Source organism: Boleophthalmus pectinirostris, unplaced genomic scaffold (genome assembly GCF_026225935.1).
Source record: "Boleophthalmus pectinirostris isolate CB_2022bp ecotype Guang Dong unplaced genomic scaffold, ASM2622593v1 HiC_scaffold_4, whole genome shotgun sequence".
Lineage (NCBI taxonomy): Eukaryota > Metazoa > Chordata > Actinopteri > Gobiiformes > Gobiidae > Boleophthalmus > Boleophthalmus pectinirostris.
This window is the reverse complement of record NW_026571353.1, coordinates 23,447,737-23,519,825: the sequence shown is the minus strand read 5'-3', so window position 1 is coordinate 23,519,825 and position 72,089 is coordinate 23,447,737. Positions and strand designations below refer to the sequence as shown.

The 72,089-nt window shown below is 37.6% G+C and overlaps 3 protein-coding genes across 3 annotated transcripts; 1 reads left to right on the top strand and 2 right to left on the bottom strand.

The window, feature by feature from the left end:
• Positions 1–715: 715 nt before the first annotated feature.
• selenoe (selenoprotein e) lies at positions 716–5,122 on the bottom strand. Its single transcript, XM_020919063.1, has 4 exons — positions 5,021–5,122; positions 4,268–4,344; positions 3,935–4,013; positions 716–859 (listed from the first exon to the last, which is right to left on the bottom strand). The coding sequence occupies exons 1-4, from the start codon at positions 5,120–5,122 to the stop codon at positions 716–718; spliced, it is 402 nt and encodes a 133-aa protein (XP_020774722.1).
• A 15,899-nt stretch (positions 5,123–21,021) lies between these two features.
• Positions 21,022–41,525, bottom strand: scarf2 (scavenger receptor class F, member 2). Its single transcript, XM_020919075.2, has 11 exons — positions 40,958–41,525; positions 39,627–39,685; positions 39,444–39,545; positions 38,834–39,353; positions 38,541–38,759; positions 38,238–38,366; positions 38,007–38,110; positions 35,836–35,950; positions 35,439–35,536; positions 25,416–25,577; positions 21,022–23,760 (listed from the first exon to the last, which is right to left on the bottom strand). Exons 1-11 carry the CDS (start codon positions 41,065–41,067, stop codon positions 22,565–22,567), a joined length of 2,814 nt encoding a protein of 937 aa, XP_020774734.1. The 5' UTR covers positions 41,068–41,525; the 3' UTR covers positions 21,022–22,564.
• A 1,057-nt stretch (positions 41,526–42,582) lies between these two features.
• On the top strand, positions 42,583–59,939 carry prodhb (proline dehydrogenase (oxidase) 1b). The gene is given in 15 exon segments (XM_020919088.2): positions 42,583–42,982; positions 43,998–44,200; positions 48,951–48,985; positions 49,072–49,212; positions 49,378–49,442; positions 49,531–49,647; positions 50,588–50,661; positions 50,748–50,829; positions 51,034–51,126; positions 51,492–51,638; positions 52,937–53,112; positions 54,283–54,381; positions 54,473–54,561; positions 57,520–57,609; positions 57,612–59,939. Coding segments are annotated over 15 exon segments (1,854 nt in total). The 5' UTR covers positions 42,583–42,637; the 3' UTR covers positions 57,710–59,939.
• The last annotated feature ends 12,150 nt before the right edge of the window (positions 59,940–72,089 follow it).

Below are 72,089 nucleotides of genomic sequence, written 5' to 3'. Positions count from 1 at the left end.
TTACTAAATTATTTTGTTACAGCGCTACAGTTTTGCTGCTTGTGTAGAGGAAGGAAACTTGTTTATGCGACACGTTTGACATATTCACTGTTTTGATGTTTAAAATGGGTGTGTTTCATATGAAGTGCTTTAACAAAGACTTTTAGTATTAGCATTATTATTTATTGAACCATATCGAATTGATTTGAAATATATTGTACTGAATTGTATCAAATCATAAGCTCAGTGTATCATGAAATGTATTGTATCGTGGCCTATGTATCGAGGTATGTATCGTATCAGTAACTTCTGAAATTCATTTTTTGCACGTTTTTCCACACTAAATTAGACATTATATAGGGCTATAATGTAGGGATTGTTTATTCATTTACATTAATAATAAGTTGCGTATTATGACAAATATTATGATATAGGCCTATAACAAACTATGTCATATATTTTTATTTGATTAACAATCTTGCTTCATCTACTAACATGTTTGCAATAATGTGTGTAGTGCCTTGTGTCTAGACTTAGCAGACATTACACAATAGTAGGAAAAAAGCTATTGTTTATTTTGTAAAATGGTCAAACAGTGACTCATGGATTTGAACTGCGTACTGCCCTGGTCCAGCGTGTCTTCAGAAAGGAGCCTGGCCTGTGTGTATAACCTTTAGGCCCCATTCGTCATTGGTGTGTTCCAGGTGCAGTGGCAGAGTTCAGCCGCAAGGGGTCCTTAAAGCTCGTCCCTGGGGGCGCGCAGGGGGAAGTTCTGGAAGTCTTCTGGCACCTCCTCCCCTTTCTTGGACCTCTTGTAGAAGCCCAGTGAGTCCAGCAGGCTGCAGATCTCAGCCGATGTCATCTTCTTCACCCGGACGGTCTGAGGAGTTCAAACACACACACAGGGCATTAGACCAAACATAACACATGGAGGTTATATGACAAATGACCATAGGAATCCCACTGCCTTATATAGGACTAATTATAGGCTGCATAGCAAAATATCGTGCTATTAATTCCTGCAGTGTTGTTGTTATTATTACAATCTTTTCCCATAGTTGACACTGATACTATTGCAGTATATTGTGCATCTAAACTAGGACACACCCGGGTTGGTATAAATAAATTGTAAGATTGTGCATTCTTGTGTCATAATCTGAGTGTCTTCTGTTGCTGCACTTTTTTGCTTTGTGGTCATTCGCAAACATAGTTTTCTGTATTTTGGCTAAACAAATGACAATGTATGCTCCTCTTTACTGTTGGCGGGGATCAGATTAGTTAAAAATTGTGATAGTCTTGTTTTAGTCCTGGTTTAGAGTTGATGTAAACCTGGTTTAGACCTGGTGTAGATCAAACTGATCAAAAATAGGGACACCTGGGACATACATTGTATAAAAGTGGGACAAATCACTGTTTTTGAATAAATCTGGGACAGGGGACACAGGGCTCAAAACGGGGACTGTCCCAGGTAAATAGGGATGTCTGGTCACCTTAGTGTACACAGAAATATTGCACCAAATTTGCACTGCTTTTGTTTGTAGGCCTATAACTTTGCAGTAACATCATGCTGGGGGTGTTCTACAAGTATATGTATCAGCTCAAGAAAAAAGCACAAACTGGATTTAAACAGCACATTTTCAGGAGCCTGTGATTAATAGAAGTCTTCATTATCCTGTTTAGGTGTTTGATTGGTTTGATTAGGTGCCAGTGTGACTCACTGAAAAACTGTTGGCTAATGCTATCTATCTTGTGTGTAATGTTATTTGAGATGGCACAAATGACACAAATCAGCTCACCTAGGGCAGTTCGTTATGGTCAGATTGTGTTAAAATAAAGCTCTTACAAAGTCTAACAAGACCTCAGACAGAGCAGAGCCTATAGTTAGCATCACACCCCCAGGGAATGTTGATGACATTCACTGCAAAATATCAATATAGGCCCACTACTGAGTCAATTTATCTATAAATGGGACTGACAATAATGCTGGTCTTAATTTTTTTGAAGAATGTTCAAGTTTCTTTTTAAATGTCAAATTTCAAAGTTTACACTAAAGAGAGAAGTGAGAAAAGGTTTAAAAATGTAATTATTATTTAGACTTTTTCAGTTTTCAATAATGACAAATCCCCAACTTTTTGCATATTATTTGTAGTCTCTTGATAAGTCAATACATTTTAGAGAAAAAATAAATACATCTAGCTTAAAGCAAGAGCATCTTTACTTTAGCTGGCTATAAAATATAAGTATAGTGCACACAATGTCACATAACATTGTATAGAGCTGCTCCTGCCCAGTTGCACCATACAGTCACAGTATACTTAAAACTGCCAACCAGAATCCCTCAGAAAAGCATGTGATAAACAATGGCTGAGTAAAGTATAGGTTTAGTCTGTGATCCCACAAGAGTCCTGTGATGTGTTCTGCAAAACGTTCAATTCATTAGAGCTGGTTTCAGTGGAGACTTTTTACAGGCAGTGACAAAAATACTGCCTCTGTGGGAAAACGATTCACAACAACACTGGAGTTTCAGAATAATTTCAGATGATGTTGAGAAAAATACATTTTTTAAATATATCTTTAATATAGTGGAGGTTTTATTGAGATATATTATATAAAAACACAAGAAAATCAGATTCCATTGTCCCACTGAGAAGTTGCATTTATGATAAATAAGGATTCGAACTGGTGTTTTCTGTTTGGAGGTGGTCCACCAATTGCTTGTCTATTTTGAGATGTTACGAGCCAGGCTGGCGCCACCTAGTGCCTCCGCTCAATTTAATTTCTCTCCAGTGACTAGGTCAGGAATTGAAATACACTAGAAGCTTTGTAAGACCCCTGAAGTGCGAGAGTCATACATTCTGTGTTGGCAACGATTCTCAAGATCAAGGATTTAAAGCCAGAACAAAGAGAATGTTTGGTTAATTTTATCAAGGGGAAAGACGTTATTGCCCTTCTTTCTACAGGATTTGGGCTTAATATACCAGTTAGCCCCGTTAGTGGCGCATTACATACATCACGACCAAATAGCAGCGATTGGTTAAATTTTAAAAAAGTACCCGCTTACAGCCGAGCGAATGAATCCTAATGCTGCAAGGTCAGACAGTTTCCCCAAAGTGAATCCGGCTGATGAATCCACAGTAAAGCATTAAACTTAAACCCTCCGACACAAAAGTAACATAGAGCATTTTTAAAATAAATAAACTAAAATATCAAAATGTACTTAAAAAATTACCATATTGTTTGCTCCTTTGAGCCCTTTTAATTTAAACTGACTATTATTTTTGTTATTCATGTCACTTTGTTCGTTCTCATTGCACTGTGTTTGGTGAGTATTTCATTGAAGGTCATATATTAACATAAAATTGACCTTTGTGAGTTTTAAACTATTTTATAATGTTTTTTGTTTTGTTTTTTCAAGCACATACCCAAAGTTATGTTTGTTTCTTTTATTGTTGTTTATTTAATCTTTTATTGTTAGTTTTTCTACAGCTCCAAAGCTCAAAATGCTGTGTTCGACTTTGTCATGTCATGAAGTGGTTTTCAAGTTAACTGCTAACTTCTACCTTTAGTTCAGTAGAAATCGGCAGTTCCTGGGCTGAGATCAAATGATTCTAGTAAAGGTGTATGGTGTTTAAAACTTAAACTTAGACATAGACAGACTTTATTGATCTCCAAGAGACACATCCATATTGATCCACTAGGGAAACATGTGAATGAAACAAAACACAAGTCCAGGTAGGTTTTTGAATAGGAACATTATAACATATAGATCAGAAACTAGTGTAATATGAACCCTTTAAAATCCATATTGCTAGATTCATTCATAGCCTTCATGTCCCTCTGTGAACCCCATATGAGTGAGTGTCTGACAGGTGATCAGACAGGAGCAGCAGCCGGCCTGAGACTCCCACAGCGCTCTGACACTGTTCACGATCAACCCTGTTCACCCACATCTCACCTTCACCACCTCTCCTGCCTCATTGTAGAAGACCAGACGGGGCTTCTTCTCTTCTGATGAGTTGTATTGCAAGTTATGGCTGAACGGAACAAGTCAAGGCACAGTACAGCAAATGTTAGAAAAGAAAATATAACTTATGAGCAAATCTGTAACATCACCATGCTTTTTTGCTGTTTACTATGATGAGCTCTGACTTAAAAGTGCTGCCAAAACTAGATACAAATGTTAACTGCTTCCACTACTACTACTACTACTATTTGAGATATTGCAGGTTGCTCGCATACTACTACCTCCCACATTATGTACTTTCATGTTTGGACCATATGAGGATACTACAAAGCCATCTGCTCCATGAGGAAGTGATAGAGCTCAGGCATCTTCTTTATGGCTCATCCAACCACACTGGGAGCCTGCAGGGACAAGCAAGACACAAGACATGAAATAACTTTGCGATCAAACACAGGCCTACAATGTGCAAGGCTGTTTGAGCTAGTTTACTCCAGACGACTACAATACACTTTCTTTATATAGCCTAGCTTTTCTGTTTAGTTGGCAACATTATTAGCAAGTAAGCACTTACTTTTAATTAGTATCGCATCTAAACTAACCATAGAATAATATCAACTTTGTGTATTACCATCTCAGCCCCAAAGTAGCAAGGGCAGATTTGATTGCATTCAAATAAACCAAACCAAAATCAAGAATAAACTCAACTCCAACTTGCAACTAAATGTGGATTTCACAAGAACTAAACCAGGACTAGGACAGGACCAAACCAAATCTACCATTAGGACTAAACATAGGCTCAAACCAGGAGTGTGAACTTGCTCTTAAATGAATCATATATGGTACCAAAGATGTATTATTGCACATGCAGATACTCATATCAGGTATATTTATAATTTTGTCCAATTATTTAGTAAAGCCGTACACATCTTTTGCCTTTTTATAGATATGAGTTCTTCTAATTAATAGAAAAGGTCAGAAACATATGGGTACTGTTTTTATATTAAATAACATAAAATAATCAATACATTCTAGCAACTATAACTTAATAAACAAAATAGTAACTGTCTGTATACTTACATATATTGTAGCTCTGGCTATTTCAAGCTTCTCCACTGCTGTGTCATTGTTTTCTGATGCCCCAACACTGAGCACCAGGGTGAGCACCAAAAAGGCCCACATTTTGTCTTTGAATGACTTACTGAATGCTTTGCCCATGTGTATAGACTTCCTTTTAATCAGTGACCGGCCCGGACTATACCAAATCACATTGACATTCTGTGCTACAACTTTTCTATTGACCTCAGTATTGATACCAGAGAACTTTTGTGTTTGTAAAGTAGGCCTGCACGATTTTGGAAAATAATTTAATTGTGATTTGATTTCCAATATGTATTTTAAAAAGTAGAATTCTGTTCAGAGTTCATGTTGTAAACAATATCAACATTTGAAAGAATAAGATGGAAATCTGAACTCATGAATTAATACAAGAATATCAGTATTTCAGTTTGTAGAGGTCTAAAGTACAGGTACAAGATTTTTCTATAAAAAATATTGAACTGTTCTTATTTGCAGAGGACATTTTATTATCTAAATAGTTGCGATTAATTGTCCAGTCTGACTGCAAAGGGCTAAAAGTACCCCAGTCTTTCAGAGTAGTTGGTTCCTTCCACATCAGATGCTGTCGTGGTCCTCAGAAGCCATGAAACATCTGCGCTCTTATCACTGGTTCCCACAGATGCAGGTGGCAGGTGGCGAATGGTCAGGGTGAGGCGGGTCTCTCTCAGAGCTCAGGAAACTGCAGTCTCCAGGAGGGTCCTTCATGAAGAATGGCTCTTTAATTGGTCTCATTCGTCCTCTATCGGAAATAGATTCATCTGTCCGTGTGTATAAATAAAACTATAAAAATCTACCAGGCTACAACGTCAATAATGTCATTTGGTTGAATTTGAACATGGGTAAAATTAGACTGTATTGAGCTGGTCTTCCATTGACTTATGAATAACTAAGACAACAAGAATGTGATACTTAGAGAATTAAATTAATACATATGTTAAAGGTATATTTTACATACAAAATCAAGAAAAAAGACTCAACTACATTTTGATAAAAGGTCATTTAAGGCAGCTGTAACCAGTTTGTCTAAAAAACATGAAAATAGATCTAGTTTGCAGTAGTCTAAAGTTATTCCTTGCTTATGCTTTCTGAGCTTATGTGATAAAATTAACTTTACTCATTACCATTGAATACTATTACTTCAAAATAATATTAATCAAGTAGAAATTCAAAGCTTTAGTTCAAGTAATAATTACTCAAATAAGGCTAAAATTATTTTAGGAAACTACAACTCAGGTAAGTGGAACTGTGCAACTTTCTAGACATTACCCCATTTATAATTTGAATGTTAATCAAACGATGGATGACACAAATGAGAAAACAAAAGTACACCTAAAGAAGCAGTGCAAGAAATACAAATGCTCAGATGATTTAATATTGCCAACATAAAGCTTTTGTCACTTTGTTACCCAGTTTGTCTAAAAAAAAAAAAAAAAAGATGAAAAATAGATCTAGGTCATTTCTTACAGTTTGCAGTAGTCTGAAGTTATTCCTTGCTTATGCATTCTGAGCTTATGTGATAAAATTAAAGATGCTTTTCACAACTCTTTCACAACAACCACAGCGGATATGATGGTAAAACTAGCATGCAAACAGCACACAGTGAACATATTCTGATCTAGAGAGCTTCTTATACAGTAACTCTATGCTGGGGTAAGACACATTTTGCTCAAATATATGGAGAAAAACTCATAAGCCTTAACTGTTTCCAACTATTTGTCTCTATAAGACGTTAATAACAAGAATGGCAAAGAACAAGTTGACCTGATCCTGTCAAAATTCAGAATAGCTGAATTTTGACTTTTCATAACAACATTTGATCCAGTTCCTAACAGATTAATTGCCCGTATGTCATTTGTATGCTAAATGCTTTTGGCTTATTCTTGGAAGATTGTATAACCAACACGACCGTCAAATGTAAACAACATACTTAGCAAACTGACCCAATTTCTCCCAAACTTCTGCCCTCATGGAAAAGCGAATTCCCCAAATGGCTTTGTACAAATCATTCACTTCTCTCTCTTTGTTTCATGTTTTTCCTCCATGTGCAGTTTTTTTTTGTTTTTTTTCTTAACCCTGGGATGGTCTTTTTATGAGAATGACTTCAACAGCACGCCACATTTGCACACACAACAGGCTGAGGAAAACAAGCCCTCTCTCCCCTCCCCATTGCTCTCTGTTGTTGTGGAAAAGCAAAGTCACCAGGTCACCACAAGAGGGCGCCCACAGCCACACGTTGGCTTACTGGCAGTTTGGCGGGTAACTTCCAAATTGTGTAGCCACAGACAATTATCTTTCCAACAAAAATAAACCATGGCGGCCTGGAATGCTGAAGCAACTGTTCTGGTGCTATCTTTTCCACATCTGCACAGCTCATAGTCATCGGATTGTGTGAGTCATGTATTCCCATTTTAATGTTTTGTTCTGTTTGGCAAAGAATTAAGCAGGTTATCATGTGAGCAGATCCTGAACAAAGGTCTCATTTTTTCATTCAAGTCCACTTTTTTTTTTTTTTTTACCTAATGGCAGATGCATCTTGTAAGGTTTAATACAAGACAGCAGCAGGCCTAATACTGCAGTGCCAGAAGGTAAAACTAAAAGGCTTAGTCAGTGCTTTGGGGACCTGAGAAGTAGTAGTAGTTGTAGTAGTAGTATTTGATTTTATTATTTGTGTTTTGCTTTGTTTATATTGTTATTTTAATGTCTTTCTTATTCTGCAAAGCATTTCCATTACTTTGTGTACAAATTATGTTATACAAATACACTTGCCTTGCATAGTAGTAGTAGTAGTAGTAGTAATAGTAATAGTAACAGTAATAGTAATAGTAGCAGTAATCGTAGTAGTAGTAGTAGTAGTAGTAGCAGTAGCAGCAACAGTAGTATCAGTAGTAGTAGTAGTAGTAGTAGTAGTAGTAGTAGTAGTAGTAGTAGTAGCAAGTAGTGGTAGCTGTAGCAGTAGTAGTAGCAGCAGAAGTAGTAGTAGTAGTAGTAGTAGTAGTAGTAGTAGTAGTAGTAGTAGTAGTAGTAGTAGTAGCAGCAGCAGGAGTAGCAGCAGCAGTAGTAGCAGCAGTAGTAAGTAGTAGTAGCAGTAGTAACAGTGGTAGAAGCAGTAGTAGTAGTAACAGTAGTAGTAGCAGTAGTAGTAACAGTAACAGTAGTAGCAGTAGTAACAGTGGTAGAAGCAGTAGTAGTAGTAACAGTAGTAACAGTAGTAGTAGTAGTAGTAGTAGCAAGAGTGGTAGCTGTAGCAGTAGTAGTAGCAGCAGTAGTAGCAGCAGTAGTAGTATCAGTAGTAGTAGTAGTAGTAGTAGTAGTAGTAGTAGTAGCAGCAGGAGTAGCAGCAGCAGTAGTAGCAGTAGTAACGGCAGCAGCAGTAGTAACAGTAGTAGTAGCAGTAGTAAGCAGCAGTAGTAGCAGTAGTAACAGTAGTAGTAGCAGTAGTAGTAACAGTAACAGTAGTAGCAGTAGCAACAGTAGTAGTAGCAGTAGTAGTAACAGTAACAGTAGTAGCAGTAGCAACAGTAGTAGTAGCAGTAGTAGTAACAGTAACAGTAGTAGCAGTAGTAACAGTAGTAGTAACAGTAGTAGTAGCAGCAAAACCTCAGCACAATAATGATGAAAGTAAGTAAGGACATTTTTAAGGGAAGTTCATTTTTGCCGATTACCAAGAAACTAAATATATTTACCAGAACACAGATTTTTCTATCTGTGTAGAATAAAAATTTGCAAAACAGGAGAAGTTGCAGTCAGACTGAGGAGTGGGGGAGGGGCCTTTACTGTGTATGCACTCCATATGTGTTCCCCATCAGCATGTTTGAGCTGACATCACATGGTTCATGCCAAAATGGAGATGTTATTATTAATCTGCTGACAAAGGGAAAGCACACTACAGTTACAATTACTGTGCCACTTTTACAATTTCTGCATCTGGCACACGATCAAAGCCTCCACAACACTGGGGGTGTAATCCTGGCCTTCTTCACAGAGTTTATTTTAAAAGTGCTCACTTCCTGTTTCTGCAGAAGCGCCGGATACTGCCCACCAACCAGCAGGACACTAGACTGGGCTGTTTTCTTACCGATTTAGCTTTTTTTCTGAAATCAAGCCAATATCCGTGTTCATATTCAGGATGCACACAGGGACACATGTAAAAGTCGTGTATTGTAGCTGATGTCTGAAGCCCCAGGCAGCTCGGATGTGCTGCTGGTGGTAAGGAAGTGAAGGGGGGTGGTCTTTATGAGCTGCCCTGGTCATAAAGAACCAGGGCATTACTGAAGGAAGTCAGGGCCTCAGACAGGACAAACACAATGCTAATGAGTGGCCTCTACTGTACACCAGAAGTTCAAGCTGCCAAATATTGTTTCCTCTTAGACAGACTGTGACTATAGTGACTCAGTACCATCTGGCCAAAAGGAAGTTGAGAAGCCAAAATAGTTTTACTCATTACCATAGAGTACTATTACTTCAAAATAATATTAATCAAGTAGAAATTCAAAGTACAGGTTAAAGTAATAATTACTCAAATAGGGGTAAAAGTATTTTAGGAAACTACAACTCAAGTAAGTGCCCTGTCTAGCTGTCTAGACATTACCCCATTTATAATCTGAATATTAATCAAACGATGGATGACTCAGATGAGAAAACAAAAGTACACTTGAAGGAGCAGTGCAAGAAATACAAATGCTCAAATGATTTAATATTGCCAACATAAAGCTTTTGTCACTTGTAGACTTACAATGAGAAGCGTAAACAAAGGGTGCATTTACCGTACTCATGTTGTGATGTGATCCTTGTTTAATCCCAGTTTAGTCCTGATATAGACTTGGTTTGGTCTTGTTCAAGCTTTGGTTTAGTCCTAGTCTGGTCCAGGTTGAGTCCCAGTTTAGTCCTGGTTTTGCACAATAGATACATTTCTCAATCATTTGTAAAGTACTCACTCAAGTGTACGTAAATGTAACTGAATAATGCTACTCATCTCTCATTATACCAGCTTTTCATTGTCAACTGCTAAAACATTACACCCTCACTTAACTTTGTCTGAATTAAAATACAAACAAACAAACGAAACATTTACTTTTCAAATTACGGTTACGATTCTTTTAGCGTCAACTTGATTTACATTAAACATTCTGAGGTACAATTAAGTAATCAGCTAAATGGAGTGAAATGCGTTTGCGTAACTCATTTAATTTCAATCTGCTGGTGCATGTGCAGTTTGCATTAGCTGGTGGTTAGCCTGAACCTTTGACCTGCATAGTTCACCACAGATGAGTTCACCACACACACCCATAGAGTCAGCCATAGCCGGGCCTCTTGGTAAATCTCACATCTAGAAAATATAGGTTCAAATAATGTAGTGCTTTACTAGGACTTGAAAGATATGTACTTACTTATGTACATATTTTATATTTTTGTAATTGATAAGAGTATATTTAATGAAATTTTATCAAATAACACTGGCTCAAATGAATATAACTGAACCAGATTTGAAATGTTTTGTGATCAGAACATATCACAGGCGTCAATTTAATTTTGCAGTGGGGAATGGAAGGTTACTTTTTTTTAACAAAAGTAATAACATGGAGAAAAACAACTTTTTTACCAAATATAACTTGGAAGCCTAATTTACATGTGGTTATGGGCTATTATGTGTAATATGTTTGTCCTTTGGTCTGGTATTGCCTTGTATCCATCTCCATTAGGCTCTATTCAAGTTGTTGATTAGTGGACTTTGCTTGAAGCACCTGGAGTCCTCATATACCTATACCAGACACTCTGAAACGATTCATCTGCATTTCCTGAACTAAAGGTCAGACTTCACGGCTAATACCATCTGGATAATTACTTACAAATGATGACAAACAACAACAGCTATAGAGGTTTCTGGGTGAAGCATGCACCTGGGCTGATCTTCTGTGTTTCTATGACAAATTAGTTAAACATCTTAGACTAATTAACTGCTTTCACAACTTTCAAATATTATGTCAAAGGTTACTTGGAGGTCAATTCATAGAGTTGAGAAATGTTTTATCACTACAACAAAACAAAAACACATTGCTATAAAAACATAACTGATGATTTAATCAGCCCTACTGAAAATAATTCACAGCTGTGGATAGAGATTGACTGATATGTTATTTTTTTCATGGCCGATAATGATCCAGAAGAAAACGATGACCGATAAGCTCTGCTGATATTTTTGGGCCAATTTGTAGGGCAGATTATTATTATATTTAAATAATAGAATTTGGACAAAATAAATTCAACCACAGCTCTTATATACCACAAGCCCATAAGACATATAGACGTATAGTCACGTTTTATACAGTTTTCTCTTAGCACTCAATTGTTAAAATAAAGCTTTATGTGTAGCTCCACCGCCACATAATTATGTAAAAAATAAATAAACTTATCCAAAAAAAAAAAAGAACTGTATCATCACTTCAGAACAATTCTACCACAAGTAAACTCATCTCTTTGTAGTATACTAATAACTTCCTCAAAACGTGACTTATGCAAACATATAGTATATTTCCAAATGTAGGTCAACATAATCCCGACCACTGCATACACTGCAAACAAGGGTCAAAATAACGTCCCCACTGTCTTGTGAAGTCACACGCCTTAGCCACAACCAGTACTTATTTGAAGGAATCACGCATGACAAAGCTTAGGGCCTGTCTAAATGTAGGTCAAAGCTGCAATACTATCCATTACAGACTCTGGCGCTCTGTTATTTTTATTGCAGAACATTACGAGATATCTGTGCGTGTGGACTCCGGATGTGGCGTGGCTGTTTTACTTGCAGAAGGTGGGAACGAGGTGAGTTTTAGGTGGAGGGATTTGCACTGATGGATGTCCAGTCGGTGACCGCATCAGAGCAGCCAGGGGCCAGGCAGACAGCAGACCAGCCCCCCCCTCCCTCCTCTAATCTCCTCCTGGGTAATCACAAACACATGGCGCACAATAATGGCTGCAGTGTTGGGAAGTGGAGCAGGCCTGACACCAGCACACTCACACACTTCTACGCTGACTTTGACTAATGTACAGCCCAGGCCTATAGCGAAAAGTGGGGAACATGGATTGGGGTGGAAAGTAAGTATTGGACACTCAGGGATGCACTAATCCAGCTTTTTCTGTTTTCCAACATCAATACTACGACTTAGCGTATTTATGGATATCTGATAGTTGATATTTGATACTAGTATAAGTATCGGCGCATCCCTAAGGACACTAGTGAAAAACTGATCTATTGCTTTCTGGGGCAATAGTAGACTTCACAATAAAGTCTTCCTATTCATGCATTTCAGCTTCCTATTATTCCTATTTTTGACCCTTCAATACATATATTTTATTTTGAATTGTTAATTGCTATGACAACAGTCCCACCTTGTCATCTCTCTGTGGATGCTAAGCCAACAACAGCTCATCACAGTTTATCAGGGTTTTGTCTGTTACGTAACTAAGTGGAAAATATTTTAAATGGAGTGATTTCTGAATGCACAGAGGGAGACAGAAAGAAAGACGATCTTGTAAACAGGATTGATGAAACAAGCATGAATGTATGCTTTTGATGAGAGGAAAAATGTAATGGTGGAAAGCCTAAAAAGTCAAAGTCTTGCGTAATATGTCTCCTTTAAGAACAACATAGAATTTGGTAAAGATAAAATTGATACAAGAAAAAATAAAGAACAAAATGAATCGATATGTTGGTTAGTTATTATATGGTTAATTACATAACTGAGCATCTCGTCTATCCATTTGAATATTAAGTTGCTTATAGTTTCACACATGTCTCTCAAGCATGCTCATGTATTCTACAAACTACAACACAGATAAATGCATCAAGAAAATCTCAAGATCTCTCTTAGCAATACTTTATTTTTATAGTTTTTAGTTTATGAATGATTGACGAAAGAACTGGTCAAAGATATCATTCATCTTCCAGGCTGCCTCTTGTGGGGTGGTGCAACAAAAGATCCCATTGAGCCCAAAGAGAATTTTCCCCCATAAAGTGAAATGTAAAACTGCTGACACAACATGTTTTTGATGGTTGAGTCTTGGCTGGAGGCAGTTCTAAAAATGCTCTGCAAATTGCTTTCCTATTTATATAAGTAGGCAACAATGACTTGTATTATACAGAACTGTAATCAAGAAGGACACATGGATTGTTACAGGGGAGTCTGACACAGTTGGATCAAGAACAATAGTTTAACCTCTCGAGATGCATCATGTTGAATTCATTTGTAACTAATAGTTTTATTAGGTTAACCTTTTCTATTAACTAAACATAACGTTATATTGCTACTTCAACTTTGCTGTGTGGACATTAAAAATTTGGTAGATAGAGTTGCAAAAGTGCCAAATGTCTGGCAAACACTGCATTGAGGGTTTTAAAAATTCCTTTCTGTAGAGATTCTCACACAAATTTACAACAAACTTATCTGAAACTTCAGTTGTAAGAATCAAAGCCAGAGTTTAATCTGAACTCTCCCGCAGGCTAAAGTTCCTGGGCACATGTGCTTGCTTGCTTTGGAGTTAGCGTCCCAAACAACAAAGCTACAGTTGGTCGATCCCAGACAAGACGGAGCGAAGGGACATTTGGGGTTCAGTGCATAAAAACATAAGCCCTCTGCTTGGACTCGTGAGGGAACATTTGGTCTTGTGATCATTTTCCAACCCAATATCTGGAGCGAGCCGGAGGCATATCCATGTGTCCGAGAGGAGAGAGGGGGACAGCGGGAAAGAAAGAGAGTGGGGGAGGGGTGGGTGGTAATTGCATAAGAAACGGCGTCCAGTGTTAAAAGGTAGATGGAGGGATATGTCATTAAATTAGAAGGTAGAAGGGAGTAGCTAAATCTTATCTGACTAACTTTCACAACGCTTTGGCACATTTGCATACATGGATTTCCAAATCTGAAGTAGGGATAGATTGCTAAACACTTAGCTCTTTTCTTTACTTTATTATTGGAGTGACAGAAGCTCAGTTGGTAGAGCATTTGTCCACTGACTGATCTGAAGGTTGGCGGTTGGAATCCTGCTCTCGACAGAAAACTTCATTGGTTCAGTGGTGACTCTTGCTCCCACAAATGGAATGCTGTTGTTGTGTCCTTGGGCAAGACACTTAACCCGCCTTGCCCCTAGTGTCTGTGTACACTGATGAGTGGTTCCTTGATGTAATGAGCTTTGAGTGGCATGAAGGTTGAAAAGCACTATATAAAAATTTGAACACTGACCATAATTAGATGCAGAAAGCACACATGTTCTGCTTTGACTATACAAGGGTTACAAGAATAAAGTCAGATATAGCTTTAAATAACTTTCAATTGAATGTTTTATTTCATAATAGCTAGGCTACACATGTTTGCAATAACACGTCATGACACATTTTTAAGATTATGTTTCACAAAGTAAATATAGGACTTATATGAAGACCATATACAAGCTGCAAGACTGTTTTTAATCTTTAGTCATTTCTAGCAGCCAAAAAGTATTTAGATTATGGATGGAGAAAAAAAAGTATTATAATTTGTGGGACAAATTCTGCCCTTGGTCCTTGAGTTGGACATGTGTGGTTTTGGAGAAAGCATCTGACTGCTCTGTTTTCTATTAGCCATCGCAGTCTCCTCCTTTAATACACTCGTTCCATAGAATTATGCTGACCGAGGGGAAAAAATCCAGGGCAATTCAGAGTCCCAGACAACAGTTTGCACACCCTTCCACAGAACAGGAAGGAGGTAAAATGGAAAGAAAATCCCCATTTCAGTAGAGAACGTTGCCATGTCTTAATTACATTTTTGGCTATTGATGATCATTTGTATTTCCACAGAAAAATGGTATGTGTTACAAGGCTATTGGAATGCTACTCCATCAGAATGGTTTAGAGTTTCCCAAACAATGGATTGCCAAACAGTGGATTTTGAAGAACTTAACTGCATTTTTATAACTAAAAAAGATTCCAAGAAGAATGTTTATCACCAAACAGCTCTCTAAACTGGTCAATCAGATTAGATGTTAGTAGTAGTAGTGTTAATAGGTCTACTTTTAATGATTGTGTGACTGTCAATAGTTGTTTTTGTATAGTTGCCTCTCTACCATGATTGTGTCCAGTTTCAAGTCTTAAACCCTTTGACTAAATGTGTTTGACAGGGACAGTGCTGTCATCCATAGTCACAGGCAGGCAGGCAGCTGATGCAATGCAGAGAGTGATTGTAGTTAGTGCTAATTCTCAGCTCCTGTCCCTCGTTGGGCTTTGCCCCACTGGACAGTTTTAAAGTTCAATCTTTAAACACATCTTTACAGCAGTGTAGTTTCATGTTATTGACATTCAAACACACATTCACACACAATATAATACAATATTTACAGGTGGGTACCACTTTGATTTGTTTTAACCAGCTCAGCAGCTTAAAGATCTGTTATGCACTTCAGCTCATGGAGAAGTGAATTCCATATTAACAATATTGATACAAAAAAGCTGACTGTGCAAATGTGGTTCTGCCATGGTTTCTCCGGTGTGGGAAATGCGGTTGTACAGATCTTACTTTGAGTTTGGAATAATGAAATGATTCCTGTTCCTATATGTTTTTCACATGTAACTTTTATAGTTTTTAGTAACTAAAATACTTAAAAAAAAAAAAAAAGTTTTGCCATAGTCTTCAAAGAAAAATGCTCCTCTACTGAATACATTATTTTTCAGTTCTACAGTATATGTAAATAAATAGATGGGTCTTCAACATAAATGTATAATTCAGTGTATTTTTATGTACTCTTTTAAACTTTTAAAAACATCTTTAAAGCTTTAACTGTTGCCATACTTAAACTTCTGCTGTATCCCACTCCTTACACATATTTTACTTCATATAAAACATTCACTTTTGAACACACTACCTGATTGGGTGAGCAGGGAAACCAACTTGGAACTGAGGGTTCCAACAATCCAGGATCTGCTCTGTTGAAATCAACATGTTCAAATCGACTTTATAGGCAGTTACTTGCCAGTAGTGTTGTCATGATACTAAAGTTTCAAAACTGATTTCGATATCAAGGAATATACTGAGTCCTCAGTAGTGATTCTGATATCAAGATGATCATGAAAAAGACTTTTTAAACAGTAATGTGATTTTCATTCAGTACAATTGTGGTATATGTATGTAATCCTTCAGATGTCCAGGTATGTTCCACACTTATTCTAAAGCTATTTAGGAAAGGTTAATTTTTGTCCTCTGAATGTAACTTTTTTTTAATCAATGTTGCTCTTGCAACGCCATTATATCTTGTGTACTCTTTTTTACTTTCTTATGGCTTGAAGTTTTTACATCATAGCAAATACAATAGAAAATGATGTTGGACAGTTCTTACTTGGTTTACTGACACAGCTTAAATAAGGTAGTTTTCAGACTGTAATAAATCACAAGGGCCCTATACTCCAACATGACAGAGCCACTACAGCACTTTCTTTCCCAAGCTCCTCCGACAGCTGCAGCTCTTTTGACCTAGATACGTCTCATCACCAGCAGCACGCCTGGCTCTCGGTTTAGGAGGCCGGCTTGTTGTGCGGTGGCTCTTGATGCTAACATTAGGGACGATCGATGCTAGCCTAATATGCCTCTGTGGTGGGTGTTCACTATCGATTTAAATGGCAATCCTAAACTGTTTGCTGTATAGATGTCATCACAAATACATATGGATTCTGGCTTTCTTGCTTTCTCTCCTGACCTCAGTTCTCAGTGGTTTTGGCTCAAGAAAAGCACCCGGCTAAGTTTCCAGTAAATGTCATTTCATAGGTTGTGCGATTTCCACAGCGCTGAGAACAAATGTGCAAAGCCTACAATTAGAGCAGTTTCTTGCAGACTTTGCGCCGGCTAAGATAAGAGAGAAAGGAACTGTTTTCTAGACTTCATCTGGGCTGTGTAATGTAATGTATACACGAGAGACCTGAGAGCATTTTAGGAAACCAAAGTGTAACCAGCCACACATTTTGTCAGCCAGAGAAACTATGCATCTTTAAACTGAGGAGCAAAAAGCATGTTTTCCATTGGAGGCATCTGACATAATTTGGGGATTTTAAATGACAACGATGCGATCTTTATGAGCATTCACATCATAATGTAACTCTGCTTTACATTCAATTTAAATACGTTTGAAGTTACACTGACATGAACATGAACGCATGAATCAGACTACAGTGGTAGGCCTGTCACGATCGACTTATCATTCAATACATGACAGAAGGAACAATATTTTAATATTATCTTTTGTATCAATATAATATTATCTTTTGTATCTTGTTTTGCACTACTGGGAAATTTCTGGTTATTTTTTTTTAAAAGTTGAGATAAAATTGTTGTTGAGCTGTAGAAGACTGAATTAATAACTTCTATGACTCATTACAGAAACAAACTAAATACTAAAGTGTTTTATTCTACTATTTATTTATTGCAGCTTGTGGGTTTTTCACAGTATTGTGCATTTTGAATAATGTTGGTGGTTTAAATCTTCTCTTGGGTTTTTCTGTCAGTGGCATTAATTTGTTTCAATATTATTATTTCGCATCTGTAATTTCTTCAGCAAAATATCGTGCTTCAAAATTTGTTATTGTGACAGGCCTGTATGGTGGTTGCCTACTGTTTGTCTACGGTTTTGTATGTGTATGTACAAGTATGTGGCCCTATCAAATAAACACAATACATAGTTTAGTTTCTAACTGGGTTCAAGCAGTACATTTCCCCATCCAACCTATAACATATAGGGCAGGCTAAAATAAGTTTCGCTAATGCCCAATGTCAATAAGATTATAGTATTACACATTTATATGGACTAACTATAATTCTTTCAAGCCTCAGCATATAGTTTATTCGCTGTCAAGTCTAAATTTGTTCTGTTCTGGTCTTTGACTTTGAGCTAAACATTCCAAGGCACTGTTTTTCTGTCCAAAACCAAAAGTTACACTGTGGAATATCTGGGAAACCGAGTTGACCATGGCTATAAAACATGGTTATTCTACCTGTTTAATGTCATGGTAACATCAAAATAATCCAAGCTGAAAACTGTTGCTTTGCCTAATGTCTACTTTACAAGACTGCAGTTGCGTAAAACGAAATCTGTTATCCTGATATAACATGAAAACCAAAAACGTCACCAGCTCAAATTAATATTTCCAAGCTCTTTCAAGTGTAACCTGAGTCCACTTTCTTTCTGCTTTGCATTGCAGAAAATATTTGTCTTTTTCGCCCTCACTCATAAATTTCTTTCTTCCTCTCCTCATAGGGACTAAAATGGCTACCAGATGTGGCTCCGATCTGTTCTTGTTGCTATGGAAACACTAAGACTGGAATGTTTTTTTTTTTTCCTTTTTTTTGTGAGTCCAGGGCTTTTGGCTGACTCATAGGGCCTGGGTTTTAAAGGCTTGCTGTTAACTGTAGACTTGGCGTAGAGATCTCAAAGTTGTGTTTGTTCTGGCAGCCTACATGTCACCGTAGACCCTTCCCACACTCCTATAACTGCACTTTCTGACCAGCGGATGGCATACAGTCACCCTTTGTGCTACCTTTGATACTGCCTATAAAGCAAGTTACTCAATATACATGAAAGTCTGTCATTGCAATATTAGGGAATAGAATATCAATACTGCATAGTTTATCTCATTACTGTATTTGGAAATATAGGATCTTGATCAAGGTCGATATAGCACAAAAAACACAAAAGTTTGAAAGCAGATCTGTTGTGCAAAATTGACTTTTTAGAGCCTTTAACCACGTTATAGTTATTTCCTCTTCTCATTTACCCTCTCAAAGTAGTTTTTGGACTGATTTGTGCATATTTGAACATTATTTAATTGCTTATTTTCAAAACACCATATTGCCGTTCAATTCTTGTTTTCACTGCCACAGCATACTCCCACTGCTCTGTATTTACATAGTTTTATACAATTAAATTTTCTTAATCTGTGATATGCATAGGATTCAGCAGAATCATATAGTAATTTTGGTACAAATGAAAAAAATAATTATACCAGTATTTTTTGTTTTAATTCAATACAAAGTAATACATGGCAGATAGCAAAATATTGAGCCAGCATTATTTCCAATGAGTTTTATTTTAAAATGCATCCAAACTCTTCTCTACTCTCCTCTATTTTACCTTTGCATATAGATATCAGTGTTTTCACATCACTGCTGCGAAATATAAATCATTCATTTCAAAACGGCACATATTTCAGAAATATGTGAATCAATGCTTTTTGATACCTTGTCAGTACTGAAATATTGATATTTTTGCCTCCATTAAATGTTCACTATAAAGAATATATAAAGAATCTTTGTGTATTTGAATGAACCAATAGGCTTGTGGTAGAAAAATCATCATACACGCATTGCAATATTCTCCAAGGTTATCCCATTCTGCGTGTTCCCCTTATTATACAGCTCAGTGACTAAACTTCACACATTTCCTCCATCCAAATTCATTTACACAAAAGCATGATCTGAAATCCAACATGGCACAACCCTTGTAGAGTTGACAGTCAGATTCGGTGCAGTGCTGTTGACATGCCATTCACATCTCCAAACTGTGACTTTCCCACAGCGTGTCAGGGATGGATAACCAAAACATGTGCTTCTGCGCTGGCTCGATGCTCCGCTCCATCTGTGAGCTGAAGACGGGCAGATTGAACCAGTTGTGTCAACATTCCAATGCTGTGGCACCATCGGAGACACTGGCCATTGTTACTTTAAAAAGAAGCTTCTTAAGGAGGTGTGGATACAATGAGTTATGGAGTGTGGGTCTATCCAGCTGTGAAAGTTAGGTCACAGGCTGTCCAAAACTTACAATACAGAGCAAATCTTTAGTGCTAAAAGTATGTAATTAAAGGCAAAATACATGTTTGAAACTGGATTAAAAACATTAATGGACAACACTAATATTTAACCTGATGATAAAATAAAAAATAGGCTATATTTCAAAGCATTGGCTACTAAAATTTCAGTGTTCCTGTTACTTTCTAAACCCATTACCCCCATATGGAGAAGAAGCATCTCACTGTGCCAAATCTGGACTGCTATGAGTCAATTCCCATATGCCACCACATCTTTATTTAGAACTAAGCATTTTATGTTTATTTCGGGATCAGTGTTTTTTCTTGCTCCTCTGTACCCTGAAGTAGGTCTTATTTAAAGAGTATTAAAAACTAAAACAAATCTTACCCCAGAAAATACACATTATACATATTTACAAGATAACAGGGGCCAACAGCAGCTAAATCTATGAGTGAAAAGAGATAAGAACATTTGAAAGTTTGTATGTCCACCTTCTTATCCTAAAATACTAATGCTGTGAATTGTTGTATGGTCTATTTTGTTTCTTTCATTTAAAATTTGTGAGGCAGACGAGACCCCCATGTCAACTTGTTTTGTACACTAGTAATTATAGGGCGAAGAACTAATTTGAAAGTAATTGTTCTTTCGTTACAAACTATCATTTTTGGATAGTACCCATTACCAAATATGCACTTCTCTGTAGAAACCCAAACAAAGCCAATTGACCTTCTGTTTGCAATTACTTATCACATGACCCACACATCCATGCGTTTATCCATTCATCGTGCTTGTAAGCCAACACTGGTTATTTCCAACTTCTCCCCTTCTTCCGCCATATGCAGCGCGTGATGGACTCCTAGCACAAAGTTTCCAGTGTTTTTGCCATGAAAGGAGCTCTTGTCCCCGTTCCTGAAGAAGCCAAACCAACAGTCCCTGGTTTCCTCGGGCTCTTTGAAATTCTGCCGTGACCGAAGCGCTCCACAGGGCTCCATACGACACATCACAGTCTCACTCAAGTCTCAGATTTGATTCAGCATTCTTCTTAATCTCTGAGGAGAATTTATAAACAGACATATTCCTCTATGGTTCAGCATTGAGTGAAAGGAAGAGGACCTAGTTATTAATGTAAATAGATTCATTCAAAAATAATTCTGTATATTGCATTTTATTCCAAAGAAGATAATAAAGAAACACCAGTTCAATACTCATGAAAAATATAGTTGCAAAACCACAAACTACTAAATATTCCATACAGTTGTTTTTTGCAGCTTTCAGGCCCAACTCAGGCCAGTCAGACAAAGAGTAAAACTTCAGTTTCTATGCATTAGTTTGGACAGTGGCATCAAAATGTACAATCTTTGACATTTTTACAAAACAGAAAAAGGAAGAACAATGAGGTTACAGAATTCCTGTGCAGCTATTAATGCCATATAATTCCACTCTGCGTCATGCAGTTAGTGTTGGACAAACAATAACATCAACAGAGGACAATTACAAAGACCATGTAAACTTTACAGGAGAAGGCTTGTACTTTGGGTTTTTGAGCACAAAAAGCTACATTCCATAAAACCAAATATACCATGAAAGCCAGTTCATTCATTGACAAAGATACTAAAAAGGTCATATAAGCACAGCTTACAAACATAATAAAAAGTACACAATGTACATTGTACACCCTTAAAAATGGACTAAATGGTGGTACCTTGACACAAAACAGAACAAATATTTGGCATTCATGCATTGGCTTTCTGAGCTACTTCAATAGCTCTTCAAAAATGAGAAAAGAAAAGAAATATCTATTCATATTACCCATACACTTAACTAAAATTCAAGGCACAGATTGTCCCCTTAACTGAACCAATCAACAGCTGAGGCCTTTTCATATATTCAAAGCAGGGTACCATTAAGTTTTTATTAACTTTAGTCAAACTGTGTCAAAGGCCATTGAAAGGTTTTAGAAAATATAGCTGCTGCATTTGTGGGTCACATTGCACCAAAGGCAGAGTGGTTAAGGTGATGGGTTGAGTAGCTTAGGTTTTACTTCTGGTTTAGTGGTTTCACTGACTGAATGAAGCATATAATAAAAGTGCATTGTGGTGATTTGGTTTTGCATCTCTGTATTTCCTGAAGATCAAAGGTCTTGTTTTGGATCCAACAAACCATGACTGACAAACATGAAAAATAGAACCTGAAATTGTACGCTGCAAAGCTTCAAACAAACACGGTGCTCCGAGGGGAATTCAAAAGAATCGTAACAATTTATCCACAGAAGTAGCCCAAACTGTCCAGAATGATGAGATAAATATTTACAAAATGCCTATAAAAAGGAAAAGTAGAAAAACTTAATTTTGAGTGAAGAGGGCCAGATTTTTATTTGAGCATTATAGTACCTATGATGGCAAAACATAAGGAAAACACAGTGGTTATACAGAGGACCATATTAAGCTATTGGTTTGGTGTGCTACTTTTAGAGTTATGTCCATGCTTGCTGCCCTTGCAGTATGTAACTGCTTATAGGACAGTTTTTGTAGTCTAATACAATGCTGCAGAGATATATGTGTATTATACTGAACTTACCAGTACTTTCTTTTAGACTGAATTCACAACACCCTCTGAACAGACTTGGATTCCTTGTGAGAAAAGTTCTGCACTTTTGTCCTAGTAACATCCACAGGAAGCTTAGTCAAGAAACTCACTTCACAATCTGTGGTGGCATAATGGCAGTCTTTGGTTGCGGAGTCTTAGTTTCTGAGGTTTCCAGAGTGCCATCTTTACCCTTCTTTCTGGGGGGCTTTTTGATGGGGGTCTTCTTGGATGTGGAGTCCAACGTAGAGTCTCCTGCCTTGGAGCCGTTCAAGTCCTGCTTCTCCGGGCTCTTGGATTCAGGGCTCTCGTCTGCTGTGATGGGTGCCACCATCTTCTGAAGGCTGCTGGTGGTGGGCAGCAGAGGTTTAGTGGAGCCTTGCTGGCCCGAGCCGGTGGATGATGTCCTCTTGGCTTTCTGTGGAGGAGTGGGCTTCTCTCGCGTGCCCTTGGGCGTCGAGAGCCCATTGGTTTTGTTTAGGCCTGTGCCCTCATTTCTGTTGATGCTTTGTGTTTTCTCTTTGAGCTGAGCAGCCAAAAGCGTGGCGGCCTCAGAGTTCATATGAGGATGGATGACTTTTGGAGGCTCTTTGGGAACCTCCTTCTGAGTTTCAGCACTTTTCTTCTCAGGCGAGGAGGTGTGGAAATAGCTAATTTTCTTAAGTGCATTCTGGACCACACCATTGATGTGCTCCATGTGGCTCGGGCTGCTGTGCTCATCCCCAGATTTTTTACCTCGCAAGGGCTTGTGTTTGCTGGGAGAGCCGTTAGCATCCACCACCTTCGCCTCTGCCTTTTTCTGTTCTCTGTTCTTCTCTTTCATCTTCTGACGCTCCTCACTTTTTCCTGAGCCATCACTGGAGCCCCTACCCTTCTTCTCCTTTGGTACCGAGAGTAATTTAACCCGCTCCTCTGGCTGTGGAGACGCGTTTCCGTGGATCCAGGACACTTTGGGCTTGGTGGATGGGTCTGGAGGGCGTGGTTTTGGTTTTGGTGAAGGAGGAGGTTTTCCGTTGCGTTTTGCTTCAGGAGTGGGAGTGCTTTCTCCGTCCTTGGTGCTGCCCTCGTCCTCTTTAGACTGCTTGGATCCCCGGGCGATGCGGGCGTACAGCACTGCAGATGTAGATTCAGAGGAGGTGGAGCCCTCGCTGGACTCACAGGCCTTTAGTGACTGCTTCTCAGGAGGTTTGGTGGTGCTGGTGTCCTTCAGGGAGGTGTACTCTCCCGCATCCTCTTCATCCTCAGCAGGGGATTTCTCTGGCGTTGGACTTGGGCTGCGCTTCTCCTTGTTTTCATTTACAGACTCTGTGGAGAAAAGAAAAAGTTAGCAGTTATTATGTTATATTATTATATTCTATTTCATAATGTAAATCATTATTGTTGTTCTGTATGAATCACATGCATAAAAATCCATCTTAGATACTCACACATCACCAAATAAACAGTGTGTGACTTGTCAATATGGTGTATCAATACCGAACCTTGAACCTCGCTTAACATTATAATAAAATTGTGCTACTATTCTGCTTTGGTCCACTATGCTTACACCAGAAAGAAGAAAAAAAAAATGTGTGAGCGATTTAATGTTAATGTTAATATTAATGAAGGAGCAAACACATTCAAATAATAGGAATCAATTTTAACTTAGTTTGAAATGAATCATTTAATCTGATTTTTTCAAGTTGATAATGGTGCTTATGCTGGAAATGAGGAAATACAATAGGCGATTCAAATATAATGGTTTGGCTAATTGAATGGCAGCTATTATTGTTCAATGTCATTAGCTTCATTACACTAGTAGGAAATCACTAAGCCCGACAAAACTATTACAGGGGTTTTTGGTTTTGGACAATTTGAGATGATAATATAGTCCATAAAGAGGAAATGAAACAAAAATGATTTTTGTAAGTCATTAGTCCTTACAATACCTTAAAGTGAAAAGAGCAAATACACTGTTTAATTCTGAATTCATTGCAATAAAGTACATTAGCATATAATATAAATAGTTTGAAAATGTAACTTGTGTAACTATACGTATATCCATCTAAAAGCTACAATGAGGGGCTGTTTGCAGTGAGGAGCATTGTTTTATATGACCGTTATTGGAAACAGATATCTGGAGAGTCTCAAGTACTGATTAGTAAACACATAGTTTTAGAAAACTGGAGCAGATCCAGTGCAGCAGATGGTATCACACGATACAGCCATGTTTAAAAATCCTCAGAGTTTACAGTAAGAATATTGGCAGCAGTCCTTGCAGTCCTTGATCTGTTCAGGCAGATAATAGATACTAAAGAGAGCATCAACTAAGCAGCAAACTCATACACAAAAATCCCCCCAACAGCCTGGGAAGAGCTGAAATGTCGTCAGTTTGGATCTGTCAAATGCTTACATGACTCTTTCATTTCCTGTTTATGCTCAAAGCAATCCCAGATTAGTCGATAAAACAAATTCACTCAACACAAATTATTCACCACATAAACAAAGGTTTTCATTTAGTGGATAATTCAAACTCTCAGTATCATTAATTTAACAATGTTTATTTTATGTTTGGCTTTGTAGTTTGCACAAATCACTTATCCATTTGAAATTAATTTAATAATTTATAGTGACTTTATCTCAAAAAGCATTTCTTAAAAAAGAAAGTATGAATAATGGGAACAGTATTGTATTACTTCCTAAGAAATTATGAATGAATGAACATTATTAATATTATCTGCTGTTGCATTTTAAGCATGGCTCAGGTACAATAATTGTAGATAAATGTCATTTCTAATTTTAATGTACCTAAAATTACATCATCCCCTCTTTGCCTATGGAAAGACACACCATTAACTTTACAGCTCACCTCCTAATGTAATTTACAGGAGTGCATCAGATTACATCTTTTGTTTTGCTCCCGTGTGTCATTCCCAGCACTAAAAAGCATGGTGTGTTTATTTGTCTGAGCAATGACTCACCTTCATGGGGCACACAGTACACCGGCCCCTCGTCTCCACTCTCAAAGGAGGAGAAGGACTCTTGGGAGGACCAGGAGGAGGGGGAAGGCTGGTCCACTGCGCCGGATGATGGGGGCTCGATGAAGCTGCAGTTGAAGGTGTTCTCCGGGTCGTGGTGGGCTACTGAGAACAGAAAACAAACGCACAAGCCAACAGGTCAGTCAGAGGCTACTAGACCAGGTTACAAGAACAACAGTCTGCTCCCACTCACCACCGCTGCAGAGACAGTTGGTTTAAGTGAGTTTGCAGAAATTGTGGCTTTGTTGAAATGCCACAATTTGGGGGAAAAAAAAAAAAAAAAGTATGTATAGTTCAATGCTAAAAGAAAGCATTTTTATTTTCATATTTCTTGGGCCATCCTTCATTAGGGTGCATTCACCTTGATTAGCACTGGTTTGAACCCAGTCCTAATATAGACTGGATTTGGTTCTGTTCTAGTCCAGGTTTAGTTCTGGTCGAATCCAGGTTTAGAAGGTTAAAATCAGTGTTGATGTGGTAATTGTTAGACATGCTGCACCGATCAGATACTGGTATTTGGGCTAATATTGAAAAATTTGCTGGATCGGATATCAGCATCTAAATATCAGTTCAGCTGATATCCTGCTTGGGCAAATAGAATGGTGTAATCGGACTATTTGTATTTACTGGTTGTGTGCTCTGCTCATGAAATCCCATAACGGTTGAATTTTTATTCACCTAAAACTTTTCTGTGGTTACTCGAGGGATAAATAACAGCTACATAATATATTTGGATCGATTTTTTATTTTTATTTTTTTATTTTTTTTATTTAAAGGAAATAAATTGTGTTATCAGTCTGCACTGGTAATGGTCAATATCAGGGATTGGGAAATACTTAATACGAGAGTGCTATAATATTGTAGTAGTAAACAGCTAACATGGGGGTGATGAGTGGGGAGAGACATTTAGTAAATGGTTGGAAAAGGGAACTGATTTCATTATCTGTGACTGACAGAAAGGCTGGCATGTGACCTGCGACCATACCCCAGCTTGGCAACAGTGTATAATGTGATTTCTTGTTTTTTTCTTTTATTTCATGGAAACTATTGCACCTACTATTACGTGAAATTTGTCACTCTATAAAACTTTTTCAAATTAAGTATTGTATAGTTCATGATTATGTACTGTATGGCCATTCCAGTGTAACCTTTGTGCCAGTCCCATGCCTTAATAAACACTGTTGGAGCATAGTAAGAGCTATTGCCTGGTCATTCATGAAATTTATAACAAGTCAGATGAATTGCAGGACAGGCACAATAAATACTTAACTGTAATGATTTGAGGTAATCTGTTATAAGTGTACCATTCAGTGAGAAGTCAAAGAAGACTAGAAACTCGGCTAAATAAATAAACTGGTTAATGATTTCAATGTTTGCTTTCAGGAGCTCATTGCTTATTTTCAGAATCAAATAATTAGTCTACGGAGAGAGTTTATTATAATTATATTTCCACTGAGGTAATTAGAACTAATTACTGATCAAGGTGGAGACAGAGCTTCCATGAAAGGGGACACAGTTGAGAATACAGAACAGCGATGACAGAGTGGGGCAGAGCATAGAAAGACTTTTCACAATAAAAACACATTTCACTTTCTGTAAACAGTTTTGTGCTGTCATACTATTCTAAGATGTTATAGCCTACAATTAAGTTGTGTGGCTGGTAAGACTGATTTAAGCAGAGGATGGACTGTTGCTTTGACTTCTTTTTAATAACTTAACTTATGAAACTGTGGTTTGCATAGGCCTATCGGAATAACTCATTTTGCTGAATTAAATATAGACAATGAACGTTAACATTCAAACCAAACCATAAAGCATAATTATGTACAATATGGACTGCAAAAAATATATATATAACAGAATGCAACACTTAAGTAATTGTATTGTACAAAAAAAAAAAAAAAAAAAAATCCAAAAATGTTTCACTACCACAAAGAAAATGTAATAATACTGATAATATACTGATTAATACTGACTAATACTAATAATACTGATAATACCGATAAATACTGACCACCCCCAAAATAGTATTCAATATTGTAGTTGATACTTATCTTGACAGGCCTAGGTTTGCTCTAATTCAACAATTTTTCTCAACTTAACATTTTGGACCTTTTTCTACAATAGTATCAAGAAGTCATGGTATTATTTAATCGTTTTCATTTAGACAGAAATACCATACAATTAACATAAGTAATCATCAGGTTAGACATCACTGGGAGAGATTCAATGTATGTGGCCAATCTCTAAACCAAACACAAAAATTTTACGGTTCCCTAGTATCCACTAATAAATTACAAAATATGCAGTCAAGCCAAATAACAGTTACGCAATGTTAACATTTCCCAAGAATTTCAGAAAAATCTCAGCTACTTTACTAAGAAAAAAAAAGTAGGTCAAAGATTGCACTAAATTTTCACTTCACTTTCCAGACAGTGTATGATTCTGCTGACCTGCTGTGGCCAGCTGTGGTTTGTGTGAGACCTCTGCCATGACCCTTCCCTCCCTGGTTTGAACAATGGACTTTTGGGCGTTAACCACCTGAACCAAATGACTATATCATCACATACACTTTGTTTATGCTGCCAAAGACGAACAGGCCATCTGCAGCTTTCAACTACAAGAACAAAGATTTAGAATTTGATTTCAAACTGGAATTAAACTACACAAATTAACGTGTTTGTGGGAGAATTGTTTATGTAGAGTGTGTTGCTGTATTTACAAAAAGCATGTGTGGCTTGATCTGTTTAGTCTGTTATTTCCTAAAACCATTCATCTTCCTCTTGCTAAATCACTTCCTGAATGACCGCTGCTTCTAAATTTACAAGGCAAAAATGTAGGTCACAAAGCCTGCACAGATGGTTCTTTCTATTAAAGGTCCTATATTATACAAAATTGACTCTTGTGAACTTTAAGCCATGTTATAATGTTGTTACCTGATCAAAAACATACCTGAAGTTGTGTTTTGTTGCCTTCACACATGTTTGAGTAACCCTGCATTAATAGTCTTGTCTACTTCAAAGCTCAAAATGCTCTGCTCCAAATTGTGATGTCATATGGTAGTTTTCAAGATAACAGCTACCTTATACCTTTTGTTCAGTAGGGACTGGCTGGGCTGAAGGTATGTGGAGTTTAAAAACAGTGGATCTGTCCTTTATTACCACATGATATCACACGGTGGAACCAAGTGTTTTCAGTTTGAGAGAAGCACTGTAAATTCCCTAAATATGCAGGATTTGCATGTTAAACATGTCATTGAAACAAAATACAACACCAGATATGATTGTGATGAGTAAATAACATTGTAACAGATCAGAAAAAGAGTAATATGGGCCCTTTAAATAAACAAAGAACCATAATCCTTTAATATAGGGCCAACAAACAGTAAAACACTAAAATGAATTCACTTTTTCCATTGCTGTATGAAGCAGCATGTATTTATATCATCATTTGCAGGTTTGTTTTTTATTTATTGTAGACACACACACTCACAAACACACCTACCTACAAATTTTGGAGGCATTAACTTATAATTCTTAGAAACCAAATCTAACCTTAACCGTACCTACTATTTGCCTAAGCTTAAAACCCTACCTTGAACTATTCTGACCCAGATCATAACTTAAGATCATGTTGTTCTTCTAAAAAATAAGTATTTACGTCATGGGGACCTGATTTGTATCCCCAAAAGGAAGGCAAGTTCCCATGAATGGAATTTGTGTACAGATTTAGTCCTCAAAATATGATAAATACGCTCTTAGATCATTAGAAAATATTTTAAGTGTTTCCAGAATTCGTATCGACCTCGTCTTTATCTGACTGAAGAATCCTTGAGTTACGTGACTGACAAGCATAACAGACATACAGCTTTGTGCATGACTATTTTTCAGACAAGCTCTACTGCAGACACAAAAACATCAATTTGGAAAACTAGTGGGGACAAACTTCCAACTAAAGACAACTCAAGATTACAGGCTCAACATGCCTGAATTATAAAGTGAGTTGAGTCTAAGCAGGTATCACATAGCCATTTACACAATATGAACAAAAGGCTTTTGTGTTGTTGTTGACGTTATGGTAGGGTGATCCGGGACAGTCCCAGTTTTGAGCCCTGTGTCCAATGTTCAAGCAGATTCATCCAAAAGCAGTGATTTTTCTGAGTTATATACAAGAAATGTCCCAGATGTCTCTATATTTGACCAATTTGATACCCACTAACAGTAAACATTGCAAAAACATTATCTAGATAAATTAAAATCACTTAAATTAAGAAAATGTTTTGTTTATTTGAGTAGACTGACAAGAAAAACAAGTAAAGCTGACAAGTAAAATTGTCTACCAGTGAAATAAGTGTTTTTCTTAATTCAAGCAACATCAGATTTAGTTTCTTATTTTAAGTGTAAAGAGTTGTTTTTCTTAAGTGTGTAAGATGTATTTTCAAATTTTAAGGACAAAAAGTCTTGTTCCACTGGTAGATAATTTTACTTGACAAGTGAAATTTACTCAAATCATGATAAAACATTTTTAATTCAAGTCATCTTAACTTAAAATTTCTGTTTTTTACAATGAAGAAAGTTAAATACTGCAGTTTGTCTAGCAACAATACGGAAAGAAACACTTGAAGTGAGCATAAGGCAGAAAAATGCACAGTCAGAAGTCCCTCAAATTAACACAAAAGTCAGTATTTATACCATCCATCCCAACTCGAGTATGTCCCAGTTTTTAAATTAAAAAATCTGACCTACGTTATGGTCCATATCATGAAAACACCATGGTCATTCAAGTGTCTCCATTCTTGTAAGTAAGAAGTGAAGAATGTGGAACAGCCGACCTATGCAAGGCCTCCAGTCAAGTTAGTCAACACTCTAACACATGGGCATTTGGTAACATGGCATGTACATAGTGGTGAACAACTGCTGCCCTTGAAATCTGCTCCCTGGGCTCCACTCGGGACTCTTTGGAGGCTACTGCACAAAAGGGTATTATTGACCCTGCCCCAGCTGCAAAGCCACCCCTGCACAGTTGCTCAGGGGGGGGAATGCTTTTACAGACCTGCCGCAGAGGTGCTGTGTAGCCCATGAAGTTAACTGCTATACTTACATGCTCTAAACAGATAATATATGTTGAAAATGGTGTATATTGTGGATTTTTCACTTCTTACAGTAACATTATGTCCATGCCTGGCTCCGGAAGGACATTTCTAATTATTTTTTTCTCCCAGATAAAAAAAAAAAAAAAAAAAGGATCTTAAGAGTTTGAAAGTTTGCTCAAGGCTAAGCAGCTATGATATGTGAAATTGATTTTTGAAACTTTGTAAACCACAAAGTTATTAAAACATTTTGCCAAATCTTGCATTTTAAATATGCCTTTTGTACATAAAACAATCATGTTATAGTGTAGTAGTTACCACATTGCTAGTTAGCTCCAGCAATGCCTTTGAACTCTTCATATTTATATTTTTTTTGTCTGTGAAAAATCAAAATAAAATTACTAATAAACTTCAAACATACATGTATAATGCCATACTGTGGAACATTCCAAGCAAAGCAAAGCATTTCAGAGACAAGCAGGTGGAGCCTACACCAGAAAAGTTACATAGTGCACCTTTAGTAATACAAAACATTTGTATAACCCTTTTCCAGATATCCAAAAAGGAAACAAGCATCAAATCCAAGCATACCCAGACACAATGCATTTATGTAAGATTATTATATAGACAGTCAGTGTTTTTGTCTAAAGAAAAGACAAAAACTATAATCCCCCTTTAAAATTGTAAAAGCTTGAAAAACAGAACACATTTTCTTTGCTTAGATGACAGGGAAGAAGCCTGGTGAAAAACAAAACATCAAAAGTTCCCTTAAGTTTAGTTATAAAACTACACAAGATGTATGATTATTGTATCTATAAAGTCTACTTCTCCACTCTCATTCCCGCTGATGTCTTGGCATTTTAGCAGGCAGCACACAGTGCACAATGCACAGAGTGGAACAGCAAACAGATTTGTAATCCAGCACAACTTTCATTGGATAAATAAAACTGAAAAGCAGGTGTTGCTATTCCACTGATCCACGGGGATACATTTGGACACCGCGGATGCAAGAAATATCAGACATAAGTGTGGAGGGCGTGGGGTAAATATGCTCAGAGTGGAATGCTAAGTAACCAAAGTGCCAGAAAGGGAATAGCCAGACATATGAAGCTATCTGTGAGTACATGTGCTTGTATCTGCACAGGGGCGGTCCTAGGCCCCCAGGAGATCTCGCCTGGGGAGTAAATTAGTGTAGGACCACCACTGTCTCTGCATTAGGGCTGCACAATATTGGCAATAACAACACAATTAACACAATAACTGATATACCATGAAATTCAATATATCATAACAACACAAAGTTATTCATAGGACAGGAATCATGATGTAATAAAGGTAGTTATTTATTCAGAATATTCCTCATTATTTATTTTTGCTAAACTTTTTTGTATTAAAAAGTACATTCAAATGAGTAAAAAATGCAACTAATGGAGGTAGCTGGATGACTGAAACATTTTGCCAAAAAAGTAGGCACAAAAAAAAGTCTAAAAGTAACTAGAACTTTCAGAGGATATATTAAGGATAATATTTTAATAATCATATTTTATGTCAAAGCATAGTCATCAAATATTGCATGTTTATCTCATATGAGCCCTACTCTGCATCTCTTCTGTGTAGTAAAAAGCTTTGCCTCAGGCAGATAAATCACACTTCTGACACACTCTGGGGTAAATTTGACCACTTCCTGTTTCCAGCTCCAGTGGGCCTCCTCAGGAATGCATGTGCACAAATGAGGAGGCCAACTCACACACTGTACATGTTGACACTACACGCTTCTGTGGGCTACAAACTAAACGCAACAAAACCAAAAAGTGGTAAAAGAATAATAGACACATGTAACCATTGAAGCAGATACTTTTTGATATACACATAGACGATAGTTCTGTGGCAAATCCGATAGGGAAATTGATGCTGACAAGTCTCTCACTTTCAGCGTGCTTTCTTATGATATCTCTAGCTAACTATGCTCACAAAGACTACTGTTGAGCTACTGTTGTATATTTGCTATACCTTTCAGGAAACTGAATATAGCTTTAAAAACAATCAGCAGGATAAGTGAGCAAACACATGCTGTTCAGACATAAAAATTAAACCAGGTCAGCATTTTTGTAACCTCCCACCACTTTGTCAGACCCCCCCATGGCGTGCAAATAAAACCGCAAGGCAGTTTTAGGGAGCAAATGCTGGTCTGTTTCATATAACCTGGGGAAACAGACATAAAACACTGGGGAATACCACCAGCACACTATATACTGTCTATGTTTGGGAAAATGTTGGAAAAAGGTAAAGTTAGTTGTGGACAATATTGTCTACAAGAAATCGAAATAGTTGCTTTGATAATAAAAAAAATAAAATAAAAAAAATACAAATAGTAAGGAATTTTAAAAACAGTCAAAATCTGCAAAACATAAACTTACAACATAACCTACTGAACAATGGCAGCATTATATGTCAATTTAGCTCTTAGTTTTGGTTTCATTTTACAGTCACTTTTGCGATGACCTGCTGGATGACCTCAACATTGAACACAAGTTCTTTTCTTGGATACATTGATAGAGATTTTTGATAAAATTTATGCTGTCTAAATAAAAATGAAATAAAAATGTCTTCCAATACGAATTTCCTAAACATAGGCCACAGAGACTATTAATCAACACTAACGGCAGTCAGATTTCTTCCTTCAAAATCTACTGATATATAGGGCACATTTTGAATATTTTCTCCAAATTACATAAAATAAACTCAACCTTTTTTGTCGTAAATCTATAAAAGAGCAGTGTAGTCACATTTTACGCTGTTATTTCTTCATACTTAATTGTTCAAATAAAGTTTTATGCACCAACCAATATATCGGTCTATCTCTAATTGACAGACATTTTACTGTGGACCTCTCAAATACTCAAGCGAACACTGATGAAAAATGACCACATCTCACTTAAAATGTGATTAATTGCACAGTCCAGTCACTTGTAACACCAGCCTAGACGTGCTGTAGCACATTTCTGATGGATTGCCAAAATATGATCTCATTATAGCCCACCACTATTTCAACGTAGTCCTTATGGTTGGAAATGTATTTTTAAGAATCACAGCAATTGATAAAACCTTGCCAACTACCAGTGCACTCCCATTGCTTTTAGCCTAGCATTGGTTCTTTATTATCCCAACAATAAAGTTCCAGCATTTTAAATACTCCCTGCATATTTTCCTTGTGTCTCATTTTATCAGACCATAGCCCACGAGACCTCCACATATAGGCCAGTGCGACTGCTGTGTCCACCCAAACAGAGCAGTCTTTGATAAGGCGTCACTCAGCACCACCCGGCCCCCAACTGCCACTCACTCTCTTTTAATAACAGTCTCCTCTACAACCCTTGAGAAATGGTCCGGGTAAGGAGAGGCAGAAGATGATGGAAAGAGGTAAAAAGATGGTTGTAATAATATGAACACATGGTATTTTGGGGTGCCAAGAATAATAAGGGACTGTAAAACCAGAACATTCCTTTCAAATGAAACCTCATATTTGCCTGGCAGCCACAATACAAGTTTCAACCCTATATTCACAATCTATGTACTGCTACTGCTGTACAATACACCTACATGCATGCCCTTGTTTCAGTTGTTTTATAAGTTAAGTGTTAATAGTGAGAAAGTATATGACTTCTCCCTGCAGCTATTGTCCTGTTAAAGGGCTCATATTGCGTTATTTTCTGATCCATGTTATAATGTTATTTTTCCTCATCAGAAACATACCCGGAGCTGTGTTTTGTTTTATTTGCACATTTAACACACAGTTCTTACATATTTAGGCTGAGTTGTTCTCTCTTTAAACTTGATACATCTTCACTAGAATCTCAACTGAACCAAAGGTAAAAGGTAGCTGTGAACCTGAAAACTGCCTCTTCATGACATCACAAGGTGGTACAGAGCATTTTGAGCTTTGGAGATGTAGACAAACTAATAATCAAGGGTTACTCAAACATGTGTGAATGAAACAAAACACAACTCCAGGTATGTTTTGAGAAGGTAACAACATTATAACATGGCTTAAAGGTCACAAGAGTCAATTTTGTGCAATATTGGGCTTTTAAATAAGATCACTGAAATATCAAGACCATTATGTCTGTTTTGGTTTACCCAAGGGCATGAATAAACACACCGTAACTTTATAGCTACCATCTGTAATTAGATTGATCAACCCGCCCGGTTGTATTCTCACATATCACCACTAGATGCTATCTATGTTACTGCTGTCTGTTAAGGTGCCAGTTTTGCCCTGACAGAAGAAGACCAGCGAGCACAGGGGAGCCTGAACAAAGGCCAAGTGAGGGGGAGGGGTAACAGGTTTCACATCTACCATCTACTGGTGAAAAAAAATAAAAAAAAATCACATACTTGTGGGTGGTAGCTTTAGCAAAGGTATTTTATCATATATTTGCTCTTTGCTATTTTGATCTATTGTAAAATGGAAGCAACAGTTGTGATATTCAAAGACGTATTAGAAATATGTAATTGTGGTATAAGTTGTATGAAAGCCATCGTAATAATAGTAGTTGGGATATTTTGCTGAGCACAGAAAGTATGTGTACTTAGTACTAGTTTGAGATTAGTTCCAGCACTAATTTATTTACAGCACTTTTTCCTGAGTATTAGAGTAGTTTTCCACCTCTGCTCCTTGTGAATAATACAATTACCACCTACTACTGCACTGCGAGACACTACAATAGACCAGCGTGTAACAATAACAGCTACTGAGGTACCTCCTAATGATAGACTAGAGGTTATTGCGTTGTACAGGCCGTGGAGAGATGATTACATAAAACATGGGCCCCTCTGGCAGTGTGTGGTGGGATATGAGACAGAGTTTGGAGGCTTACCGACAACTTTGGGCAGTTTTTGTCGTCTCAGTGGAATACGGGGGAGTTTTGTGCTGATGCGGCTGAATCGTCCACACAGGATCCGCTTGGCTTTTTTGCTGTTGGTAAAAGTTGTCTTGGTTAGCGAAAAGGGATGACGCCATGGAAACACAAATGAATCATTCAACAGGCTCATTAAACTTGGACCTAAGCTTTTTTGAGGGCTCAGAGGCTGCTTGCTACTGTAATGTCAATATATAAAAGTACTTAAAATACAGTTTATGCACGTTTATTCACTTAGCATCCCGTTGAGAAGCAGAGAGAGATATTTTCCCATTATTTGTTTAACCTCCTATTGGGAACTATGAACTCTTCCACTGTGGTAAGGACAGTGTTTATACAAGCAACCATCACTCACTTGTGGTCATCTTTGTGTCGACAGAGGCAGCAGCAGAACAGCACTGAGAGGAGGACAATGAGTAAGAAGCCGACCAAGGTCCCGGCTGCGATCACGCCCATGCGCTGGTTAGGCTCTGAAACATGAGAGTAGATGTACATAATTAATGTGCAAAGTTGGTGAAGAAAGACAGCCATAAAAATATTTTAAGGTGCACTATGTAACTTTTCTCATGTGGGGTCTATCACCTGCTTTCTTCATGAGAGATAATTGTTAAGCACTGAATGTTTCACAGTATGGCACTAAACTTTTTTAACATTTGCTCAATTCTGTCTGTCAAAGGGACTAATTATTGGAACAATCTCCCATTGACAATAAGACAAAGCCCACCTCTCTCTACATTCAAACTGCACTTTAAGCTGTGAATGAAGGATAACCAAGTCTGTGAACACTTTTAATGTGGCCTTTTACAGTTTGTGTTTTTTTGTATTTGTACTCCGTGTCACATGTCTAGGGACAACAGATGGAAATGATCTTCTGTGCTAAAATCTGGCATATTTACATTGTAATTAGAGATGTTCATTAATATGCACTGTCCCTATCAAAAAATAAATACATAAAAATGTTGCATGTGTTTTAATTGCTAAATCAATACTTTGAAATAAATGTGAGCAGAGTCGCTTCTCCACAGATCTGACCTGCTTGTCTCCAAGAACATAGATATGTTTAATATCATACTGGAATGAACTTATTTCCGAGCAAAGTAATAACATCCCCATCCTCAGACTGCAGACCCTCCATCAAAAAAACAACAACAACAACAACAAAAAAAGCAATACATAGTACACCTTTAGCAAAACATTAACTCTAAAACAGTTTGCTAGTTTTATACGATGCCACAGAAACAGTAGGAATTTGACTGTGAAGCACTGGTTGATATTAGTAATTATTATCCTAACATTATAAAATTTACTACTGTACAAACTCATGTTAATTTCACTTAAACCACAGTGATTTATTCCTGCTCCTCCCACAATATCAAAGGTAAACCCACATGATGATAACTGCTTTATTGTAAACTACTGTGCAATATATAGTAAGCCTTAAAAGAAAGAATCTTTTGGATAATGATTAATTATTATGAATTGAGGTAATACTACACTTTACTGTCACCATAGGGAAATTTGTCCTCTGCCTTTGAGACATCCCTCAATGCCGCTTATTTCTGTGTAGTGTGAGTGCTAGCCATTCAGACACCGTACTGTCAATTTACTGAGATTAAGTATTCCTTGCAGACATTTTTTGATCTGAAGTTTGAGTAAAATGTTCTCACTTTTAGATTCCAGGTTTGGGTGCAATGCAGTAGTATTTATATCAGTAGCACCAAAAGCAATAATAGAAAATGTAGTATGTAAGTATAAGTAGACAATATAAATAGTTGTATGTAAGTGGAAGTCGTAGACAGGATAAACATTAGCTCTGGTCTCTATCCATATTTGCAGCTGCTGTCTCAAAGCAGATCTTCAGTGAATTATTGTGTATTGTGTCTATCATATTAAAAATTAAAATGAAATGATATAAACTAAACAGCAATAGAATGGGTAGAAATGGGCCTCCTCACAGTTCCAATAGTCAAAGTAATTGTCTGAGCAAAAAGTACAGTAAATACAACTTTTACGTAAACTTTATACTTTGTTTTGAAGTACCGCGGGCAATAATTTAATCTGTAAGAGTAAACAGGCCAAGAAAGAGATAGAGGGAACAATAAGCACACAACAAATAAAGCTGACCTCAGTGACATTTCAAAACAACAAAATCTTCACTGCTAATTTAAAGTCCCGCATGCTTGCAATAGCAATATTTCTCTTCTATTTTCCTCAAATATTTTTTCTTGCCCTTCTGCCATCATGCTCTATTTTCTTCTTCCTTCCTCTGACTCCGGCTGGACAGGAAGACAGCCAACAAACACAGCCATAAAAAGGACATTGGTTACCGGTGTGCATCTGGAAATACTATCAAGGCCTTGTTAGCTCTAATGCTCACATTCAACTGAAAAGACCCATTTGTCTGCTGCAGTGGCATCTGTCGTTTAGGTAAAGTTTTAAGCTGGTTTATGACAGTTAAAATGACTTATTTAGTCTCACACTAGTTTCTCACATTACTGTCAGACTTATAAAACTGTCTTTACTTACGGAGATAGCAGGCGCCAGACTCAGGGTCACAGTTCTTGCTGTTGCAGGAGCATGTCTGGTTGCAGTTCACTCCATACTGGCCAGGTTTACAGGTCATGTTGCAACTTAAAAAAATAAATAAAAATAGTGCAAAAACACAATTAATCTCAGATAAATCACAATATTTCTAAATGCATTTTATAACATGCTCTTAGAAGAAAATATGAGATATTATTGTTGGGCGTTACTTACTATGTTCCATAAAAGCCTGCATCACACAAACACTCTCCGGTCACAAAATGACACAGGCCATTGTAGCAGTGGCTGCAGTTGTTTTCGCAGTTCTCTCCATAAGTGCCATTGGGGCAGCGCACCTCACACCTGTCACAGACAAGTCACAGACAAGAGTGCCATGATTACTGTCATCATCAGGTTTGGAGGAAGACTCAAGACTGTAAATGCTGCAGCAGCTACAGCTGATGAGCTAAAATTACAGGACACTAAAGACAAACATGCATTGTGTTTTTTTTTTGCCCACACCAGTGTTATGATTACCTGTCTCCAATCCAGCCAGCGTTACAGTGAGAGCACTTGCCCTGGATGGGGTCACAGTGGTGACCGTCCTTACAGGTGGGACACACCTCTTGGCAGTTTTCACCAAAGAACCCTTTGGAACAGAGCTGGTCACAACGCGTGCCGTTCCAGCCTCTGTCACATGTGATGCAGCGGCCCTCTGTCACTTTACATGGCTGCTGCCCTTTGCAGTGTCCACACCTGAGATACAGGTACACAGTGAGAAATACAAGCAGAAAGGAAGAATCAGCAGTTCCATGTCTCCTCTTCCTCACCTGTACCTACAGTTTTGACCATAAAAGCCGGCTGGACATGGCTCCCTGCAGAACTTGCCCCTGTATCCTGGTGTGCAGGTACATGATCCATCGGCGGGGTTACATTTGCCGTGGATACACTGACAGTAGCGTTCACACCTGGGTCCCCACAGCCTCTCTTTGCACTGGCAGCGCCCGGTGAACTGGTCACATGGAGAGCTGTTACAGTTGCACTGAACAGCACAGTTGCGCCCCATCCAGCCGGGGCTGCACTGGCAGCGTCCCGTCATGGCGTCGCACACAGAGTTGATGCTGCAGTAACAGTTGTTGTTGCACTGAGGGCCCCAGGCCCCGGGGTGACATGTGCATTTGCCTGTGTCCTGGTCACACTTGCCCTTCTGGCAGAGGCAGGCATGCTCACAGTTGGGGCCCCAGCGATTGTGGTTACAGGTACACTCTCCGGTCAAATCATCACACTGCCCATTGGGGTAACAGTGACACTTCCCTTTACAGTCAGGACCCCAGAACTGAGCAGGGCACTCTGTTTCAGGGAACACATTTAAGCAATACAAGACATGCTATATGTGGATCTTAACAGACCTCAACAAAATAAATCAAAACAGAGACTTACTAGTGTCACAGCTGGCTCCAAAATATCCATGTCTACAGCGGCATTCATTAGGCCGAACGCAGACCTCATTTTCTTTACAGGTGAAGTTTCCCTCACACAGAGCTACAGTTATCAAAACAGAACACATTATTCAAAGGGTTTTTAATGTTTTAATGCAGTGCATTTTTTATATGAGGTACATACGTGTGGGGCATTCATCCCCTAGCTGTCCCCATCCACTGCAGCACACGACTCCTGGTGACCTGCAAACAGTGTTTGGACATTCAGAGAAAATCAAACCTCTCTGTTACATACACTGCATCATAGATGGATACACAGAGCATTCTTTTAACCCTCTCTCTTTGATCTTAACATTTATAATAAAGAATATCTCAAACGGAGCATTACAAATGCCACATTTGCCGAACATATGCTCATCTGCTGACAATAATATCTGATTTGGGAGGATGTGTAATGTGAAAGCCCTTAACCCCGCTCGCTGCCTGCTTTGGAGGAGTGTGAGTTTTCAGCAGCACGGAGCGGCTCGCTTTTGGCTCTGTCAGGAGCAAACCGATGTTTCTCTTCTTCCTCCCAAGCCTGTGACCTCTGTGGGGCCTCTGCAACACGTCAGCTTCCCCAAAGTGTTTGAAGATGGTGCTGTGCTTCAAGTCAGCCGGCGCAGAGCAACACTGTTTTTCATCCCAGCCAAAAAGGCACGTGCAGCTGGAGACTCCTTTAACCTGATGCAGTTACACTTACTACCACAGTGGGAAGTTACAAAAGACAGATTTTGTCAAAAAAAACAAACAAACAAACCCCCCCCCAAAAAAACAACAACAACAAACAAACAAAAAAACAACAACATGTCAATAGCGTGGCATGAAATCAGCGTAGTACTGAATGCTTTCCTCCCTTTTTTCATACTCACGGTGGACAGGATAATATGTCTATATTTCTTTCTTTCAATAATAAAGGGACTCTGATCTCACTGCTGTCATACAACATACAGCACTATTCTGTCACATTATTTTACAAACAAAGCCCACACGTGTTTAGACTCAAAGCCACTTAAGTTATATAGGCCTTGCATGCGTCCCACACAAATTAATTATGTAACTAGCCTACTACGAACCAATTTTACAAAAGCCTCATGCCCCAGGTGCGCCCTCTACAGACCAATGCACGCTGCTACCAGATGCACACATCTGTATGGCTGAAGGTTGAACAATGCTTGTGGAGACTGAAGGAGAGAGTTGCAATGTGTTCTTGTACGTTTAAGCAAGAAACTTACACAAAACAATGCAGAGAGAACAGTTTTTTTCTACTCTACGTGGCTTTGTAACACGGGCCTCCACATTTTCACCAGAACCAATACAGAACCGCAACTCGAGCGGCCTGTCTACTTCTACATTCGCATAAATTCCACGTTCAGCAATAGAAAATAACCAAAGTAATACTCGTGGGAAAAGTTAAATGTGTGTTCTGAGGAGACAAAACTTTGCAGCCTACTTTTGTGTCCGTTACTGTTGCCTTACCCATGTGTTCTGCATACATTCTTGCCTTTAGGGTTGAGTTCTTGGCTGAATGCGGAGCAAACGTATAGACAAACCACGACAACAACAGCTAAAAAGTTCTTCACATCCATTGTACAAGCAGCAGCATCTTTCTGGCGCTTCGTTTACTCCTTACTTCCCTTCCTCACAAAAGATGAAGTAACCAGGAAAGCACAGTTTTCTTCTTAAATAATCCTTCAATGTAAAGTAAACACAAATCCTAGGTCCAGCGAATCTTTCAAAGGTCCGCAGCAACCGCAGAGCTGAAAAACTCCACAACTCTAAAATCGGTGAGCTGGTAAACGTCGCTCGGCGCCGTCAATCCCACGAACAGCAAAAGGGGTCCTCCAGCTCAACTGATGGCTCCACGCACATAACGGAGCAAAAGCAAATAGTTTCCAAATGAGATGTCTTCGCGCATACAGCTGCAAATCGTGTCCAAACTTCAGCAGAACATCTTACTCCGGTCCCTTCCTCTGTCCAAATGAGGACGTGGGCTACTCCATAACTTTTGTCCTCTCGTGCGCTCTCAGGAGTGGCAGGAGGGAAATTCCTGATTTGTTACTCTATCTTTGGCTCTGTTCGCCATGCGTGCGCCACCAATTTACGCAGGCCTGTATGCGCAACAGGGTCCAAACTAGCTTTGTCTTTAGACTTAAACCTAAAAACTCTATAACCGTATATCAGTGTTTTAGAAAACAACATTGCACTTTTAAAAAATATATTATTTAAAGAAAAAAACTAAACAGAAACTAACAGTTGGCATTTATTTAGGTCTATGGGTAATAACCAGGTTACACTATTAAAACTGATGTATCACACCTAGGCAATATTCACATCCATTCGTTTGTGTGTGTGTGTGTCTGTGTGTGTGTGTGTCACTTGAAACCAAAGTGAGTGAGTGAGTGGGGGGGTGAAGGGTGAGGGCAGCTGCACAATCACATGACAATGGCTCCCCCATCTGTTAATGCGCGTGAACTGAGAATGGCACACCCGGTGCCGGTACAAGATAAATACACGTTTTGTTGCGAACTAACTGCATATTAACATTTGTTTTAGAAAGTAAAAAGTTACAGTAGGCTATTATATTTCTTTTTGTTTAACAATGGAAGCTACATGAGACATTAGACTTAAGCAAACAAGTTATTCTTTGAGCTGCAAGTGCGTGCATGCTGCGCAGAGAACTGTATTCATTGATAACATGAAGAGATTGCAGGAATGTGTCCTAGTTCATAAAATAAACTTTGTTGACTTTGTTGAGAGGGAATAACTAACCATTAAATATTGTAACGACAGTTACGATAAGAAAACCGTGAGAACAGGTTGGCTCATATTTCAGCCCCCCCTGTCAATAACTAGCCCCAAATAAAAACAATCCCATAAAGCATTGCGACAGTTTGTAGGTCGCTACAATATATTTAACAGTAAACATATCCACTTATGCAGGAATTTAGACAAAAACATTGTTATAATTACATAATAATGAGCGACTCTGCTTCATTTACATGCAGAGCCTGTAATAGGACAAGAAGGGAAGGTGGGACAGAAGGGCGGACTGTGCGCACCTGCGCTCCGGGCACTTTGCGTCAGAGGAGCCAAACCAACCGCAGCGGATGCAACAGACGCTTTAGTTTTCACTTGGAAAGGGAACTTATCAAACTCATGTTTCATGTGAGGACTGTGCCATCCCTGACTCGGACAGGGGTTAAACAATTCCTCTCTCCTCAAAGAGCCCGCTCCAGCTCCTCAGTTGTTTCTGCTGCGCGGACAGAGCACGCACCGGCGGACAGCGACGTCAGCGGCACCGAGCAGGAGTCGGACTGTCCCGGACAGTTGGGTCAAGAGAAGCACGGCCCTAGCTCTCCTCCCAGCCGCGCTAATGAGATCTCCGTAGACTTTGAACAGACCCAGGAGGCGTATAAGAGCAAAGACTCGTTAGAACTGCTCAGAAGTTTGGTGGTTTTCAAACTCTGCTCCTATGACTTCCTTGTCGACAAGAATCAAGAGGTAATGAGCTGCAACCTGGCCGCTTGTGCACCACACATTAGAATGTCCATAGTACCCAGCCTAGGTCCATCTGTGGCGCTCACACCTCAGGTATTTCTGTTAGTTTGTACCAAAAATATTTTGAGAAGAATGTCCAAAATGTGCTATTGCCCGCGAGCAGATTTGTATACTTTATAAATACAGGCCAAAACCCTATTAGGAAACACAACTAACACAGGGATATACACCAAAACAGATTGTAAACAGAGTTGTTGGTCATTACATGAGTGAGCTCTTACATGTTCAAATGCCTCAGGCTCACGTGGAACAGTGACATCTCACGTTACAACCAGTTTTCTAGCACGTTAGAAGAAGCCTTGTGAACAGCACTGCAGTAGAGACACCACTGTACAACAACACCACAGCAAGCAATGTCACATAATTATTTTCATGATCAAGTTTGTGTGAGTCTATGTGAATGGTGAGTTACATAGCCTGCAGTAGCCCATATTAGCCTTTTTTTTCTTGTTCAATTTAAATATTTTTTAAAACACAATTATATAACAAAAATGTAGTTGGTCAAGAATTGCTCGCTTCAAAACATGTTCAGACTCAATTTTTGCTTAAACGCACAGTAAGTAAGATTTTGTTCTTACATGTCAAACACGACCTACCTGTGTATCCAAATATGAAGTAGAGCAGAATTCCTCTCTCATTTGGGCTGCTAATTTCAATGCTGAAATCCAGCTTTAAACCTAAAAGGTCTCTGATCTGAATCAACACTACATAAACATAAGCACCTGCAGCCAGTCATGCAGCAGAGGCTTATTGAGTGAATTCTAAAGGTTTCAAATATTCACATGAGGCCTGTCCATATTCTGAGAATGAGAAAAACGATTGTATATGTCCTCTATATACAGGTTAAGACACTGCAACCCAGGTTCAGTTAATACTTTTTAAAACAGTAACAGAGCAGGTTACATATGGTTCCTTTAACTCTTTATTCAGAATCACATCTGCATTTTTCTCTGCCCAGATTACTGCATTGGGTAAGAGGATTCTGGGGCCGAGAGCCTTTAACCAGTTGATGAAGATGACCTTCTATGGCCAGTTTGTGGCTGGTGAGGACCACGTGGCCATTAAACCCCTCATCCAAAAGAACCAGGCCTATGGCGTGGGCTCTGTGTTGGACTACAGCGTTGAGGAAGACATCAGATCTGAGGAAACAGAGGAAAAAGGGTATGGAAGTTTTACAATGTAATCACAAACTCACTGAAAATCATGAAAGGCAACGTACAGCCACTTTCCATATTAGTCTGAATAGTATACGTTCATTCATTTAATGTTGCACTGTGCAACTTTTCTGGTGAAGGGTTCATCACCTACATGTCTCCATAGAGATGTTATTGCTTTGCCTGGAATGTTCCATGGTATGACCATAAACATATACATTGAGCATTTCTTCATTACGGGTGTTTGTATTGTTCAAAAATACAATAATTTCTTCAGTGAATAGGGGCGACTCTCCATAGATCTGAACTGTAATGTTGCATACTGGTACAAACTGTCTCCCGTGTGAGAGACAGGCTTAATCTATACTGTGGAATATTGTAGACAAAGCAACAACATTTCCATGGAGACATACAGGCAGTCTGACCCTCCACTAGAAATCTTACGCAGTGCACCTTTAATGGGACAATTGTAAATTTGTTATAGTTGAGGCAGAAATGTAATAGTTGTATAAGTAGTAGCTTTTATCGCTGGACAGTTGGAGATTTATGTATACAATTTGGTTAGGTTATTGGAGAGGTAAAAGAGAAATGTCTTTTTTTTAACTTACACATAGTCTGTTAAGTTGCAACTATAGTGGAATACATTTACTCAGTGTTGCATGTATATAGTCCCTTTCCAACTTTGTGTTGACTTGCTTTTGCTTTCGAGACTAAAGTTGTCACAAGACTGAGCTGATCAAATGACTGGAGTTTGTTTTGACCATGATACTAGACTGGCTGGGAAGAATTTTACACTTCTGTGGAATCTAGTGCCACAAGGAGACCAAGGCAAATCACAAGTCTTATGCAACACCGCCTCTGGGCAGCAGTTACCTTTATTACGCAAGGAATACTCTAGCAAAATAAACCATTACTAATACCTTTTAAATTAGACACTGTTATTTTAAAAGCAAACACTAGTGGCCGCTGTTACACAAGGTTATTGTAAAAGGTTGTTGTAAAAACAGGTGGAGGTCACTGTGTAGGAATTAAATAATTATTAATTTGGGTAGGACTGAACTTGTTGGAATACATACTGGTGTTGTCATGATATTAAAATGTCAAACTTTCAAAACAGTACTCAATAGCGATTATGATACCACAATGAAGATGACTATGGTCCTCCAATGGAACAGTAAATGTAATTTTCAGCACAAAATAATTGTACTATATTTTCTTTCTTTTTTCTTTTTTTTTTTACAGTATTGATACTTGCTCAAATGAGTATCTAGTTTCTATATTAAGTTTAGTATTGATTAGTATCTGATTTTTGACAACATTAACAATTGTTGTTGTATAGTTGTAGTCTTAAATGTCTTGCTAATTTGAAGGTACATTGTGTAACTTTTCTGGTGGAGGGTGCTTTTCTACATGGAGATGTCATTGCTGTTTCACAGTATGGCATTAAACCCTTCTATCGTCATGGAGACCAACCCAGACTAAGTTGCTGGTCAGATTTGTGCAGAGGCAAACCTGCTCACAGTCAGAATGCCTCTTTTCTGCATATGTTTGAACTATAAATCCACCTGTAATTGAAAAAATATAAGGTTGATTTGTTTAATGTCAAATTGTGGAAACATTTGAAGCAGAGAAACAACATATTCGTAGAAATAAGAAGTTGACAGACCCCCCAACCGAAAAGTTACTTAGTGCACTTTTAATCCACTTTATCAGCACTAGATTTGATCAACCAGAAATGTCTAATTTATTTACGGTAATACATTGCACTACCTCATGGACTGTATACTACATATAAAGACTAGTTTCTTGAAAGTTGAGTTCAGTACTTTCAGTACACTCCATGTATTACGCCATTTGATGAAAACTTTCACTTACGTCAATATTTTGTAGGAGGCAGCCTCGCAGATAACGTCTTCTACTGGTCAAAACTGTAAAAATCTACTGCAAGCATGGTTTAAAATGAGTGAAAATCAACCACCAAATATTACTTTAAAATGTCTTGTATTTTTTATGGAACAAACATGGGTTGACCTTTTCACATCTCATTCTCTTTCTCTGTATTTACAAAGAGCAAATGGAGTGAATAAACAAAGCTGATAGCTTTAAACTTAGGCATCAAGTGGCTGAATTAGGGCTGTGAACGATTTGAAAAATAAACATTGCAATTGTGATTAGATTTGCGCTTCCTCTTTTAATTATAGGATTCTGCTCAAACTAGTTCACATTTTAAACACATCTAGGAATTGACAAAAAGACAACACCTTTGTTTCTGTTTTGCTGCAGTTTTGCTTGTGCAGATCTAAGCTACAGGGTTAGCCATTTTTATGAAGAATAACACTAAATTTTTTATTGTTTGTGGAGGAAATTATGATACTTAAAATATTGCAGCCTTTGTTATTTGCTAATTGTGTCATTTCAAATTTTGGTTTGATTGCAATTAATCTCTCAGCCATAGTTTGAATACGCTACCCTGACAGCTGGCTTTAATAGTCCTTTATTATGCAAAATTGAGCTTTGAGCAGCGTTAGAATTTTGTTTCCTCATCAAAAATATACCTGGAGTTGTATTTTGTTTTGTTTTTTCAGATAGAAAGTCTAGCTGTATCTCCAAAGCTCAAAATGCTCTTTTCCACCTTGTGATATGAAGTGGTAGTTTTCATGTTAACAGCTCCTTTTACCTTTTGTTCAGTAGAGATAAGCAATTCCAGGGCTGAAATTATCCAAATGATTCTACTGAAAGTGTATGGAGCTTAAAAACATAGTGGAGCACTTCCTGTGACCACATGACATCACAAGGTGGAGTGCTTTCTGTTTAAGAGAAGAATTCAAACTAAATGTGTAGGGTTTCTGTGTTAAACTTGTGTAAATGAAAACAACACATGTATGTTTTTGATGAAGAAACAACAAATAACATAGATCACAAAATAGCGTAATAAGGGCGATACACAAAGTTGTTCTATAGTTTTGTCACAGCTTGTGCAGCTTTAACAGTTGATACCTTTACTTTTGGAGATGTTTTGATTGTTTCGCTCAATGTAAGTTTTTTTTTATTTTTTATATAGCATCAGTTGTTACAAGATATTGCGCTCAGCTTTGATATAACTTTTCAGAGGCCTGCTGCTCGGGAACATCAAAAGGGCTATCAAAAACTCAGATCCAGTGTAGCTTTTGTATGGCAAATATATATATATACACCTTCAAACCATAAGGCGGGAGGACAGGGCACATTAAGCCAGTTTGATCTCAGGCAGCGGGTGTAGACAGACACTCCAATGATCTGTCAAGATACTGGCAACAACAACACAAGTCAGTTCTTTGCACAAGGAGACATAAGGAAGAGTAAAAGGCTTGATGTTGACAATGATTCTGACAGACTTATTGTGAAAGATAAGGTGAAGGTCTGCTCATCTAACTTCACACAAACTCAACAATAAGCAGCAATCTATAGTGACATTTAAGCACAAAAGTATAAAGACTAAGCATTATTTGTCTTCTCTGTATTTAGCTCAACAGCGGCTGCCTCCTATGGTTCCGGGAGTACATTTTCCATTCATTTTTCTCAAAGAGTTTTCAAAAAATAAAAATTCAAAGGCATTGCGAAGGCTAAGCAGCTACATGGTGACAAATATCCATAACACAGCTGTGTTAAGTCAAGTTAAGGTATATAGTTGCGTGTGTATATTTATAAAATGCATACGATAGGTAAGCACTCCAAAAGTACAAAAAAAAAAAAAGTGTCAACCATTTGATTATGTAAAACAACTAGGGTAGGACATTATAAGTTTTTTGTTTAGTTTTTTTTTTTCATCGTACTTCTTTTGAGCAGGTCTCAAATATGTACATGTACATATTGTTGTTTTTGTTATTGCTGTTGATTTTGTTTTACTTTGCTCTAAACAAATAAATAAAATGAAAATGAAGTCCAAAAAGCACATGTGAAACACTTTTTATAACATTTCAGAACCAGATTTTAAATCGATAGATCTTTTGGTCATTAGTTACCACAAAGCTGATTAGCCCTGAGCAAGTTTTCAAACTTTTATATTTTATTTAATCTTCTTATTTTTTGGAAAGGCTATGGGAAAAATTTATGAGAAATTTATCGTGGGGTGAGTGGTCACTGTTGAGCTCCATTAGGTGAACCACAAGTTAATCACAATGTGCAATATTTATGTTAAAATTAAACAATGTAATCCTTCTGGTATAGAGAACTGTACACCATCTACTTGTCCCCATGAAGATGTTCTTTCTTTGCCTGTAATGTTTCACAGTGTAGGATTTATTCAGTTATGGTTGTTTTTATGGCTAAAAGCACCTTGTAATATATGTAATCTTATTGTCTTGGTTTTGGGGTGCTACTTACTTTTATCCCTTTCTCTATGGAGCAATCACATCTCCATAGAGACAAGCGAGAAGATGGCAGACCCTATAGCAGAAAAGTTAGAAGTACATAAAAATAATGAGCTGTACATGTACTTTTCTGGTCTTACTGTCATTCAAGATAATCTTTTTGGCAAATATTAATTCTCCTAACTGGTTTTACAAGTAAACTTTGGGTTTTTTCAATAGATAGGCAAATGGGAAACAACACTCATTCTAGGACTAAATTTATTTCAGTGCAGGCATGACAAGCTAATAGACACACTTTTTTGTTATGTGAAATGAGCTTGTCTGTTGAAATCTTGTGAAACTTCCATGTTGAGTAATCCCACCCAAACAAGCTAACTTTGTGTATACTTTCTATTCTTCCTAATTCAGCTCCTGTGTCTCTGCCACAGACACAAGCATCCTCGGTAAGCCACCTCATTTTGTTCTCATTCTTTGAGGTAGAATGATGTAATTAGGAGTAATCTCAATGCAAATTTGTGTGTATCCCTAGGCAACGATCATGAAGGGAAACAATATCAAGAGCACACAAGCCTTCATGGCGGAGCACGCAGAGCGCCAACATATTTCCATACAGATGAGTCCAAATGTGACCAACACATGGCCACATTTATCAAGTGTATTAAGGCATCAGGTAGGTAAATCCAGTGTAGAAATAACGCAATGTTGTGTTGAATTATTTAACCATGTCTGACTGTCCAGACCAATTCACAGTCCCCTGTTTACCACTATTTGCAACACAGCATGCTTTTTGACTTCATATCTTGAATTTTTAATGCTAAGTGTATCCGGCATTCAGGTGGAACGTCCATGGATGGATTTTCTGCTATCAAAATGACTGCGCTTGGAAGACCTCAATTTCTGGTAGGTGCTCGGAACAAATTTGGACTTTTTAAAGAGGAATATGAAATAGACTGGACTGAACATGATGTTTTTTTTATTCATTCTGAAGCTGGAGTTCTCAGAGGTCTTGGTAAAGTGGCACAGATTCTTTCATTTTCTGGCCCTGAAGCAGGGGAAGGCCAGTGGAGGAGTTCTTGAACAGAGGATTGACCTAACACAACTACAGGTAAATAAAATTTTTGATTTTTTTCCATTTAGATTTTTTTTTTTTCCTTTTTGTTATCATCTTGTACTGTTTTGATCAATCATTTGACAGTTCAGTGGATTTTTACGAAGGAGGAGTGGGATATTATTTTATGGCACTAAAATAGAAAAGATGGACAGAAATAAAAATTAAATACTGCTTTTTTTCTAAAACTATATTTTTTAAATCTGCACAGTGTTTTAGATTATCACATTTCTGTGCCTGTGATCATATGCTAATAATCTAATTACTGGGTTATCAGATTGCTCTTGATATTATATTAGTCTGATTCTTCTGTCCATATAAATGTAGGCCACCTGCCGATATATAAGAGGACAAATGTAAACTTCAGATATTTATTTTAACATGACACTTATCTGTTCTTGTACATTAAATGTCCTATATTACACAAAAATAACTCTTGTGAGCTTTAAGCCACCTTATAATGTTGTTCTCTCCTCAAAAACATACCTTGGGTGTTTTATTTCATTCACATGATTGAGCAATCCTTTTTTATTACTCTACATTTCCAAAGCTCAAATTCTCTGTTCTACCCTGTGATGACATGAAGTGTCAGTTTTACAGCTACCTTTACATTTTGTTTAGTAGACATTGGCAATTCCAGACCTGAAATTATCCAGATGATTCTAGTGAAGGTGTGTGGATTTTAAAAATACAATAGAGCGCTTCCTGTATTACCACATGACATCACAAGGTGGAGTGTTTTTAGATTGCAGGATTTGTGTCTTAAATAAACAATCAAAACAGAACTCCAGCTATGTTTGCAATGTGGAAACAACATTATAATATAGATCAGAAAATAGTGTAATATGAGCCCTTTAAATCTACAGGTATTAGTTATGTTATTAGTTACATTTTACTGACAACAAAACACATTACATTTGTCTGTGTGCTTCTATAGGAATACCTGACCAAACTGGGAGCCACTGGGGACTATCATGGCTGGTTTACTGAAAATAACAGAGGGTCATGCGGGTGAGAATACACTGGCTTTACTCTATATCCACCATGTTTTATAGAAGCTCTGAAGCAAATGCAATATCATGTTTTTGGCTTGACAGCACCATCGATGTTCTGGACTGGAACAGCCTTTTAGAAGATAGAGAAAGGAGCGCTGACTTGCTAGTTGTGCCAAATGTTGAGGTAAGTGCAAAAAGTATCAAGTATATGTATATAAAAGCTATAAAAAATCATTATATTAATCTTTTAGTATGTTTCCCCTGCCATGCTTAGCCCTTAGAACACCAAATGAGAATATAGGAAAGAGAAAGTTGTCTTTATAAGTAAAATATTCTATATACTGCATGACTAGAAAAATGAATTTGTGAATTTATCTTTATTTTGTAGCTGGGCAAGCTGGAGCCTCTACTGAAGGATTTCACAGATGAAGATGAAAAGCAATTGCAGCGGATTTTACAGCGTATAGATGTATTAGCCAAGGTATGCTCCCTTTAAAAACGCATTAGTGTGTTCCCAGCGCATTTGTGTTTTTCTCTTAGGAACATGCCAAAAAGTTGGAAAGTTTTTTTAAATTCATTTATACAGTAGAACATTCCTTCTTTGTCTTGGCATTTTCAGTGAAGCTTCTTGAAATATGTCTTCATTACACACATCCCTGCCATGCTATCCACATATCCACAATATAAAAAGATGTGTCTCCCAGAGAATAGAGCTGCTGAAATGAAGTGTGTGCTGGCTCTGCTGCTAATGACCGGTATAATTAGCACAGTGACACATGCACCATATTGTTAAGAGTCTCATGACACTTGCTGTACAGAGATGAGTGTGGGCTTATGTGTTTACAGTGTGCTGTGGAGAACGGGGTGCGTCTGATGGTGGATGCAGAGCAAACCTACTTACAGCCTGCTATCAGCAGACTCACTGTAAACATGCAAAAGATCTACAACAAAGAGAAGCCCGTCATCTTCAACACTTACCAATGCTACCTCAAGGTCAGAACACACACATTTCAGAGTATGTTTACAGCACAGAAACAGCATTTACTAACAAAACTCCACAGCTCCACAGCTTTGGAGAAATTGTCTAATTTACATCAAACTGTATTTACTGTGTACTGTATAGGATGAACAGATGAAACATCTTGTGCAAAACTGAAACAATCCTTTAGACAGATTATTTGTTTATCATCACAGGAAATGTGCACGCAGCCTGAGTGCAGAAAGCACCTCTATCTGCGCAGTTATCATGAAGTTGTAACTCTAGCTAGCGCTGTTGTCAGTGCCCTGAAGCAGTTTATCGCCCTGTGATAAAATATGTTATGATGCAAAATTAACATTAGTGGGTGGGACATGTCTTAATGACCCATATGTGTTAAATGCAGGTGAGTGCATACATGACAAGAAGAAATGTCTTAAACTTCAGTAGCTGGACATCCACTCATACCTGATTGACACATCTAGCCCTGCCTCCCGAGAGAGCCTGAAATCTGCTGGAAATGAGACGACATGATACAAATAGGGCAGTGGCTCGTTCTGTAGGAGACATGCGCAGTAAAGTGACATAGTCTGATAATCCCTCAATAATATTATTCTCATTGCAAAATATTGAACACTATTTGCCTTCCTTCTCAAAAGAGAGAGGGATCCTGTTTACTCAGGCAGGTTCCACTTGCACAGCAGGCAACACCTGTCGCCATTGTTGTGTAACACCCATAAACAATAACAAAGTGTTGAGCACTTCCTTATTCAGAATGCTTTTGGTGAAAAGGCATTGCCTGATTAGCCTGCCAACTTGTTATTAAGTGGTTGCTATTATTTTTCTTGGTACATTGTAACTGCTGCCCACAGTGGGTGACCAAGTGCTTAAAAATGTCATACACATTATACAATTTTAAATGCCAATGCATTCATTGGAGTAGCCCAAGGGTAGCAAAAGTCACCAGGGTCAACCCGTGTGTTTAAGGCAATCATTTTAAGATTTTAACCTTTATTTTTGTCAATATATAACTTTAACTAATGAGAATAATTTGCTTTATGATTGTTTCTAGAATTACTCTTTGGTTATTTACCTCCAATAAACTGCCTCAGTCCCGCTGAGTGTGCTGGCCAATCAGATTTGGTCACTCCTTTGAGATGTTCTTAATTAAATGTGTTATTTCCAGGGAAATCAGGGTTTTTATTATTTTTCATAAAATTGATTTAAGCCAAACAATTCTGCTCCAGTGCTTGTAATGGAGACATCAGATTCTAGATATTATCGTGTTGAAGTACTAACCGTATTTCCCCTGCAGGATGCCTATAACAGTGTGAGCATGGATGTAGAACTGTCCCATCGTGAGGGATGGAGGTTTGCTGCTAAGCTGGTGAGGGGAGCCTACATGTACCAGGAGCGAGAGAGAGCAGAGGAGCGAGGATATGAGGATCCGATTAACCCTGACTATGAGGCCACCAACAGGATGTACCACAGGCAAGAGAACACACGCTGTAATACCAGCGTTTGGTCATAGAAAGACAAGTATGTTCTGCATAATGAAGCCTAAAAAGACCTCTGAAACACTCATATGAAAGAGGTTTAAGTAAACGGACCTTTGGCGTCTAATTCAACATCCTTTACTACTCTGTTCTGTGTCATTGTCCCCAGTACAAGCAGTGTAATTTCAGTGCTGTACTCTTTTGACCTTATTCAAAGCAGCACAAAGAGGTATCCCTGTAGTGAACAAGATTGTAGGTTATGCAGAGGAGAAAATAGGGCTTTTTGCAACCTGCTCTGAATGTGCTTTTGAGGTAAACAGCACGCGGCATGGCTCTTTAATGCGCTATGTGAACCCAGATTGTGTGGTATGATATGCCACATATTTATTTAAAGCCTGCAGAGAAACATACCATGCTACTTAAATGTTAATGTGATACTTAATGTTTATTTACACTGTGTACATTATGCAGTATTCTCTATAATGTTGCATTCCCTATGGTTGAGATTAATATCTAAGCTCCACTATATATTACAAACATATAATTGTATGTCTATCACTGCTGTTTCAACAAACAATAATATAGTGCGTATCATACAGGGTCGGCCTCTTACTATTTTAAAGAAGCAACAAATGTCTCGTAATGATTAACTGATTAATTTGTTTCAGCCCTAGTGTTGCAATATGTCCAAAATGGAAAATTGTCAGATTTTTATATTTACAATAAGGAACAACTCATTCACACACACACTTATATACCTGTGTACACAGACACTGGGGGCAAGGGGGGTTAACTGTCTTGCACAAGGACACAACAACATTATTCATCTGTGGGAGCTGGCATCGCGCCACCAACCAGTTGAGCAAGAGTCAAATATATTCCACTTCTATGAAAATTTCTTCCCATTCCAGTATGATCATATCATTATAATAATACAGGATGCACCCAAGAGTGTCTTCATCTTGAATACTTCATTCCAGTTCCAAACATGTTAAAGAGTATTTGATGCACACCAAAATACAAATGCTTCAAAATATATCACTGTGAAACCAATAAATATTTACAGTATGATCAGTTACGTGAGTCTTGAATATTATGTATACCAAATCAAAATCTTTCCCACATACATTTCAAATGATACTTTTTTCCCCATTGTTTGAATCAGGTGCCTGGACTTTGTGTTGGACGAGATCGCTCTGAATGGGAAGGCTAACGTGATGGTGGCTTCACATAATGAGGACACAGTCAAACACACCTTGAGGCGGTAGGGAATCTGCCTGTAGAAAAAATGCTTAGTATTGATCTGTGTCTTTATTTCTATCTAACCTGATTTGTTTTGTATCTCTCTTCTTCAGGATGAATGAGCTCGGTCTCACGCCCAGGGAGAACAAGGTGTACTTCGGACAACTACTGGGAATGTGTGATCAGATCAGCTTTCCACTTGGTAAGGAAATACATTACACACTAACCATACTTAAAGGGCCCATATTACACTATTTTCTGATCTATGTTATAATGTTGCTTCCTCAGTAAAAAATCATACCTGGAGTTTTATTTTGTTTAATTCACACATATTTAACAGACAAACCTTGCATATTCTTTTCTCAAACAGAAAACACAACAAAAAAACACAGCTAAAAGCTCCTTTTAGCGTAAGACTGGACCTCTAAGAAATTATCTTCTTGTTGTCAAATGAAATTACTTGAAGCCATAATCTATAATATTAATTGGTAAATTTGTGGACCCAACCAGGGATGTATCGATACAGCTTTTTCAGTTCCAATACCAATTTTAATACTATAGCTATATACATCTAGCCCGATTCATCCGCCGGTTTCAATCTGCCCTCGCAGCATTGGAATTCGTTTGCTTGACAGTAGTTGTCTACTTTTTTTTATTTAACCAATCACTGGTATTTGGTAGTCACATATGTAATGCGCCGTTAATGGGGAAAACTGGTATATTAAGCTTTTTCCAAATCCTGTAGGAAGAAGGGCAATAATGTCTTTCCCCTTGATAAAATTCACCAAACATGCTCTTTATTCTGGCTTTAAATCCTCAATTTCGGGAATCATTGACAACACTGAATATACGGCTCTTTGCTGATTGGCTGGTGCCCGAACTTGCACTGCTGTTTTTTTTTGTGAACCGTCTAGTGTATTTTGATTCCTGACCTAGTTGCTGGAGAGAAATGAAATTGAGCGGAGGCACTAGGTGGCATCAGCCTGGCTATTATACGTGTGCCCATTAAAAAAAATCTAACATTATGAGACTTTCTTGGCTGACTACAATCTGTAAACATCAGTTCTTTTGCCCAACCAGAATACTGTGTTTTCTAACTCTATAGTAACATAAAAAGTAGTCTATAGTGTCAGTGGTGTTAGAAAACCTTTTTTCAAGCCTCTAACAACAGAATTCATTTTCACTGACTCTCATCCCTGTACTAAAATATAAACCATATTCTAATGTTGACAGCCTTTTTACATACCGTATTTAGCTCCATGTAACACCAATCACTCCAGCATTGTCTCCAGCAGCAGATGTTCTCATTCCATTGGTTGGTAGAGCACATGTCTGCAGTCCATAACATGACATATGAACTGACACTCACTGGTATTGACAAGCTGTCTAAAGCCCTCACCACTAACTACTTTGTTTGTCGGGGAGATAGACAGCAGTGGTAGGCAGTTGTCTGTCAGTGTGAGGCTTAGGGAGACATAGATCTGTCCTGTTCACTCATAAAAGAAACACATTAAAGGTTACCTGTTTTCAGTTGACATTGAGGAAGCTATAAATTAAACAATACTAACAGGTCAGGATAATGTATTAAAGGGCCCATATTACACTATTTTCTGATCTATGTTTTAATGTCGTTTCCTCATCACAAACATACCTGCAGTTTTGTTTTGTTTCATTCACACATGTTCAACACGCAAACCCTGCATATTTAGGCTAAGTTCTTCTCTCAAACAGAAAACAGTTTGTTCCACCTTGTGATGTCATGTGGTAATACAGGAAGTAATCCACTGTGTTTTTAACACTACATCTTCACTAGAATCATTTGGATTACTCAGTCCTGGAATTGCCAGTCTCTACAGAACTAAAGGTAAATGGTCACATTTTTATATAGTGCTTTTCCACCTTCAAGGCACTCAAAGCACTTTACATCAATGAACCACTCAGCCATTCACGCACACATTCATACACCATATGCACAAACTAGGGCCGAGGTGGGTTATGTGTCTTGCCCAAGGATACAACAACAGCATTTAAATGTTGAAGCTGGAATCACACCAGCCAAATTACTATTAACTTGAAATCTACTCATAAATGACATCACAAGGTGGAACAGAGCATTTTGAGCTTTGGAGATGTAGACAAACAAATAATAAAGGATTACTCAAACATGTGTGAATGAAACAAAACACTACTCTGGTCTTTGAGGAGGTAAGAGCATTATAACATGGCTTAAAGCCATATCATAATATCATATCATATAGCAGGTAACCAATTATCCTGGTAATTCATGTCTGCATAGTGTGTTAGGATAGGGTTTAATTACATTAAGATGAAATAAAGTAGAATGCCAGAAGTGTGCTTTTCCCAGTTATTACCATGAATTAACTGTATTTACTAAGATAACACTTATGTTTCAGTGAAAGGGTAAGATAAAAATAATTTCAAGGCATTGGCAAAGAGGCACAGTATTTCTTAGTTTAGTGGATTCTGAAGCATATGTGAGATAGGGCCAGTGCCTCAGAGGTCTGTACTCTCCAACTGTTTCCGTGTCTGTGAAGTATTCATTTTCATATAGACTTAGACAGGTTTAGAAACAACAGCTGCAAGGTACAGAGCTTTTGAAAAGAGCCACCAAACATGACAATTAAAACTAGATTATAGCTATAATAACAAATGATCATTATGGACTTTAAAGGCCCAAATTCAAGGATAGATAAATATAAGTTTTAGGGATACATAAACATATACTTAAAATGTATACTCCTGTTGATTTAAACATTCACTCTGGTAGAGGGTCAACTCCCCACTTATCTCCAATGACCCAGTAATGCTTTTGCCAGGAATATTCCATTGTATGGCATTACATGTGTCTCCATCACTAGGTCAAGTTACAGGTCAGGTGTGGAGAGTTGACCCTGCTCACAGAAGAGGAATTTATTTACTTTTTTGTTTTGTTTTTTAAATCAATGAAACACCTTTAAAGAGTTGCAAAATAATACATTTAATGAATATTCCAGTAGTAATAATCATAATCATAATCATGATAACCTCTCATCGGAGAACAGAAGGTACACAAGAGAAAAGTAACATATTGCAGCAAACTTAGACTTACCACATTGTATTCTATTCACATTTTCTTCTTTCTTTTCTGTTTTTGCTACAGGCCAGGCCGGCTTCCCTGTGTACAAGTATGTCCCTTATGGTCCAGTGGATGAGGTGATGCCCTACCTGTCGAGGAGGGCCCAGGAGAACCGCGCTTCATGCAGGGGGCCCAGAAGGAGCGCGAGCTGCTGTGGAGGGAGCTGAGGCGCAGGGTGGGCTCTGGAGAACTCTTCCACAGACCTGTCTACTGAGGGGCATGCAGAGAGAGAGAGAGGGGACATGTCAGATATAGTCACGTCTTCTGTTTTGATCTTCTCATGTGGAGGGGTGCTGCTTTATTGTTAGCACTGGATCTCTAAAGCTGTCCCTCTCATGAACTCTATACTGAATGTCAAAGTGTTCTTCTATTATTGCTCATCTTTACTCTGTTTTGTATTTTATAAAGAGTCTCCTCAGATGTTAAGTGCACAATACATTTTAAAGTCTCTCTCTAGTAGTTGAGGTACTTGTTAACACTGCACCCTATTCTATATAAATCCATTATTGTTGTTGAATGTATCCTCTCCACACAGCATCTGAGGAAAATATGCATGTGTTCTGGAACTAACTCACAAGTGCACTGTCCAAAATAGGAATTCAACAGATATACTAATACTGCTATCAGATATTTTGGTATTGGTTCAGTCGAAATGTAATTCATACAAAGTTGTTCAGTAGTTAACAGTTATATAACACCCTTGGATCCATTTCATCACTGTGTTTTGAGGGGAAAATTCCATTATCAGTTCCTTACACTGGTATCTGTTCATATCACATATCAGCAGCAACTTAAAGCCAAAGTATTGATATTAAAATAGCTATCAAATGTGAAAAAGCTAGATTGATAGCACCGATACTGACAGAATTGCTGGTTTGAGTATTGGTCTCATGATATTGGATATTGTGTTTTCAGGCTGATTTTAACCCAGAACACCTCATAATGTTTGAAATTGTATTCATGCAAAATTGTTGTGTAGTTATTTGAAGAAAAAAAATAACAGGTACACAATATTGATCTCTTGTGTGAGAAGTTAATTGTGTTTTAAAGAAGAGTCTATTTTCAGTCCTTACACTGGTGTCAGTTAATATCAGGTACCTTCAGATACATAAAGCAAAGTATCAGTATCAGTATAAGAACTGAAAAAGATGGATCTGTGCATCCCTAATTGGTACATCTCTAGTCCTAAACTTTGCTTTCTTCTACAGAAAGTCATATGTGATTGTTTATTGACTTTGAACGGACAGGGTCTTTGACATAACAAAATGTATAATGTGCAGAGGGGATACCTTCTCTTTTAAAACAGATATGAACACAGAACATACACATAACATCCTATAGCTCTGCTCCACCGCCATAAGATGCAGTCCATAGATTAAGAGCTACTACTGTTTATAAGCCTGCACTGACTTTACTTTATCTAATACCTCAGAATTTATTGAAACACTGTTACTCTTCCATCCTCGCTGCTCTCTATCTCCCTATGTGCCATGTAGTCTGTCCTTGCATCTCTAAGCATTCCTCATTCAGTCTCCCACTTGTCTATAAAGCTCCCGTATCCATCAAGCCGGCACCTTTACTACTCCAAGAGGACTCCCTTAAATGTCACACAGAGCAGCCCAGTGTCGCTTTTTATCACCCTATTTATTTTGCAGTGGGACAACAATAATAAAAATAACAGGCTTGATTTAAATGGCCGTAAAGGAGACATCAATACGCCCGCCTGCATTGAGTTTTTGGGGGGTCTCGGACAGCCAGACAGCCCCAGGAGGAAGACTCTTTGTAATATGTTGTGCTGTGCTTGAAAGTGTAGTCAGCTTTCAGAAAATGTCTCATGTACCTCTTGTAAGAATGTCGTTTTTGTATAATCTTGGTCAGTCAAGTGTTGCAGAGAGATTCAGTATCCATTAAGTGTGTATTTATAATATAGGTCCCTGGGAATGTCTTTTTTGTTTGTTTATTTTTTCCTCTTATGGGATAATATGTAATACAAGATTAAGCTGGAAGTTTGCCCATTGCTTATTTTGTTGTGAACACTGTGAATAGTATTGCAATTGTATGTCAATGTATGGGATTTATTTTCAGATTTAAATGGAACTTGTTTGTTTATTGTCATCTTTGTTCACAATGATAAGGTATTATTCTTATAATAAAAGGATTTGGGTTAAAGGGGGAAAAAAACCAAAAAAAAAAGCATCTCATCTTACATTCAAGCCAGAGATAATGGTCATGCATGTAAAATGAAAAGCAGCAGTTGTAGACATAGAGGTACAGTTAAAAAAAAAAAAATAAAAAATCAAGGGCACTGTTAACAGAACAGCAATATCAGCAGAAGGGCAAAGTAGACACCTTATACAGTAGAAGAAGTAGAAGTGGTAATTAATGACACTGACCTTATATATTAAAATAATAGCAATATAAAACAACACCTCTACTTGGCTGTGGCTGCCACCATAAAAAAAAACAACAAATGAAAATGTGAACTGACAAGTAAATATAGACTTAATATAATATAAGTAGTAATTAGTATCATTTTACATAGCCAATTTATTTATCACTGAGTATGAGTCAATTATCCTTTGGGGGTACCAATACTACACAGTAATATTTAAACCCTATATTACACAAAATTGACTCTTCCTCCAAAATATACCTGTTTTGTTTCATTCACACATATTTGAGTATTTGAGTTAGTCTGTCTACATCTCCAAAACTCAAAATGCTCTGTTCCACCTGGTGATATCATGAAGTGGTGGATTTGAAGTTAACAGCTACCTTTACTTTTTGTCAGTAGAGACTGGCAATTCCACAGCTGAGATCATCCAAATGATTCTAGTGAAAGCGAAGTTTAAAAACACAAAGCACTTCTTGTATTAGCGCATGCCATTACAAGGTGGAGTGTTTTCTGTCTGAGAGAAGAACAAAGCCTTAATTTGCAGGGTTTGTGCGTTAAAAATGTGTGAATGAAACAAAACAAAACTCCAGGTATGTTTGTTATAAGGAAACAACATTGTAAGATATAGGTACTTTAGTGATAAACTAAAACATAAATATGAGTGTTATGGTAACACTGGTTACAGTGGTTAATCTATTTACACAGACGACACACTGCGCTTTATTGACACTCAGTTAGCACTGGTATTAGGCTAACCAAGCTTGATAATAATTACAGCCTTGTCATTGCTACAAGGGTTCTGTAGACCATCATTTAATTACCCATGATGCTTTGCTCAATACAGATCACAGAAATTAGACACATTAATCATTAGCCTTGAAGAAACTTTATTGGCCGCTGAGTTTTACTGAGGCAGAGCGCCACAGAGCTGTCACGGCTGCTGTATTGTATCGGTTTAATTAAGGATCAGGCCTGCTTTTGATGTAAGACGTGCCTTGGGGTATACGTATGCCAATATATATAGTTTTTTTTTTAACTTGGAGCTTGAGTATAAGTGGTCAGCTTTCATTACAAAGATGATTTAGAGGACATATTAGTAATGTGCTGTGAATATCCTTTGAGTCTTATCAAGACCTCCCTCACAGCTGTGCTACAGAGTCAACAAGGACTCATTTACTTTCTATAATGAATGTTGACTTTGGCTTATTTTATATGAGAAGGGCGACTCCTCATCCAGCATGGGTGCGCATACGCTGTTTGTTTGCAGTGTCCTTGTGGCTTGAATGGCAGTACATACTGTACAGCAGCACGATGCAACTGGTTCAAGGAACAGCGCACTTTCAGATGACAAATTGAATAAAAAATATGATGCAATTTGGCATAATATACATAACATTGTGCTATGTGATTGGAAAAGGATGCTGAAGTATGTCTGTTTGGAGATTTTTGGATTGAGTATACTGGAAAAAAATCTATGGCACAATAGATCTAAACCATGTTACTGATTGACACAAAATACATTGAATCATCATTTATATTGCTGTTTTATTCATCATTAAGTCTAGTTCTAATTGACATTAAACAAGGATTACAAACTTAAAAAGGCAAATTATGTCTGTATTATGTCAGCTGTCCTCAGATGGACCTCCAGTAATGAGGTGTTAAGACTTAAGTTCTTTCAGTGCTGGCAGATAATACCACAAAACTGCTAAAACCTCATTAAAAGAAATCAAATCTATTCTTTTCTTTCCCACCTGTCATCATTTCGAACTGTTGCTGAATTATAATGAACACAACTGCACAGTGGTAGTAGTAACAAGTGTTATTAAGATGACATGGAAAAGTTTTTATCTGCGTTACATTTTTGCATTTGAGTTTTGAGAATGCAGAAAGTACTAATTGCATTCACAAGGGGGCAGTCATGCACCAAATCATGAATAATTAAAATGTTTTGGAACTCTATTGTTGTCAAGCCAGAAACATTGTTATCACATAAGCACAAGTTTCCTACAAACATTATTCAGAGGCACGTACTTTTTCATAAGCTGCTCTGAGCTTCCTTGTGTTTTGCTTTTTCTTTCTTTCTTTTTTTTTTTTTTTTTTACTTAGACAAACTGTATTGATTCACAAGCAAAATTATTTGACCACGAGCTCACACATCACAATACATATAATAAAAAAAAAGAGCACAATTATACATGGTAATAATAAATAGATAATAAATATAATAGTATATAATAGTAATAGTATAATAAATAAAATATAGAAATACAGTAATACAAAACCTACTAGTCTAGCAATGACTCAGATCAGTCTTCCTCAACATGTATATATATACATGTGACCACTCAGAATACAAAAGTATAATAAGTCTGCCTATTGATGTCAATGAAAATGATATAAGATTATATTTATGTCATATTTCTGTTTACATCTGAGCATCCGTTTGGCTAAAAATGTAAGGAACGATGAGTATTCTTTCAGTAATGAATGGGTGACTGAAATTACTGGACAGATTCTGATTCAGGATTGTGTTTGTGTTGTGGCATGAAAGAGCTGAGTGAGTTAAAAAAAAAAAAAAAAAGCTTGCTATTTTTAATTAGCAGAGCTCAAGGGTTAACCATACTGTCAACTTACAGTATATACAGCGCGGATACAATAAAGGTTAAGTTGCAATTAGCCCTATAACTAGTCCAGTGTCCCTATTAGCAAAATATGCCGTTTAATATATATAACACTCTGCGAAAACCACTTGAAATGTCAGCCAGTGTTTTCTGTATTAGTGTTGATAAATGCTAATTCAAATGTTAAATAAACAATACATTTAGTCAAAACTTTAAATTTTGCATTTAACAAGGTTTATTTGCTTCGAGAAAAGTGCTTTAGTTTGAACTAGATGATCTCTGAGTCTTACTTCAGGATAAGACTAAAAGGTACACAAACAACTTTATTCATCTGCTGTTGCCTGGTACTTCAACAACACTGTATGGATAACACAAAACAACTTTACTGTAGTACTTAGGATCACCTCTTGACTAAACTTCAGGAGTACCTACATGAAGGACTGACCAAGTTGTGGCTGGGGAAATGGGAGAGCAAACTTCACCAAGAGTGGCCCCACAAGTCGCAGGAAGCACAAAAATGATACATATGAATTAGTAAACAGGCAGCTTTTCCCTGGTGATAATGGCCACTTCGACTGAGAAACAACATCATGCTGAACCACTTTGGATCCAGGTGCATGCGCCGGGCTTATCAGCATAATGTCCAACATGTTCTGGCCTTTCCCGAACACACAGCTGTTCTGTTAAACCATGTAATTCCTGTCAGCGCTCTGTCGATATCAAGCACAGGCACACTTTTCTACAAGGACATCAGCAACAGACCTTTTTCACAACGGCCAGAAGAGCAGCAATGCAGGGTAAACCTCACATATGTCAGAGCTTTTCTATGGCAAAATATCTGTGGAAATGCCTTACGTGTATTTTCCACCAGCTTCAATAAATCTGCCCCATCATCAAATCCTTCATCCAACAAGGTCGAAAAAGGACATATTTTGTCCACGAAGAATCTATCCGCAACTATCAAGGTAAGAAAGACGATAATGTAAAGGCGAAGAACGACTTGAATTAGTGAACTACTCCTGAGCAAAATGAACGTTATGGTCATGAATAAAACATAAGTAATAAGTCTTTCATTAATAAATGCCTTGTTAACTCAGACTGATTCTACAATTAAAATTAAAAATCGATTTCATGATGTCGATATTAGCATAGACAGGGAGATTTGTGCAGTTTGAATGCTACAGATGTTCACAGATTACATGTCTAGCATTTAAACTGCACAAATCTCTCTGTCTATGCTAATATCGACATCATGAAATAGATTTTTAATTTTAACTGTAGAATTGGTCTGAGTTAACAAGGTACTTATGTTTTATTCATGACCATAATGTTAGTTTGGCGCGGGAGTAGTTCACTAACGCGTTGTTGTTGTTCGCCTTTATGTTTCCGCCTTTCTTACCTTGATAGTCGTGGATAAATTCTTCATGGACAGAATATGTCCTTTGTCGACTTTGTTGGATGAAGATTTGGTGTTGGGTCAGATTTATGAAGCTGGTGGGAGACAATTAGACAGATATTTTGCCATAGAAAAGCATTGACTTTTGTGACGTTTACGTTCATGTCACTTTGCACCATTGTGAAAATTTTTTACACTATAACATGGGACAATATTGAAATTATGTCACAATTATCATGGCCAAAACAAATGTGATTAATGATTATAGTACGATAATTATTGATTATGGATTTGCACAATTCTAATTTTAATATTAGGTTCAACAACTATATGTTATAGTATTGGTCTTTGAAGTGAAAACAATGATCTACAAGAAAACATCATAGATACGTAGTTTTTTAGTGTATATTCTGATGATATAATGGAGATTTAAAATTTCCCAAGAACAATTGTTGTGTACCCTTTTTATCAGGATAAACTTATTATAATTTATAGCAACAAAAATAATTATTATTAAGGTAGTGGTTACAGACAAATTCAAAAGTGAAACTGCATTCTCCTAGTCATGTTAATGTTTTTAATTTTCAAGTTCCAAATTAATTACAGATAACATTACAGGTGTTTGTTTATACCAGTCAAAATTATAATACAATTAAAATGCACTCTTACTAATCCTCATCCCCATGGCATAAAATTGTCTTAAATTTACTTTTCCAATGGCCACACACAGTAATTCTTGTACTTCATTAAGGAACCACTCATCCATACAGCAGTGTACCCAATGAAGGCGAGCAAGGTTAAATCTCTTGCTCAAGGACACAACAACAGTGTGCACCTGTGGGAGCTGGCAATGAACCTCCAACCTGTGGACCAATGTCAGAAATGGGATTTAAATCCACCAGCACTTTACTAACTTAACCTGTATGAACTGAAATGTATTATTCATGCTACTATAACCTCAATGGGAATTCTAGTTTTTATCTTTAACTCAAAAAAAAAAAAAAAAAAACACTTTATTTTAAGTTGTAATTCTTTTCTAATTGAGACTTTAAACTTTACATCTGCAAATCTATCCAGGAGACCATTTTTGAGCTAGGCAAATGAAAGTAAAAAGCGTGACTACTAGCTTCATTCTTAGATCCGGGCTTTGGTGTGTGAAATCAAATCTCTTCTATCAGAATTGAAAAGTTTCATCTCCTCCGCAGGTTTTTGATGTTGTGGCTCCCTGCTCGGGCTGATGAGGCAGTCCCATCTGCTGTGTTCACGACTCATTTGTTCATCCTGGTCCTTCACTTCAGACAGAGGAATTCTTTCAGCTCTCAGGTGGTCAATGATTCAGAAATGTTCACCTTTGTTTTTCGGGCTATGCCAACAATCAGAGTTCACACCGGGTAATGGAGGCTTTGACATGGTGGTTTTGTAGGTCAAAAGCACACACCTGTAACTCTGAGTGAGATTCTTAATATAGATCTCAAACCACATGTAATTTAGCACTTTTTTCCAATTAAGTCTGCATTCACATTGACCCAGTTTGATCATGTGCAGACCTGGTTTAGTCCTTTTATAATCCTGGTTAGGTCCAGGTCTTGTTTTGATTTAGTCCCTCTTTCATCTGAGGTTTGATGTGATGTTTGTGAATGTCTGATAGAAAGGTAGTAAGGATCATTCTTAATAACTGACATTAAATAACAGGGCTGTTATTTTGTTTGAGATTGTGTCAAGCACTATCTGTCTCTGAAACACTCCTCAAAAGAAATAAAGTTGATTTGTTTTATTTTATTTTGTTTATTTGAGACAAAGCATGTCATTTGCACTGTTTCTCCTTAGGACCTCTAGCTGAGATACATTTGTGTTACTATATTTCAATTTTTTTTTTTAATTACACATACACATCTGTATAATTATGCCTTATTTGACCCCAGTCTCTTGTTATTTTTGCAACATGTTTTGAATGTATTATTACCATTTATATTTTTGCTATTATTATTTATTTATTATTATATTATATTGTAAAGTGTGAGCTACTGTGTACATGAAAATCACTTGTGGATCAATGAAGAGTCTCTAAATCTAAGTCATAGTCTCAGTAATTGACATACTGCAGGTTCACGTCTAGCCATGAGCTCATTTTCTTATGATGACCCGCACTGGCTCTCACAAACTCTATAATTCATGCAGTCTACAAGGACACAATTGGTCTGAATGGGGTTCAAACCACTGACCTTCTAACCCGAGCCTCAACTGTGGCACCAAAGTACTTGATATTCCCAGCAGTCTCCCATCCCAGAACAAACCTGACCCTGCTTAGCTTCTGAGATCAGATGAGACTGGGTGATATTTCCAGTTTGACAATAAATATTAATATTTGCCCTCTGTATTTGACCCATCCTTCAAATTCCTACCAGAATCGTAGCCAGGTGCACCAGTAGAAAAATAAGCCAATTTATGTTTTAGATTGATGAGCTGCTATAGGAGAAAATATAGCCATAAACCATGCTAATCACTTCTCCACTCCTGTCACTGTGACACAGGCTTTTGTAAGGGCATAGTTGTTTCGTGTAATTAAACAAATTACACCGCCCACTGAGTTGCCCACAGTTACAGACACTTTGTAGCCTAAAGTGAATGAATACTGCTGCCTACTCGGTAAAACTCAATATGTGACAAACGAGTCCCCTCACTTCAATGTCAAGTAACTTATTCCTGCAATATCCATGTCATTAACCTCGGACTCCACGGTGGAAACTTTTAATACTTTAATACCTCCCATAGATATGACAACTGTGACAGCCCACCTGAATCACAGTAGTGGCCTTAGAGCGCTCAGTTCTATCACTCCTCCTCTGACACTGAACACTGACAAAATGCAAATGGCGTGTCAAGAGCGTTACACATCCATGAAATTAATTACGTTTTTTACAATCACTCTGTCTTGACTCTGCGTGCGTGCGGTATTAATTTGATCTGCAGTGAGTAACATCTGTCTTGGATGCGTACAAAGCACAATGGCCTTGACTGTGGCCTCGCGACGCTCTTGATAAAAAGATAAAAAGAATCTTGTCTCGGTTTCTTACAGTCTGCCATTTTCCTCCAACACCTAAACCTTTTGTTCTGAGCCCAATGAATGGTGCCCATGTATTATAGATCATTAAAACGCTTTCATCTCAGCCTCTTTGAGATGCGTGCCTCTTCCTTTGAACGTGATAAGCTTGCTGTGGCGGGAATGTGGCAGGGTGGCATAAAAAGACTGATGAGAGCTTTGGGTGGTGGCGTCCTCCAGAGAACGTGGCACTAGAGAGGAGGAGGGTAAGTGTCAATGTGATTCCACACAGATGCTCCACAAACAAGACTAACCATCACTACACATTTTTTTTTTTTTGGTGCTTAAGTTGACTCGTCTCTAGGAAAGAAGATCTAAGAGGGTCCTATGATAGATCCTTGGGGCACCCCATAGGTCAAAATGTATCGTTCTTAATTGTTATTTTGAGTATTATCTTTACCATACATATACATTGTTTTAATGCTAAAATGTCCAAAGGTTTTTTTTGTTGTTGTTGTTGTTTTTTTGATGTGTTGGAAAATTTCATTCAGATTTTCAGGCCGTAGCTGAAAGCATATCTGCAATGTTTGTATCGAAGTTTCAGGTCATCTTTGAGTGCAAGCAGAGATCTTACGGAGCACAGTTTGATCATTAGTTTGGATTGGTGGAGTGCAGTGACAAATGAGACCAGCGGCCCATGGTCACCTGTTCCTTTAATAAGAAATAGAACCATTCTTCATCACAGGATAGAGGCCGTGCAGGGCTGAGGGAAGACTGTGTACACCTGTGAGCAATGACAATGACTTTTTATTTATTGTTTCATTGAGCGTGTTCCAGGATTGTCTCTGCCAAATTAGGTCTGGCATTGAGGCTCATTTTTGGGATGGACTATACAAGGAAAGCCGGCGGCGGGCTTAGCAGCAATAAAGCAACAGTGGAGAATGGAAGCATAAATGAAAAGAAATATGGGTATGTCTATAATGAAATGCAATAAGTACTTATGAGCAGGAATAAGATTATGAAAAAAGATTGATTCGAAACTCTGGCAATTTCTCAATACAAAAGCAATTGCACTTATTGATTCAGCAATGAAGCAAAGCATACATTATTTTAAAGGGCACTACACTGCGCTATTTTCAGAGCTATGTTGTTTGCTCATCAAAAAACATACCTGGAGTTGTGTTTTGTTTCATCCATGTTCATATTTAACCCACAAATCCTGCATATTTAGGGTTAGGTTAGGTTTTGAGTTCTTCTGTTACTCTGGTCCACCTTGTGATGTCGTGGTAATACAGGAAGTGCTCCACAGTGTTTTCAAACTCCGTACGCCTTCACTAGAATCATTTAGATAATGTCAGCCCTGGAAATGCCAGTGTCTACTGAACAAAAGGTAAAAGGTGGCTTGAAAACTATAGCTTCATGATATCACAAGTTGGAAAAGAGCATTTTTAGCTTTGGAGATGTAGACAGACAAATAATGCAGGATTATTCAACATACTGTATGCGACTGAAACAAAACGCAGCTCCAGATATGTGTTTGAGGAGGTAACTACATTCCAACATGGCTAAAAGGTCACAAGAGTCAATTTAGCATAATATAGGAACTTTATAAATATTTAGAAAGATTATTGTAAGTAACTGATCACTTAAAATTTCATATATCACAAGTTCAATTATTTCCATGCTTCCAGTCACTTGCTATGGAAAACATTCTAAAATATTAAACAGCTTACTAAATTTTTGATGCTTATCATAGCCTCAGAACGAGACAGGAAACACTTTTGTCCTATCAATTTATTATGGCCTAAACCTTTATCATAACAATATTAAAAAGCTCCCTTCATGTTAATGTTTACCCCCACTGTGCGTGCCTGCTTTATTCCATGTTCTCCCCCTATGTGTCATTGGATTTGTGTGGTACCTGGAGAAGTCGCTGTGCCGATCCTTGGTGCGCTGATCCAATTGTCATGGCTGAACAGTTGGAGGCACATTAGCCAGGCACTGATGCTGAGATGAAAGTGGAGACGACCTGGTTTTCTGGCTGCTTGGGTGTTGTGCTGACAAACAAGCCCACCACCAGATTGTTCTTTGGATTTGTCAGAGATAATTCGCAGGTGTTTACAAGTCGCCATGCCAACAGAGCATCTAAACCGGTCTCTATGGAATCTCATAATTCGCCAAAAAATGTCCAGTCCATTTTATCTGTCAGAGATTTACAAACATAATTTTTGTGTGTTAGAAGCATGTCTAGTGCATGTACCTGGACTTCAGTTGTTCAGTTCAGTTGACTTAATTCTTACCCACAACATGTGGAACAATAACATGGACACATAATCAAGCATTCAAAGATCGCTATTGGCCAGCAGAATCAAATGTTAATACATATTTTGGTAATAAATTCTAATGGCTAAGATTGTTTTCATAAGAATGGCTGCTAATTGAACGATTTCTCTGCAGTTTGGTATTTGAAACTCCTCAGAGATGGAAAGGAGTAGCAACTGACTTTGTTGGAATCTACACACTGTATCTGCCTCGGACTGGAACTGGACTGGAATTTGTAATCTTCAGGTTATAGTAGACATAACAGGGATGTTTTTATTTTTTTACTAAAAATCGAGGCAAAATATTCTTTTGCGTCTGGATAATGTTTTACTCACAATATGAAAAATTCACAACGAATATTATTTCATACCATTCTTTATTCTCTTACTTTTTCTGATTTCATTCTGACTGTGTAGTGCATAGTGTCTGTATAGCAACATAGACAGAAAACAAATGTGAACATGGACACAAATAAGGAACAAACATATCGGATCTGTTTGTGGGCTATTCCACTGAGAGATTGGAGGTTTGTGGCTCAATCAATGAAGCATTCATCCATAAAACTCAAGTTCATATTCAAGTGTACGATGTTTTGCTCAGAGATTTTCCTGGATTACACTTAAAAGTAAACATTTGTAATCACATCCATCATCCCTGCTGATTCATGTTGTTTAGTGTTTATATAATCACAAATCTGTCTGAAATGATCTGTCAGCTGTACATTTGGTTAATGTATACTCAAAGATTCAACTCAAAATCCCTTTCCCTCCCTCTCTCTCCTTATTTCTTATCTCAGTAGTGCTGTTAAATCTTAATAGCATATGTTGTGTTCAGTGAGCATTACAAATAAAAGGCTATAACAGCCACACAATTGGTGTCAGACGAGATATTAAGCTTTGAACTGCACAGAACCATGACAACATTTTCCAGCATTTTGGTCCATTTCACTTCTATCTAAACTTTTTATCTGACAACATTTTCAGAATAAAACTTTACACAATGGAAAATCCTTTGGTCTTGAATTTATGCAGCATTAATGTCCTCTAAGCATGGTGTATTTGCATAAATTCCATGTGCTCCATCTTACTGCATTTAGCCCATTATTAGTAGTTCTGTAGAGCAGCACATTAAGTACATGGATTACTTTTAGTAACATTGAAATGCAAAGGAAAATGTTTTCAAATTAATCCAAATGAAGGCATTAAGGTAACAGGCAGCCATTAGCAAAACAAACACATCACAATGTACATTCACTGTGCTGCTACTTATCAGGGGAATGCAAAAACGGAGCACTTTTCTCCAAATGCTAATGCATGTTGTAGCTGCAGTTTTTCTGTCTAATTGGCTAAACAAAAAAACAAAAAAACAAACAAACAAACAAACAAAAAAAAAACAATGGCAAAAAAACAAATCAATATTTCATATTTAGATAATCAAACAATGTATAAAATCAATTAATGCTGTGCAATTAATAGGATTTCAGCTGAGTCATTTATAACTGTCAGTGATAACCTTATACAAAAGGTCAACGACTAATCTTTGTAGCAGAGTTTGTAGCAGAAATTTGTCAGTTTTTGTGTTTAATGAAAATAAAGTATACATTATTTATGTTTATAAAAGCAACAATGAAAGCAATTGCATTTGCTTTTAATAGGAATGAATAAAATGGTTTAAAAATAGTATTTTCTTTTCTTTCCTTTTTTTCATAGACATATCAAGACAACAAATGGCAGAATATGTTACAGAAACCAGTGTTTCCATATGGTAAAGTAAAAAAAAAAAAAAAAAAAAAGACTATAAAAATCCTACTATCATCTATTAAAAATGTTAATAATAATAGCTTGGATTTACAACACCTTTAAACTCAAAGCACTTTAAACAAAGTCACCCGTTACCCTTGGACTGTGAGGAAGCTCTTAGTAGGAAGTAGGAAGCAAGGAAGCTGAGAAAAAATTAAAAATAAAATAAAAATCTCACTTCAATTAATTATTCTGACTTCCTATAACACAGCCATATGTTTCTTTGAGGATTGAAAGCAATGTAACCGTATACTTAAATCACATGTTTAGCATTCCCTCCCACATATATGAGCACACAGATTAGTATTAACCTATTACATCCTCATTAAAACGGGAGCTGGGTAATTGCTGGTTGGTTATATTTGGGGCTGATGAGTCACAAACACCCCCCTCCTCTTGGTTACACAACCTCAGGCGTTTGGTGGGGCTGCTGCCTAGAAGAGCACAGATTGTGTGGATAAAACGAGCCTCGGTCTGGCACATCTTCATTGATTTCTCCGTTTGTGTAGGCTGCGATACTATAAGATGGCAAGAGACAGCATGTGAAAAGATACAGCAAAAAATGGTCATGTCATCTGTTCTAGAGTCCGTTCAAACACCCACAAAGGCTATATGTGGAAAAATTATCCTATTTTTTTTTTTTCCTCACCAAATGCTCAGAGGCCATTGGGTAAAAGATTATTATTATGGCAAACACTAGGGGGCAGTAAGAGTCTATATAGCCCCCATGTAAACCTGGATGCATATTTGCGTGTGTGTGTGTTTTGTGTGCGAATGCATGTGGGTGTGTGTGTGTGTGTGTGTGTGTGTGTGGGTGTGTGTGTGGGGGAGAGAGAGAGAGAGTGTGAGAGAGATCCTTTCCGCAGCGTCTTCTACCACACAATCCGCTGTCTGAAAAAGCCCTTTAAAAGCCCTTTAAAAGGCTGTATGGAAATGCATGGTGCTTTCAACTGACCTATTTTGGGAGATTGGATGTTTGGCTTCCTTGAAAGTTTATTATTTTTTTTTCTCCATTCAT

Excerpts from the sequence above, each read along its gene's own strand:
- scarf2 (XM_020919075.2), bottom strand. The coding sequence starts at position 41,067 with ATGGATGTGAAGAACTTTTTAGCTGTTGTTGTCGTGGTTTGTCTATAC. Across the intron at positions 38,760-38,833 it reads GGTCAAAACTGTAGGTACAG|GTGTGGACACTGCAAAGGGC; the intron begins GTGAGGAAGAGG and ends CCTGTATCTCAG. Across the intron at positions 23,761-25,415 it reads GTACTGTGTGCCCCATGAAG|AGTCTGTAAATGAAAACAAG; the intron begins GTGAGTCATTGC and ends TTTTCTCCACAG.